The 72089-nt window shown below is 44.5% G+C and overlaps 1 long non-coding RNA gene across 1 annotated transcript; it reads right to left on the reverse strand.

Moving 5' to 3' along the window:
* Positions 1 to 2664: 2664 nt before the first annotated feature.
* LOC128349227 (uncharacterized) lies at positions 2665 to 53457 on the reverse strand. The gene is made up of 2 exons (XR_008318635.1): positions 53390 to 53457; positions 2665 to 3261 (listed from the first exon to the last, which is right to left on the reverse strand). It is a non-coding gene; the product is annotated as an uncharacterized LOC128349227 (long non-coding RNA).
* Between the last annotated feature and the right edge of the window lie 18632 nt (positions 53458 to 72089).

Genomic DNA, 72089 nt, shown 5'->3' on the forward strand with positions numbered 1-72089 from the left:
GCACACCCTTCATTTGCAGCCGGTTCTGGGCTGGGCAGAAGGAGGAAGCCCCCATTTGGGACTTTCCTCCTTTCCCACTGCTCAGGGAGCTGATTGCTTGTGGAGTGGCCGGCAGCAGCCAGCTGCAAGCAAGCAGCCAGCTGCAGGAGTGGGCAGCTGACCAACAGAGGGTGGGGGAGAGGGCAGGGGAGGTGAGAGTTGGCTCCAAGATGCTGGGCAGCTTGTGTTTTTTGAACATGTCTGCACTCCTGTCTGTGTGCCTGGCTGATTTGCTACCTCTGCTAACACGGCTAACAAACTCTGCATGCCTCTAAGGTAGACAAGGGAGAAAGCAGGACATGATTCAGCTATCTGGAGCTCTATGGTTCATCATGGAATGCAAGGAATTCTCTCTCGGCAGTGGTTTCTCCTCTTGCCCAGTATTATTAGCACCCTGTTGCTATTGACACTGTAACAATAAATACAACAAGCAATGGTTTGGGGGTCTTGTGTGTGTGGCCATTATTTGAGTGCTCTGATACATTGTATGAAATTGTGCAATTTACCATCTCCTGGCTTGCTACATATTTCACAAGAATTCTTGTAGGTGCTGGGTTGTAATCTCACCACACATAATTCATAGGAATTGTCACTACATTTTTCAAGAAAATCCACCAGTGGGCAATTTCATCAACTTAGACTTCCATCTGGATTTACTTTTAATGACAAAAATATCTGTTGAAAAGGTTTCTGAGAGGAAGTTCCTTGTAAGTGTATAAACACTTTATTCAGTTTCAGGCCTTTGGAGATATGTGTCACAGTGCACAAATTAGATCCACCCATATAATATTTATACAATGAAGCCATCTTTGAATACACATTTAGGAACCATGCTCTGTGTTGTGACATGATACTGGATTTAAATTATTTTGATTGATGATTTTTATATGCCTGATGTATTACTGTAATTATTGTGATAATTTTGAAGGAATAAATAGAAATCCGTAGGTATTTAATGTAACTGCCCCCATCCCCATAATTAGTCTGCTTCAGAGGGGTGTATGAGAAGGCCTATACATAACTGGGAATCCATTAGGCCATTTATAGTAGTACTAAAGCAGAACACAATCACCCTTTTCAAATACATCTGCAGTTTAAAAATAAGCATACTCTAAGCGTACCAACTCGTCTGTCAGATATGTTTGTTAATTTAATAAACACATCAAGGCTACAAATGTCAAGGATTCCTTAATCATCATAATGAAAGCACATCATTCAGAACAGGAGTAGTCTTGAGAGCAGATTCAGTAGCAAGGGAATAAAACTGTTGCCATAGTGTAGTTATCAAGTAAATAAAGGAGCGGCCAAGCTGAAGGAGGTCTAGGGGGTGTGTGTGTGCGTGTGAGTGCATGTGCTGGAGAGAAGGGTAGATCGCTAATCATGGAGCCTGGTTTTTGGAGCTATTCCCTAAAGTGCCAAAATGTGTCCTGGTGTAATTAAAAAAATAATAATAAGAGAGAGAAAGACAGCAGTTGCTATCACCTATTTACTGTCAAATTAATTCAGCCGCTCCTGAGATGCCTTCTGTATCAGGAGACCGAGGGTGTCACTTGCTTTACGATCCATCAGGAGAAGTGAGAGCGCTGTTCTGTTTGATGGCTCTGATAATGGGAAGAAGCTAAGCAATTGCAACAGATACATCATAGATTTTCTCATAATTACCTGACCTGTTACACCGTGTCACTCTGCCGCCAAACACACTGTTTTTATGTCAGAAGCTGTATGGGCATTCTTTACTTTGATCATTCCATATTCTGCAGATGTCAGCATTACTGTATTTTAATTGACTCTGGGGTAGCATTAAAAAGCACCTTCTATTTCGGTTGCTTAGACCTGATGAGACTGACAACCTGGCATTTATGAACATTAGGCCTGCATGGTAACTATGTCAGAATCAGTGTGTTTTCCTGTAATCCCATAGGAAGTCATAACAAAATGACGATCGCAAAACAGCTAAGCAGCTGTCTTTGCGATGGCCATCTCTGACATCTTCTAGCCATAGGTATGATAAACCCTGCTCAATGAAATGATAAAAAGGTGCATCTTTTCTCCTTGTGATGTAAAATAATTTGATGGCATTCTGGATCAGAAACATATCTATCATGGTTAGAGAGAAGATACAGGAAGATACCTCTTCCAAACAAAGATAATTGGCACTCTCCCAGCATGCCATCTCCTTTGCCATGTTTGTTTTCTACTGTACCCACAGAGGGAAAAACTAGACTGTAGGTCATGGAGTCATATGAATGAGGAGCTGGAAGGGACCTGAAGGGTATCTTGTATAATCCTTACATAAGGATAGATTCCTCTATAACTAGCCCCTTCAAATTAGCCTATATTACCCTCCCTTTACTGGAAGAATATGGGCACAAGTAGTCTCATGTATTCCCTCCTTCTGCTTCTAGCACCAAAGTATCAGGTGCTAGAAGCAGGAACTTCATAAGACCAGGTGGTTTTCAGTGCACCTCTCATCAGGGGCCCATCTGATCACCTCCCAACTTACAGTACTTGGGCTCCAGACAGTTGTTCAGGTCATATGGCCATTCACACAAAACTCCACAGAAAGAAGTTGTGTACTTATTAAAACATGGTTTGCATTGAAAAAATGAGGAGGCCAGACACAAATTGTGGGTATAGAAGGGCACAGGCAACAACCCGGCCTATATATTAAAATAGTACAACTGCAAAATGTCCAAACTTAATCAATATAGGCATCTGATGTGCCAAAAAAGGAAACTGGAGAGTAGGAAAAACTAAGACCCCAATAAAAACAGCATTTCCACTCCTTCCCAACTCACTCAGTCATGTTGAGACAACTAGGGACAAATAAATCAAAATCAGCCCATGCCTATTAGACACAATCCTTACCAAGCTCCAGAGATCTGGCCTGCTGTGGATCTGACTTGCTCTAATAATAGACCAGCAATGGGGACTTTTATTGATTGATTGACTGACTGATTGATTGATTGATCAATCAATTGATCATATTTCTATAACACCTGATATAGAAATCTCCATGTAGTGTATAATTAAAACAAAATATAAAAACAATATAAAACAATTAAAATGCATAAAACAGATAAAAATCTCAATGAGTATAAACATATTAAAATTTAAAATTCAATTAAAGCCCTGGGAAAACAGGTACATCTTCAGGGTCTTCAGCCATATAAGAGCTCTCATTTCAAAGAGCAACTATCTCCAAGTGACACCATCTGGAACCTACCAGAGAGAAAGGAACAGGAAAAAGAATCACCACAATTTCCTCACAAATATGAAGTGTGATGAAATATGCAAAGTAAGGATACCAGGCCCTTTTCCTCACCCCAATGCTGGGTGCTCAAGATTCACCATGGTCATGCAAGCTATCATATTTGCCCAAATTAAATAAAAAAGCAGCCCTCAACCTTGCTTTTGTCCACCCATACTCACAACCTGTTCAAGGCATCTGGGCCAGGAAAGTGCACACAGCTTTCTTTTCCAGTTCTTCTCCAACTTGGATCAGAATCCAAACTAAATTCCTAGCTTCCCTCCCCCATACCCACCAATGGTAAGAAAGGCAGCTGCGATGTACAGGGAAAGTAGTGGAGAGGAAATTGTACCCTCCCTCCATTGCCCAGTTGTACTGGGTAGCAGTAACACACCAGTGGGACCACAGAAGAGGTAGCTACCCAGTTTGTCATAGCAACAGAAAGAAAGAGTGGGGACAAATCTCCTCTCCTCTCCTCATGCTCCTGCCCCCGCCCTGCTGTTTGACAGACAAGTGAAGTAAAGCAAGCAGAGGGTGTTTTGGGGTGGTGGAGACTGGCTGAGAGGGCATTTGGAGATGGAAAAAGTTGGTAGTGATGAGGGAAGGCATTTCCCGCCTGGAGCCTTGATGTGATCTGGAACATTGTTTCTTCCATTTTGTGAGTGGGGGGGTGGGGTGGGGGGAGAACCTGGATCTGTTTCAAGTTAATCTGAGGGAGCTTGTGAAGGCTCACTCATCTCTAGTAATGTCTCAAAGGTCACAGGAACTTCTGTAGTCACAGACTTGAACAACATTAATTTATTTTCTGTCCTGGTAGAGGGGCAGTTTCAGTATGATTATCCTGGGTAATTCCATATGATTGCCTTGAATAAAAGTCAAGAATATTTAGGTTTACACCAGATGGTCTCCTGCGAGACTATTATTGAGCATTTCAGCAGTTGTCATGCTCAGGAACTATTTATAGGAACACCACTAAAAATCAATGTAATTGTTTTCTCAGTTGTTGCAGAACTACAGCATGGCTTTCAAATTTTGAGGCAGACATCCCTAAGGAGGCATGGGCAGTTGCTAGAAGATGACAAAACTTCTCCACAATCCCTTTCATCCTAAATCCTAATCTCTCTCTCTCTCTCTCTCTCTCTCTCTCTCTCTCTCTCTCTCTCACACACACACACACACCCCACCTTTCATCCATTATGGAACTCCCCAAGGTAGTGTATATGAGGTTCCCAGATATTCACCCATCCAGGCACTAGACCTAGGTCAGATTAGCTTCAATAGAATGGCTGTGTCATGTGTCCTCAGACTGTGCCCTGGCACTCCACCATGTAGAGTCAGCCCTAAGAATCTCCAGCATGTGGAAGTTACGAGCTACGATTTCATCATATCAAAAGTGCATGTGGAAACTAAATGTAATGTGGTAGTTTTTCTGCCCTCTGCTATCTGAAGAGGGGTTTTTCTTCCTACTTAGACAGCAGTACTTGCAGATAACTGTTCAGTGAATGAAAAATTCACATCCCACTGGAAGGAAGGAAGGAAGGCAGGCAGGCAGGCAGGAAGGGCACAAGACAGCAGCTGTTCCTTTCCTTTTCATTTGATGTCTATTTGTTGAACATACGTCAAAGTATGGGAATGCTGCAGGATTGGCCACAAGCTCCCACAAGACAATCTGAGTATTTCAAAGGGCTCTGGATCAGTGCTGTATATCAAAATGCTTTAATAAGGAGAAAAAATGCTGAATAAAGTTGGATTTTGTTAATGCTTGAACTAAATATTGTCAAATGACCTAAACATAATTTCTCTTTGTGTCAAATGTGAAGAGAATACATTTGAGGTTCTCAATTAGTTTAATGAATACACCAAGGAATCTAATATATTGCTGCTTATTAAACTTCTTGAGATTTATCAAGACTGATATGAATTTATATCAGAGACAGTCAGGACTATTTAGTTTGCAAAACCTTTAGCAAAAGCCCCAGTTTTGAATGATAAAAATGCTACTTAGATACAAATTGAGTAGGGTGATCCCCCCTGCCAAGAGTAGCACTTAAACCCATATATCTCTACTCCTGTGTAGGAATTGAGCAGGGGGAGCTATTCTTATGTTAAAATAAGCAAGGTACTAGATGTAAAAGTGGAAAAGGGACTGTGCCTGCAACTTTATATTTGCATCAGCCCAAGTCCAATACAAAATCCAAAGCTGGTGTCTAAGCAGATCCAGGTTCAAAATGATGAGGACCTGCCAAGCAACACCATGCTTCTTTGAAGCTAGAAGTTGAGTTAATGGTTCCCAAACAGTCAGGAGGCTGACACCCTGTCTGACTCAAGAACTTATAGTCTCTGCAGGTCCACATGTTACAGGCTGCTGCTGAATGGTGACTGAGGAGGATAAGAAGTCCTGAACAGAGGCTTCTGTTGGACTGATTATACCGTAAGCTTGGGCAGAGCCACTGCTAGTGAGAGACAAGCCTACACACTTGTGCTTCCTTAGTGATGGTTATTTGTGGAGCTGGGCCAACTTCCTCCCCCAATTTGACTGCCACGTTCATGGGCAGCAAAATCAGGAGAGGAGGTTTTTCACTTTTTGAAGGGGCACTATAGTGACCCAGACACTGAGGGGTTGGAGTGGGCCACTTACTGTGGCAGCGCTTTTCTTGCAGTCTGTCTTTTAAACGGAAAACTTCATTGTGTCAGTGGGTGGAGGGGGCAGCAGTGTCTCAAGCACCGCTTGCCTTTGCAGCAGCTGCCACCCTTCATTGTCTTTCTCAGAATGCACTGAGCATTGGGAAATTCTGGGGAGTAAAATGGCGGGCTGCAACCAGAAGGGTAAGCAGCGCTGATAGCCCTGCTGCTGTTGCCACCCATGAAGGTGGCAGCATTCTTAGTTGAGAAGACAGACAGAAGGGAAAGTGCTATCCTCCTGCTGCAGGGAAGGCAGCAGCTTAAGTTGAAAAGCAATTAGTTTGTTTGGCAAAGGTTCAAAGGTTCAAAGTCTTTTGTTCCCAGTCCCACAAGGAAATTGTGGAAACTATTTGGGGAGAACAAATGAAACATTTATATTTTCTAATGACAGGGTGTTTCTTTTCCAAAAAGGCGCTGTTTTGTGTTTGGGATATTAAAAGTCATTAAGGCTGCAATTTTGTGCACAGATCCCTGAGTGTCTCACTGAACACAGTGGGACTTACTTCCAAGTAAAAGCTGCACAGGATTGTTGGTAGACTCGGCAAGCCAGAAGGACCACAGTTTCATAGGCTCCATTCACACATAAAGTGAAACCTCAATTTCACGGCAAAAGTGACCTACAAATCCTTTGCCAAACTCCAGTTGGGACTTTCAGTTTATAATGCGTTTCACTGCTCCAACTGAGGTTTGAAGGTGGCAGTGTTACATCTGAAAACAGATGCCGCCATAATGGGGGTTTTGTGCTGTTTCTGGAACCAAAAATCCTCTGGAGCAGACCACTCTCTCATGAAAGTGAAAGGCCATGGAGAGATCCATACACCACTCATGAGAAGAACTATCCTGAGGTACATCGGGATGGGGCAGAATCGGTAAAATGAGTGACCATGCTCCTCCTCCCAAGGACTGCACTCTCATGAGAGTGTACAGTCATGGAGACATGCATGTGGCTGGACAGCAGCTTCTGTCCAGCCCAGTTGTTTGACACAAGCAAGTTGCAAGGACGGGCACCCCAGCAACACCTGTTATGGCGACTGCCATGAGGAATCAGTCAAAGCAGTCACTCTTCCAGTCCTGTCATCCAAGGGCTCATATCCATGTTTGGTTGTGCCTGGTAAAGCCAACCTACTTTCCTGGAATCACTGATAATCAGGGTTCCCCTCTCCTGTAATTCCCCACGGCAGCCAATCCGCATACACTGCAACAGCAGTCCAAACCTGGGAAATTTGAATGAGAGTAAAGCTATATCCCCGGTCCAGGTGTTTCCCTAGTCTGCCCACCCAGTACCGCCCGGACACATGGAGTGGCCACTAGTCCTTAGCAGTATGGAAGGGTTGCCTGGACAGAAGGTGGTCACAGTGTACAAGTTATATTATGTGCCAGAGAGAATGGAGAGTGGATTAGTCCACTCATGAGAGGGCTAATCCCTGGGTGGCAAGCCAACATGGGAGCAGGAGTGTGCTTGGGTGTCCCTGGACTGCTTTGGAGGGGTCTGCTATCGCCCAAGAGCATCCTTGGTAACAGTGGACCAGACCCCAGGTTCCTTTGCCCTCCCTCATATATATATTCCCTCCTAGGAAATCACCATGATCCCTTCCCAGAGTAACAGAAAAATAGTGCCCCTCTGCATTCCCCTGTGCCAGTAATTGTGCCTGTGCAAAACTGTTTTGCGGTGGGGCTCTTATCCTCTCTAATAAAACGCATGGTGTCCGTCCGTGGACGGACACCAAGTGTGTGTCCGTGTCTCCCTGGCCTGTTCTGCGCATGCGCAGAGCGCATGCGCAGAACAGGGCAAGGGAGACATGACGGCCGGCACCCGGTGGCCATCTTGGGCGGCCAGAAGCGGCCGCCCCGAAGAGGCTGGGTGAGCGGCGCCGGGGAACACTGGCCGCCGCCGCCTTGGCCAGAGTAGGCATGTGCACTGACCGGTTCGGAGGCCATTCTAAAGGCCTCCAGACTGGTCCGGACACGGGGTGGTTTTGGTTCGGGTGGGTGGTTCTAAAAAGAATGGGGGGGGGCTTTACTCACCCCTTCAAGAATTCTGAAGTATATATTCGAGTAAGCGGGCGGCATACCTCCCTGCCGCCCGCTTCACTCCCCCTCCTCCGGTGGTGCGCGTTTCTCCTTAAATTTCTGGCTTCAATTGCAATCGGGTGGCAGGGTAGCTCCCAGTCCCTGCCGCCCGGCTCTTCCATACCCCCGTGTCTCGGCTGGCGGCTGCCCCCTGCTTAGTCACAGGACCCCTGCCACCCCTTCCCTTCCAATACACAGGCGGCCGGCAGGAGAGCTCTCCTGCCGACCCCGTCCCCTTCCCCGGCTCGGCTGCAAATGGCTTCTAGGAAGCCTTTTGCGCGCCTGCGCAAAAGGCTTCCTAGAAGCCATTTGCAGCCGAGCCGGGGAAGCGAGCGGATGGCAGGGAGTTCTCCCTCCACCCGCTCGCTGAAGTTTAACTCAGTTTAACTTCAGCGAGCGGGCGGCGGGAGAACTCCCTGCCGTCCGCTCTCTTCCCCGGCTCGGCTGCAAATAGCTTCTAGGAAGCCTTTTGCGCAGGCACGCAAAAGGCTTCCTAGAAGCCATTTGCAGCCGAGCCGGGGAAGGGGACGGGGTCGGCAGGAGAGCTCTCCTGCCGGCCGCCTGTGTATTGGAAGGGAAGGGGTGGCAGGGGTCCTGTGACTAAGCAGGGGGCGGCCGCCAGCCGAGACACGGGGGTATGGAAGAGCCGGGCGGCAGGGACTGGGAGCTACCCTGCCGCCCGATTGCAATTGAAGCCAGAAATTTAAGGAGAAACGCGCGCCGCCGGAGGAGGGGGAGTGAAGCGGGCGGCAGGGAGGTATGCCGCCCGCTTACTCGAATATATACTTCAGAATTCTTGAAGGGGTGAGTAAAGCCCCCCCACACACTCTTTTGGAACCCCCCACCCAGTGCCGGACCGCAGCTCCGCGGTTCCGTGCACACCCCTAGGCCAGAGGACACCCGCGGCGGCAAGGGAGAGGCCCCAGGGAGCGGAGGGCCCGGCCGGAGCTGCGGGCGGCGGCGGTGGGTGGCGGGCCCGCTGGAGCCGCGGGTCGCGGCGGCAGTGGGTGGCGGGCCCGCTGGAGCCCTGGGTGGCCGCCCCGGCCGGAGACACGAGCCACGGTGGGTGGCGGGAGGGGTAATGGCGGCGGAGGTCCAGACCAGCCCAGGGAGACGGAGGCCGGGACCGGGGGCCGAGCGAAGGCCGAAGAAAACTAAAAGCAAAAATGCAGCCTCCGCCGCTGCCTCCGAAGTCCCACCCTCCCTCCCTCCCAACTTCCGAAACCACCTTACCCTGGCCCGTGACAGTTGAGCAAAGAAAGTCCTAAATTGAGGAGGGAGAGAGGAGCTCGCAAGCAGTGCTCCTCCCTCTGCAAAGGCTCTGCCCGAACTGGCGCTTGGGACTGAAAGGACGCAAGAGGCGTCCTTTCAGTCCCAAGCGCAAGTTCGGGCAGAGCCTTTGCAGAGGGAGGAGCACTGCTTGCGAGCTCCTCTCTCCCTCCTCAATTTAGGACTTTCTTTGCTCAACTGTCACGGGCCAGGGTAAGGTGGTTTCGGAAGTTGGGAGGGAGGGAGGGTGGGACTTCGGAGGCAGTGGCGGAGGCAGCATTTTAAAAAAAAAAAAGTAAAGGGGAGAGGAAAAGGCTAGCGCCCGTTATTATAACGGGCTTCAAAACACTAGTTTATTTATATACCGCCTTTCATTAAAACAATCCCAAGGCGGTTTACAGCAAAATTTAAAAACAAGATTGTAAAAAAGACACAATTAAAATATTAAGCTAAAAATATAAAACAAATCTGATTAAAAATTTAAAAAGTATAAAAGCAATACAGAGTACAAAGAGCAGCAGCAGAGACAATCAAATAAAAGCCTGGGTAAAAAGCCATGATTTAACATGCTTTCTAAGAGCTGTGATGGAGACTGAGGAGCGAATAGCCACCGGGAGACTATTCCAGAGTCTGGGGGCAGCAACAGAGAAGGCCCTGTCACACGTGCACAACAACTGAGCCTCCCTTATTGTTGGCACCTGGAGCAGAGGCCCCTCAGATGACCTCGTCAAGAGGGCAACAACCCTTGAGAGCAAGCAGTCCCTCAGGTATCCCGGACCCAAACAGTTAAGCTTTGGCTCCTTCCTTCCCCAAATTGTCTCCTGCAGTGATCATTCTACTGGCGATTATACCCCTCTTCAGAAGTTATAGCCCCCAGTGGAGTGAACATGTGGAGGAGGAGCAGGATTGTGCCTATTAGCCACTCTCCTTGTGTTAGTTAGTTAGTTAGTTTATTTAACATATTTTTCTACTGCCCAAAACTTACGTCTCTGGGCGGTTCACAACAAGATAAAAACAACATTAAAACATTAGTTAAAAACAAACACAAGAAATTTAAAACACAACAAATTTTTTAAAAACAATATTCTAAAACAACATTGAAAACAATCAAAACAGTATTAGTTAAAAGCCTGGGTGAACAGATGCATCTTTAAAGACTTTTAAAAAATTGTCAGAGTTGCTGGCTATGCTCCCTGGGCCTCTCTGCATCTAGCATTTGTCTGTAGTGGGCAGCACCACCCAATGTGAGGAAGGTTCCTACACACAAGGAACACTGAAGGGACGTAATGCCTGAAGAGGATTATGGGCTGGTTCAGGCGATACTTTCCCCTAGTATCATATAATGATGCCTGCATTAGTGCCCTGCCCTTTCCTCTTCCTCAGTTACTGCTTCTCAGTGGCAGCTAGTATGCTCACAGGCTTTTTCCCACCTTCTTAGTCATCACATTAGGTGGCTGCTGGTTGAGCACTCACAACATGATGATGTCATGTCAAGCATGGTGATGTCATGTCAAGTATTATAGAATAGCCTGAGAGAGGCTATGTGTGTAGAGAATTTTCTGTGGGAAAGCCCAATGGGCTCTTTAACTGTACAGCATTGTATACAGTTTCTCCTCCTCCTGCACATGCTTGTTTTAACATGCTCCCTCAAAGTGGGATGCTCGCCACAAAATGTGGTGACAGCCAACAACCTGGATGGCTTTAAGAGGGGTTTGAATAATTTCATGGAGGAGAGGTCTATCAATGGCTACTAGATGGAGGGCTATAGGCCCCCTCCAGCCTCAGAGGCAGAATGCTTCTGACTACCAGTTGCAGGGGAGCAACAGCAGGAGAGAGGGCCTGACCTCAACTCCTGCCTGTTGGCTCCCAGTGGCATCTGGTGGGCCACTGTGTGAAACAGGATGCTGGATTAGATGGGCCCTGGGCCTCATCCAGCAGGGCTGTTCTTATGTTCTTAAGTAGAAACATAATTGGGTAAGCCTATTATTATTATTATTTCTTGTTTACACAGTCAGAAAGGTGTTATTGACTGGTTTGTTTTATCCAGACATCGAGTCCTTCCCAAGGACCTGGGATGGCTGAATTTTATTGTCAGTTGTTATAGATATCATCACAGAATATAGGCTGTTCCCAGAAAAGCTGCTTTTTGTAATTGGCTGATGGCGATTTCTGTGGCCCCTGTGGTGTTGAGGTGCTCTTCAAGGTCTTTTGGAACTGCACCAAGGGAGCCAATTACCACTGGGATTATTTTGGTCTTTTTCTGCCACAGCCTTTCAATTTCAATTTGTAGGTCTTTGTATTTGGTGATTTTTTTCTATTTCTTTTTCTTCTATTCTGCTATCCCCTGGTATTGCTGTGTCGATTATTTTGACTTGTTTTTCTTTCTTCTTGACTACAGTGATATCTGGTGCATTGTGTGGCAGATGTTTGTCTGTTTGTAGTCGGAAGTCCCATAATATTTTTACATCTTCATTTTCTTCAACTTTTTCAATTTTATGGTCCCACCAATTCTTGGCTACAGGTAGCTTGTATTTTTTGCAGATGTTCCAGTGTATCATCCCTGCTACCTTGTCATGCCTTTGTTTGTAGTCAGTCTGTGCGATCTTTTGACAACAGCTGATTAGGTGGTCCACGGTTCCATCTGCTTCTTTACAAAGGCGGCACTTGCTGTTTGTTGTTGACTTTTCTACTTTTGCTTTTATTGCATTTGTTCTTAGTGCCTGTTCTTGCGCAGCCAGTATTAAACCCTCTGTTTCTTTCTTCAAGTTGCCATTCTTAAGCCATTGCCAGGTCTTGGTGATGTCTGATTTTCTGTTTTGATAGTTGTTTATGAAGGCTTGTTAGGTGTTTAAGCCAAAAGCCATGCAGTTCATCGTCGCCTGGCGCAGTCCAATTTTTAATTTTCTTTGCTCTTTCACTTATTAATTCTGGTGTTATTATTAGATCTTGCATTTGTTGGTTACATTTTTTGACCTCTTTCATCCAGCCTGCTTTTTTATTATAATCTATTGGATTGTCCCATAATTTCCCCCAGAATTGCACTGTTTCTTCTTTATTTGGTGTTTCTAGGTTTCTTGCAGTTTCTCCTTCTATACTTTGGTAGAAACGTCTCCGATTCAACTGGAATTGGAGATTCTGCCTGTGTTGTGTAATTCTGGCTTCATACCTGCTAATCTTCTTTGACACTGCTGTTATTTGCTGCTTTATTATTTCCAGGACTTCTCTAATTTTCCTTGAATCTAGGTGGTATTTTTGGATCAGATACTGTTTGGTGTTTTCATTCTTCAGCTTCTTGTCTTTCATATCTTTCAATTTACTAGCATCTGATCTAAGCCTGGAGATTTTATTTTCTAATCTAATCTTCCATTTAGGTGATGTACTGCTTTCTTTTTTTACAGGTCCACTGATCTTATATCTGAGCTCTTGTGTTGTTATTGTTGCTGCACTGTACATTAGTTGGTTTGTTTCTTGCAAATTATTGGTTGTTATCTCTGCAAGTGCAGCATTGACATCTTTTAATTCCTGAGCAAGTTTGGGTTTTTTTGGCAACTGTTTTTAGCGCTGGAAGTCGAACCCTGGTGTTTGTTTGGTTCATGGGCTCAGTTATTTTTTGCTTTAGTTCTTGTTGCTTTTCTGTTAAACAGCATTTGGGTTTTTGAGGTGAAGGCAAACGGGTGGTTGCCTGGTTTTGATTTTGAAACAGTTCAGTAACAGTGTCATCCTCGATTTCCAACACCTCCTCCACCTGCGCCTGAGCAACTTCTTCAATTGGTGGTAATTCGTCTTCCATATCTTGAGCCTGTGTTGCTCTTTGCAGTTCTTCCAGCTAAACTCCTGTGAATACTTTATTTCTTATTATGTATCTTCTCCGGTCTGCTAGCCTTTGTTCTGTTATTTCTGTATCTGGATGCTTCTCTTTCCAAATCTGGTACATTCTTTTTAAATAACCTCTTCTAGTTGGACTAGACTTGTAATAGCAGATCATTATTTCCTTGTTGGCATTTTTCATATATATTTTTCGGTTAAGCGATGTTTCTTCCAGTAACTTTGCTGTCTTCAGCCCTGGTTGCTCAACTGAAGATCCTGAGTCCTGTTGCCCACTTGCCACCAGATGTCCAGGGACTATAGCACCTGGCACAGTCCTTGTTGACCCGGGTGACGACCGATCCGGTATAGATTTATTAAAGTTACGTCTCACCATATTGTTGATGGGAGAGGCACTCTTTGTCTGGCTCCTCTGGTGAGACCTGTCCAGTATGGTTGGACCTCTGGCATAGCTCTCACCTTCCTCAGAGCACACAAGCCCCACAACCACACCAAGGTAGTGCCTCACTGGGGGTATTATTATTATTATTATTTACTCAGTACTCTGTTTCTAGTTTACTCATGCAGCTTCTATGATACTTTCCCCCTGAGCTACTGCACTCCCTATTTCACTCAGTGGTAATATCTACCATGACGAAATGAGGCCTGCGACAATTAGGAGCCAAGTCATTCCTTTGAAACATGATTCCCTGCTACACATTCTAATCTGGAGACTATTTGCTTGTTGATCAGCAAAGTTAATAATGAAACTTTGCTAAGCCTAAATGATTATTTCACATCTAAAGTCCTTCAATATCTCCTCACAAGTCCCTTATATCTGAGGTATCTAGCACCTCAGATGACATATCTGCTTTGCTCTAATCTAATGTGTAACCATTGGGTAATTCACCTTAGTTGTCATGAACATTGTTTAGGAAACCACAACAAAAAATAAAACTGACAAACAAGGGCAAAGCTGAAAGGTCATGTTTCCAAAACAGGACAGAGGGCAGATGGGATAGGAGGCTGTTTCCTGCACAAATAGGAAGAGTTGGCAAGTCTAGTATATTTTAAATTCCTGATCTCCTTGGATTAGTACAATGTAAAGATTTTAAATTGAGCAGGTATTCTGTAGGTGTTGAATACAAATGGACAAAAAGAAGTAGCTTTCTGTAGCTAGATCCCCTTATCTCAGAAAGCTTTCCCTTGGATAAGGAGTGACAGCAGTGCCAAATAAGCTCTTGAAAACAGTTACTTAGGGGGCATCCCATACAGCAACTCCTGAAGAGTGCCAGAGCATGAGGGGAAGCATGCCATGCAAGGGAGGAACTGGGGAGGAAATTACTCCCACTCTCTGTGCCTGCTTTTTGAAGACATCAAATGAAACAGAAATCAGCTGGAATCATAAATGGAGTGTAGGCCTTTCTGAAAGTTGGCAATTCAAACACGTGTTTCAGCATCAGCATCAACCTGATTCCTATATGAAGGCAGAGAGTGGAGCCCTTAAAGGGAGTATCACAAAAAGTCTTGATTTTGTGCTGGGGTGTACTATTTTTTATTTCGACCTAAGGGTAAGATGTTTTGGTTCTTCTGGTAACAAATACATTTATATATAATTGGAGGGTTTTCCTCAAATGACCTGATCAATAATATACATAAATGGAAACCAAGATCCAGATTGTTAGTCATAACAAAACACCACTGACAGCAATGAGACCAGTTAATCATTGCTATTTAAGTCCCATTAATTTTAATGGACTTAGTCACAACAACAACAACAACAACGAATATTTATATACTGCTTTTTAACAAATGTGTCCAAAGCGGTTTACATAGAGAAGTAATTAAATAAATAAGATGGATTCCTGTCCCCCCCAAAGGGATCACAATCTAAAAAGAAACACAAGATTGACACCAGCAACAGCCACTGGAGGGATGCTGTGCTGGGGGTGGATATGGCCAGTTGCTCTACCCCTGCTCAATAAAGAGAATCATCACATTTAAAAAGGTGCCTCTTTGCCTAGTTAGCAGGGAACAACTAACTTAGTCTGGATTCTGCCCACTGTTGATGGCTTTGATTGCATTCACAGAGGAGGGAATTTGGAAGAGACTGAGATAGTACAAGTCTAAAATGCATTTTCCTCTTCTCTCTATAGCCATTCTTTTTCTTTCTCTTTTGGTGACTGTTAGGGTCCTTCACCATCTGTTTTAAACCAAAATATATCATACACATGACTGGGCAGTCCACCATCCTGGTAGTGCTCCTCACTAGGGCATCTTTTTCCTTTTAAAAAAGTGAATATCCCATGTATGAGCCCCTGGTGGCGCAGTGGTAAAACTGCCGCCCTGTAACCAGAAGGTTACAAGTTCGATCCTGACCAGGGGCTCAAGGTTGACTCAGCCTTCCATCCTTCCGAGGTCGGTAAAATGAGTACCCAGAATGTTGGGGGCAATATGCTAAATCATTGTAAACCGCTTAGAGAGCTTCGGCTATAAAGCGGTATATAAATGTAAGTGCTATTGCTAAGTGCTATTGCTAAAATGCTATCGACTTCCCTACAGTGTTTTCACCTGATGTCTGAACAAATATCATGTGTAACTGGCATACTAGCCAATCAACTCAGGGAAAAGAGGGCTATAGTCTGCAATTTAGAAGCTTTGTTTTTAACAAGTTTTACCTTGGCTGACTGAAAAGATGGCAGTTGTCTGTCGCTGGTAGGGACCCACCGGGGCTGCTGCGCAATTTCAAAGGCAGCCACAATGGTGTAGCCAGGGGTGTATCTATGGTGGGGCAGGCAGAGCACATTCCCGGGCACCACTTGAAGGGGGGTGCCATTTTTTAAAATTAATTTTTTTTAAATGGCCACTGAAAACAAAATTTGCCACCGTGGATGCTCAAATGGCCTCTGTGAGGCCCTAGGCCATGCCAGGCCTTGCAGAGGCCATTTTGCATGCACGGTGGCCATTGCAGAGGCCATTTGAGCATGCACGGTGGCCATTTTGTTTTCAGCAGCCATTTTTTTTAAAAAAAATTAAATGGCCACCGCACTTGCTCAAATGGTCCCTGCGAGGCCCTAGAGGCCAGCAGGGGGAGGGGGAACCTTTGCAGATCCCCCATGGCCTTTAGGAAGCCCCCCAAAGGGGCTACAGGTTAAAAAAAAATTAAAAAATTAATATAATATAAGTCTCTGTACACATATTTAGTTTGGCACTGTGTACAGAGAAACAGGGCTTGTGAATACTGAGCTGAAGCTTATGAGCTAGGATTGTATTCATTTGCTCTTACTTTGCTTCTTGTGATCAGTGAGTTAAATGCGATGACTTAATAATATAACTATTAATGGTGATTTTGTCTTTGAATCAGTGTGAAATCCTTAGTATTAAGGCCCACTGGGAGTTTCTTGCTCTCTTTCTCTCATTTTAACTGTCTTTCTGAAATACTAGAATATATTCCAAGCAGTGACACAGTTTACTCTGCATATCCTTTAATTATTTTCAGAGTAACTGGGAAAAGACAAATTCTCCATTTATTTTTAAAACTTATGTAATAGCGATGCTACAATGCATAGTAGGGAACTAGACAGGCACTTCTGTTTAGCTTTCCAAGTACACCTCCACAAAGTATTTGGGTATTTCATGAGCCCCAGCATACTGAAATTTGTAGTTTTCCAGCATTTTTTATCTGGCTACGTCCACTGCTAAATAGTTTTTGAAATATTAAAAGATTAATGAGCTTGACTTGTATTTTTCAGCTGATATTATGGTAAAGTTATCTGAAAAATGGGTGTCAGATGTTTGGACAGGGGGCGCAATTTCAGTGCTTGCCCTAGGCACTATTTCCCTAGATACACCTCTGGGTGTAGCAATGGGGCTGTAAAGATGTGCAAAACATTTTGACTTGAAATGGGCAATTTTGTGTGTTTCGAGCTCAAAACAAAGCACCCTTTAAATAAAGGGCCTATTTCGAGCTCAGAACATAACAATCCCATTTCAATTTGAAACATTTCAATGTTTCAATCACCATTTTGGAGGCCTGTTTTTCCTTCCTGATTGGTTTTCTGGCACTGGGTTGTAATCCTATGGGGGTTTGGTGAAAGGGTTAAAAAATGGTTTAAAATTGCCCGCTTGCCCATTTCTTTTGTGGGTTGGGTGGTAGGTAGCGCCTATCATCCCCTACCCCCCAACCCAGTTTGGTGTCCCTAGGAGCTACCCATGGAAACAATTGGGTATTTTGAGTCTCCCAATTGTTTACTATGGCTGAAACACTCAAAAGGTTTTGAGTTTCGTTCTATTGAAATAATCGGATTGACTGCTATTTTGACTAAACGTTTTGGCCAGCTAAATTTTGTTTTGAAACAAGACACAAAATCCGTTCTGTGCACATCCCTACAGGGCTGCTGTGGAATGACTTAAAACTACTTTCAGGCAACAGTGCCGCATTCCTTCGATTGGAAACAACACAATGAGTGCTGCATTGCTGCCTAGAAGCAGTTTTAGGTCATGCTTTCTCATCTGGGCTACCTTTGAAGTTGTGCAGCAGCCTTGGCGAGTCTCTACCATGGACTGATGGCTGCTCATCCTGTCTGCCACTGTGACCTTCAAGGCCGCTTTCATATTCCAAATATTATAAAATATTAACTAAAAACAGCATTAAAAATAACAAATGTCCAGAAAGCTAATAATAGCAATAGCCATGATGATACAACAACAATATAATAATAAAAAACTATAACTATTTTTATAAATATATTTTATAAATAAAATGTATTATATAATATTATAATACATTTATATATAAATATTATAATAAATAAACCAATCAAGTCAAGCAAAAAAAAGGTATTTAACCAATAAACCTCCCAACAAACCTCCCAAAGCTTGGGCAGACAGGACAGACTTTGCCTGGTGCTTAAAAGACAGCAATTATTATGATATTATTACTATACAAATTACTTAATCTTTATAAATTACTATTACATATAAAAACAAAATCATTTGTCTGATCTGCCTGGCCATCAGCACATATTCACTAGCTGACAAGAGATGCCTCCTCTGGGAATTTGGTGAAGATCCATTGGGAAATGGCTTAGATAGAACAGTTTAAATTTTTTGTCCTTTGAAAGGGGGTTTAAGAGGCAGAAAAATGCATTTTTAATATTACTAGAGAATGTGGAGTAGCAGGTTTGAGATTACAGTGCTCACAGCACTGCCCATAACAAGCATGACAGCTGACTCACTGCTCTACCCCTCCAGCTGACCCTGTTGCCTCTTGCTGCCACTCCTACCCACCACTCCTGCCCGCCATTCATTCTGGTGCACGCCCCTCACCCATCAATGCCTCACCCCGGCCCCCAGCCTCTGCAAAGCCATTCATGCAGGTGCACACAGAGGCACACATGGGCACACACACACTGATAGACAGACATAGATACAGATACCCTCACCCATTCCAGTGTGTTCCACCTCTTCCCTGGCAAGCCAGCGTTCCCTGTTGGCTGCCCCACCCCCTGCCCCCAAGGCCGAGATGGCTTCTGTGCATGTGTGGACTTGCGCAGAGGCCATCTCAGCCCTGGGGGTGGGGCAGCCAGCAGAGAATGCTCCTGCTCGCTGAACCATTCCAGCACACACCCCTCACCCATTAAGGCACATGCCTTGCCCCAGCCCCCAGAAAGCTGGCGTTCCCTTCTGGCTGCCCCAGCCCCATGGCTCAGATGACCTCCACACATGTGTGGACCCGGCACATACATGGAGGCAATCAAAGCCCTGGGGGCTGGGCAGCCAGCAGGGAACACTGGCTTGCCAGGGACGAGGTGGAGCACACTGGAATGGGTGAGGGTGTCTGTATCTGTGTCTGTCTATCAGTGTATGTGTGCATGCTCACATGTGCCTGTGTGCGTGCCCGTGTGTGCCTGTGTGCATGCCTGCATGAATGGCTATGTCACTTGTGTACAACTTTTACACTGTTTTGCTGATAACATCATCCTGAAGGAAATTAAATCAAGCAGGAGAATTATGAAGTTGGGGAAAATTTCTGGGAAGATCATCTGTAGTTTTAGACATGGTTGTTAAAGCATTTGTTATTTTTAATTATCATTGGTGTGTGTGTTCATGTGTGTTAAGAAAAAAATGAAGTACAGAATTAAAGTGAACACAAATTACCTGCTTCTTTTTGTGTCCATATTCACTGCTGAATAATCATGAGGTGGGATCACACTGTCACTATTACTGAATCCACTAATTTAATTTACTTGGATTTCTTCATGTGGGAGGGAATATAACTTTATCGTAGTTGAAGGTTTTACAAAGTTATTGGTGTGCAACATCTGGAAGTTCTACCTTGTGGTTTGGGTAAGCTCTTCTCCATAGTGTCTAATCAGATTTCCCTTTTAAAAACACCTGGAAATTAAGTAATCCAAAAACCTTTGGTTTAAAATGAGAGTTAAGATGTTTTACATTTTCATTCATGCCCTAGAAAGAATGGAAATTGCAAGTTAAGGTGCCCATCTTAACTTGCACATCATAAAAGTCTGGTATATGATGATGGCTTTGGAAATGAGGATCCATGAACTCACACTTTGCCTTGATCAGAGATGCATCAGGCAGAAATTAATCATGGGCATCTCTAGGAAGTGATTAGGAACGCTGCACCTGTTAAATGTCAGCCTGAGTGCATCTCTGCCCAGCCCAATGTCTATCTGAAAGACCAAGGCAATGTGTGGGTGCATGGCAGGGGTGTAGCCACCACTGGGCGATGGTTCAAAGAACCTGGGCCACCACCCTTCAGGGCCTGTACCTCACGACCCCAACACGCCCCCCCATATCTGAGACCAGATGTGGCAGTGTGGTTTAGCTCCCAACCTGGGCCGCGTGGCCCCGTTCAAGAGTTAAATGGCCAGTGTAGCATTTGCAGTGCTGCCAGGAGTGGCTCTCTCTGCCTTAAAGGCAGGGAGAACCACGCCTGGTCATTTGCGAACATAGCTCTGGCCTTGATCTAACTACCAAACGGGACTGCATGGCCCAGTTTGGGAGCTAGACCACACACCCCGCTTCTGATGTCAGACACTGGGGGCATGGCTAGCCACATGCATCTGATGTCAGACATGGGGGGTGGGGCTAGGAGGCCACTGCACCGGTTGGACACCGGTCGGACACGGTCCTCCGCCGGCCTCCCTCTACCAGTGGTGCATAGAGCCTCAATTCTAAAGCCATCATCATATAATTTGGATGAAGCACCATCAGTCATAATGGATCATTCTTTTTAGAGCACAAGTGAAACTGTAAAGCATCTTAACTCTCATTTTAAACTGAAAGTTTGGATTACTTATTATCCTGTTTTTGCTGTTGCCTGTGGCAGCATCATTCAGAGCTCCATAACTCAGAACTGTACATTCTAATGTTTTGAAAATCTTCCATCTCTCTCTCTCTCTCTCTCTCTCTCTCTCTCTCTCTCTCTCTCTCTCTCTCTCTCTCACACACACACACACACACACACACACACACACACACACACACTCTGGTAGGCTGTTTATCCTCAGGTTCTTTGGTTATATTCAACTTGATCACAGAAATGCAAAATATTTTCTATACAACTAAATGAATAAGGCCTGTTTTTCCGATGTGAACTTGTTTAAATGTTTCAAAGGCTTCCAAGCACTCCTTCAGCATCAAGTGCCAAAACTCCACCTCAGAACTTTTATGTTAACATAGAACAGAGAGCAAACATTTTAAAACTCTTTTTCTGACTCACAAAGTCTTGCCAGAAATGCCCTTAAGAGAGAATAAAATAATAAAATAAAAATAAAGAGAAAATACGCCCATCTAAATTCTTCTTTCAGTCAAGTCCACAGTCCAAAAACCTAAAAAGACAAGAGTACCAGAAGCCTTCTGGGATCTGGCTTCTGCATTATTCCATCTTAGAATAATGTGCTAATGTAAGTTATTAACAACAACCAGAAAAAAAGACCAACTCTGACAATATCTCTAAACTTTTGTGCACAGTATTGATCCCAAGGAAAGCACCATGTATATTAAATACAAAACATCCATCCATTATATTGCAATATATGAGCATATTTATTATTTTTAAGGTACAATAAAACATTATTCTGAAATAATGCTTTCAGGACTATAGAGTGTATGCATACATGCTGCTGCCTAATTTGATTCTGTTCTAATCTTTTGATTGCTGAATATGAAATTTCAGCTCATCCAAGTAAAACTACAATTGATTTTGTAGAGTTCACTGAATGCTTTCCTCTTCTCCAGTGCCTTAAAGAGTTGCAAAGGCACAACATTTTCCATACAGAATGTATTCATATAATTTCTAGTAAATGCAAACATAGATACATTGCTGGCTATTAGGGATGTGTATGAGCTGGTTTGGTGCTTCCTCTGGGAAGCAATGAACCAGCTCAGGTGTTGGCATTCGAGCCAGATTGATGGTGAGAAAAGCGGTTCCCTTAAGAAGCTGGTAAGGATGATGATGGCTTTAGAATTTAGAACTCCTCTCCACCCCACTGCTTTTCTGGATGCAGCGCCTGGTCCCCAACCAGCCGCACAGGGCTGCAGTACTGTTTCCTGTAGACTCTGTGCGGCATCGGCAAGCACATGGCCAACATGAATGCGCACCGGCCATGTGAGTGCTGATGCTGTGCAGAGGCTGCAAGGAACAGCGCTGCAGCCCAGTAGGGCATCAGGCGCCACACCCAGAAAAGCTCTGGGCGGGGAGGAGCAAGTAAGGAGCTCCTCACCAGCTCCTTAATGGAACTGCTCCCCATCCCACCAGCCCGTGCATGAGTGGTTTGTGCACATCTCTACTGGTGTGATGGTGTGATGAGAAATCATTTCTAATCCAAAAGAGGCATATACAAAACTCCAATTTTCAGACATTTTCTAAAGATTGAGGTGTGCTGAACAATATGTCTACCGATTGCCAGTTTTCTATGTGTTGTGGAAGTATCCAAACAATTTTAGGGTACCCTGGAACCCCATTCAGGCATTACATTGTACATTTATATAGGCATCTGTACGTGGGTATATGTTTTGGGTGAATCACTGTATTTATTTTAAAAGTGAATCTGGGTATAAGCCCCCACAAATGGTTCAGATAGGAGGTGTCCTACTGTATCTGCATTGAACATAATGTGTGAATAACTATATGTGCATACAGATCTGTTCACTGTACATAGATTCTTGTAGAGCTGTGTGAACCTTTGGTTGTATATTCAACTTCAGTGCTATTCAATCTGAATATCCAATGAATTCTGAATATTGAATCAAACAGTTAAGGCGCCAAATAATTCTGAATAGGATTTGTAGTGTGTGATTATGTTTGAGGATATTTGGCTATTTGGAGGCTCCCTCCTACCCCATTTTCCTATGGTCGTCATTGTAACTTTTAAAAACTGACAAAAGAGGGAGAAAATGAGATGATCTTTCATCTATGGAAAATGTTGAAAGGGAGAAGGAGTCCTTTGAAATTGACAACTGCATTGTTTTGCCACTCTTTTCCCTTCCAATCCAGTGTTTGTGAGGAAGGACACAGATTCCTTTATTACCCATGCTCAGCTGCAGTTTTCTGGCATTTTGTTGTTCTGTGTGGCGAATGCTGCAAGGAATTCTGTAGCAAAAGAGAGTGAGATGGTTTTGCTTTCTAAGTCTACTGCTTGTTTGGGCATAGTGGTTTAAACAAAGTTTAACTTAGTTTGTGCATTTTTAAACTTAAAAAGCAAGAAGCGAGTGGACAAATACCCTTCAAATTCCACACACTTAATGGTAACATGGTATACTACCACCAGGAGAAGTTTGAGCAGTTTCTGCTTAGCCATTTGGGCATTAGTAGGGTGCCAAAGGGGGAGTACTCCTGTCATGTGAAGACAAGGAGCAATTTATTTGAAATGTTGCAGGCTTCATGCCAACTTAGGAGGCTACTATCCCAATTGTTTTCATTTAATTATGTGAAGAAATGAAAACATTATTGACATCTTAGTGATTCTCTCCATTATATTCTGTGGACAAATATTTGGATGATTGACTATTCAGATCCAAATATCGGTATACAAATAAGAGAAGGAAGGTCGAATACTGAATTGATAGTACATATTCTGAATCCTGAATTCAAATCCCGAATTGAATACTTTATTTGTATCAGCCTAGTAGATTGTATGTATGTTGAACATAATGTATAAATAGGGCCTGAACGACATTGAGAGGCAAGGCTGTGCAAAGTGTCTTTATGTAGACAGATAATCTAGCATTTACATAAATTGATATCAATGTTAGTTTCTATATTATCTGCCTTTCAGTTGGTTTGGCTTAGACCCTTGGTGGTGGTGGTTGTTGTTATTTATTCGATTTCTATACCGACCTTTCAAAAATGGCTCAGGGCGGTTTACACAGAGAAATAATAAATAAATAAGATGGATTCCTGTCCCGAATGAGCTCACAATCTAAAAGAAAAATGTTGGCTGTGGTTAACACGGCCAACAATATAATTCATGGGAGGGCACAGATATAATTCATGGGAGGGCACAGAAAGGTCATATATTGAGCAAGTGTACCTTACTTATTAACACTGTAGCAATTTAAGGGGGGAAAGTGCAATTGGCAAGCTAGGTTGCTGTGACAATCTGAGCATTTTAAACTGGCTGCATTTACTTACTTATTAGAAACACTCCCCAACGTATGATTAAATCCAAATAATGTTTCCATATATTAAACAGAACCTTCTTTTCCAATATGCACTGGAGTCAATATTTAAAATATGGTACTTTCAAATGAAATAACATCTTTGGGAATAATTGAATAAATGTATACAGTTATTGCTTGTAAGGATGTACACACTAGTTAAAATTAATGGTGTGATGAGAAATCATTTCTAATCCACTGAGGATAGAAATAAAGAGACTTAAAATTCTGCTTACCCTTGCAGATTAAAAGGCTCCCATGTAAATCATCTCCCCATTTGCCAGCCTCACTAATAAAGTGCTGGTATTTGTCAATTATACTCTTCATTCCTACTTTATGGTGCCCCTGTGCAAAACTTTGAAGAATTGCATGATTTTATATTCCAATCGTCTCCATGAAAGTAGTATTGATTTCTATACAATAGACATTGTCACAATTACACTCTCATCACTTACAATTATTGATGGTTTGAGAATGCTTCACTGTCTGCCCTCTTGATGGAGATCTAAGAACTAATCTATATACCTTTCTGGGAGGTTACTTGTTCATGGTGAATCTGTAAACTATCGACACATGGTCAGGAACAGCTATCAGTTCTGCCAACTGTTCCAGTCACCTGTCGAAAGCCTATATTTAGTGCCACCTCAATACCACTGCTTGCTAGTTCATCACCTTACCTTGCAGTAGCACATGGAGGGTTCATCTTGCAACACATAAAAGGAGCAAGGAAGTTGATGCCACTTGATTTGCACTAGGTCTTCCACTTCTGTGCTGTTGCAAGGAGAATCCATATGAACATATGAAGTTGCTTTATGCTGAGTCAGGCCACTGGACCAGCTTGCTCAGTAATGTCTACCCTGACTGACAATTACTCTCTATGGTTTCAGATGGGGTCTTTCTTAGCCTTCCTGGAGATACCAGGGATCAAACCTGGGATCTTCTGAATGCAAATAATGTTCTCGACCACTGAGGAATGCCACCTTTCCCTAATTTTCCAGAAGATAAATGGGTGGGCAGACAACAGAAAAAGCTCAAGGTGAGCTCTATATGCAGCTATCATAAATTGAAAGAGCAGCTACCTGAACTGAAAGCTGTTTCTCTCACCCAGAAGCTTCTAGGGATGTGCACAGAACCGGCTGGGCCAGTCCGGTTTGAGTCTGAACCAGACTCAAACCTGACCAGGCCAGTTCGGCCCAGCACCCCCTTGAACCCCCCTGGTTGGTTTGGCCTGGGAGGGGGGGGTTCACTATATCTATATCTATATATATCTATATATATCTATATATATCTATATCTATCTATCTATCTATCTATCTATCTATCTATCTATCTATCTATCTTACCTCCTTCGGAGGAGATCCTTGAGGCAGTGGGGGGGGTTACGCGGAGGTTCCATCTCCCACCACTGGCCTCCCTTATTGCTGCCAGCAGCTCATTCGGCCGCTTTTTCGACCCCTTTGGACTTCAAACTGAGGCATGGTGGCCATTTTGGACGCCGCCATGCCTGCACAATTGGCCTGTGCCTATAATTGAGCCAAATTTTCAAAAAAGTAAAATTCAAATTGAATTTCATATTTCCTCCCAAGGAGAAACATTTCAGAATTTTTAAGGGAAACCTCACGAGTGTCTGTAAGACAAGCAAAATTTCTAAGAGAATTTGCGCACATACCTAGTTCAGTGTACATATTTTAGCATAACAAGATTTTTTTCATTGTCCCAAACATCTGTTGTTTAGAAACATATTTAGAAACCTGTCTAGCAACCTTAAAGATCATTGCATTAAGCATTGATCTAAATGCCCTTAGACCAATGACCCAAGTGACCTAAAAACATTGACCAGTGTAAAACAAGGGATTTGTAGCTAAATGGATTGTGCATGCTCCTATGGTAAGTTACACATTTTCTTTGGAATTTTCTGTAGACTTTTTACATGCATTGCATAATGGGGGAAAAAAATCACAGTTCTTTGTCTGGCTTCATTAAAGATCATTGCATTAAGCATTGATCTAAATGACCTTAACCAATGACCCAAGTGACTAAAGCAAGCACTCATTGATAGCAAGCAGGTTATTGTTCAACATGACCTAAATCACTACCTTGTTGGTGCCAGGTGGGGGAGGGTTTCACCATGTTTCACCACCACCTTAAACTTGCTTGGCAATATCTAAGCAAGTAAATCTGCTAAGAGTCTGCATTACAAGAAAGCAGTAGTATTTATATCCTATTGTACTGTTTTTCTGAAGGCAGAAATACAAGTCTGTTATTCTCCCTTAAAATATTTCATAATAGGAATCTTTTAAATCTTGTTAATAAAGTGAGTAAAGAAGATGGCTCATAAATAGCTGTGGGCGGGGTGGGGGACGCTGAATGATTAACTCAACCCTGTTCACATTGGCTTTTCACAGATAACTTCTGCTTTTCACAGAGCACTACAATGGCATGCCTCATCTAAAGATACACAGCCCCCAAATATACCAATTTAATGGCAAGTGTACCTGTTTAATGGCTTACATACTACACAGAGTTCTGTGGGTGTTTTGCACAGCATGGGTGTTGCTGTGGTGTCCAAATGCAAGTTGCATTGGAGTGCACTTGTGCATACACTAAAATTACATGAAGGAGCTCTTAAATTCCCTTAAATGCACATGGAATACTATGTGGTATGTGAGCCAGTAGCGATTTTTCCACAATCTATACTGAATGTTCACCTAATGCTGAAATTTATCTGCTAACTGCACTTCTTTGACTAATGAAAAATGTTCTACCATCACCACTAGCAGACAGATGATACTAGAATGGTTGAGAGGAGGGCAACAAAAATGGTGAAGGGTCTCCAAACCAAGTCCAATAAGAAAGAGTTAAATCAGTTGATACCATGTTCAGCCTAGAGAAGAGATGGTACCCATCTTCAAATATCTGAAGCACTGCCACATAGAAGGAGGAGTTGTTGACTTTTTTTCGGTTGTGCTTGAGGTCAAAGGCAAAGGGTTGGAATTACAAGGAAGCAGATTCAGGCTAGGCATTAAGAGAAATTCCCTAACTGTAATTGCTTTTCAACAGTGGAACCAGGGGCGTAGCTATAATTGGGAGGATGGGTTCAAAGAATCTGGACCCCCAAGCTCCTGAGAGCCTCCTAACTTCACCACTCCCTATTTTCTTCATTATCTCCCTCACTCAGAGGGGCCACCGAGGAGAGGGGTGAACATGGGCCCCGTCTTCCCTAGCTATGTCCCTGAGTGGAACAGTGTGTCCACTGGAGGTTTTCCTTCACTGGAGGTTTTCAAACAGAGGCTGGGTGGCTATCTATCTGGGATGCTGCAGCAGATTCCTGCATGGAGCAAGGGGCTAGATGAGAAGATCTCCAATGTATCTTCTAAATCTAAAATTCTATCATTCTGTGACCACATAGCCTCATTATATAATAAACAGAGGAACTGGCCACTGAATATTCCAAATAAAAATGAAGAAATAACATTGTACATTCCACAATTTCTGTTGTCCTATAGGAACCTTTGGTAGGATCCTACATTTTGACTGCACATCTTACTTCCAATACAATAGGCAAAAGAGTCCTAAATATGGGATTTGGACCGCCATGATCTCGATTACTAGATTAAGATGGTGTCTGAAGAGTTTTCATCACTCAAGGGCATTGTTGAACACCACAGAATAAACAGCACACTTCTCTATACAAGTGGTGAAGACTGAAAGCCATGTAGATCCCAAAATCAGATCTACAGAATTTGTGATCCATCAAGCTTAACACATCCATGAGTCATGTATAATGGCCCCAAAGGAGTTTTATAAGCTCTCTGTCTTTGCCACCTCCCTAGGACTGCAAAAGGTTCCAGCCTTATATTGGATATGCGGGAATCAAGCTTGGCCTTGGCTACCAACCGAATGAATAGGCTCCTGTTATCCAGGCTATGTAATTCTAGCCTTACGCATTCTGCCGGAGAGAACCAAAGCAACTAAGGTGTTTAACAAGGATGCTTATTCATAGAGGGGAAGAATGGCAGTTCAGTCCCAAAATAACAACGCAAATCCAGTTTGGTGAGAAAGCAGCAAAGCAAGAGGTCTTAGGACAGTTCTATAGTGTTGAAGAACTACAAGTATTTATTTAAAGAAAAGGTTACAAACAAATGTGAAAGAGCCTGAAGCTTAATTTCAGCTGTAGCTCATGGCTGAAGAGAGAGACCAAAACAAACAGTCATCTCTGGAGAGACAAAATAGAGACTAACACTGGAATAACAAAGAGGGGAGGAGTCCAGAACTTGCAAGAGCCTAACACCCCCACACACATACACACACACATACAGTGGTTACTATGAAACATTGCAGCTGAGAGCTGATGCTGCCACGGGGTCCTAGTTCAAACACTCCTTCTCATCAATTTGTGCTGCTGTCTATAAGTCCCAACTTCTCTCTCAAGGTTTTGAAATGATCCCTGTGTAACAGCTTCGTTAGCACATCTGCTATCATTTGTTCACTTGGACAATACATCAATTTTACAAGTCCCTTTTCTTGTGCATCTCACACATAATGATATTTGGTTTCAATGTGTTTTTTTCTAAATTTAATTTTCTTATTTTCTTATTTATTTATTTATTTATTTATTTAACTTCTATACTGCCCAAACTTTCATCTCTGGGTGGTTATTTGTGAGATCTGGATGCAGCTTTGATTATCCTCAAACATCTTAGTGGGTTTTCGTTCGTCTATGTTGAAATCTGACATTAGCTTGTGCAGCCACACCACCTTCTAGCATGCTTGAGTGGCAGATACATATTCTGCCTCAGTAGATGGGAGAGCAACTATTGATTGCTTGCAGTTATGCCAACTGACTGCTCCACCACCATAAAATAATACATAACCACTGGTTGACTTCCAGTCTGTTTGATCCTGAGCCCAGTCTGCATCCATATAACCTACTAATTTGGGTCCACTTTAATTTTAGATGGAGGCAACTTTAATTTTAGATGGAGTGTCCCTTTTAGGTACTTGCCTAGTCTCCTTACCACAGTCCAGTTATCTTTGCTGGGTGTGCTGACTTTCCTACTCAAGATTCACACAGCCACAGCTATATCCGGTCTTGTTATAATAGCTACATATAAAAGTTTTCCAGTCACTGTCCTGTACTCACTGTTTTCTGGCAGAAGTTCACTCTCATCCTTCTGTTTTAGTTAACCGGTTTCCATAGGCGTACTCATTTCTTTGGCCTCTTTAAGTCCCAAATACGCTAGTAAATCATTTATTTTCTGTTTTAAATAGCTTCCATCGTCTTCTCTCTCTATGTGTATCCCAAGATAGCGTGAAACAGGCCCAAGTTCTTTTACTTCTCTCACTATTCAGGTGCTTTATTATTTCAAGGCTGTCCTCTCTATTTTCATAACAAATTATCAGATCATCAACAAAAGTAAGTATATAGGTCCATCTGTTGTCTTTGAGCCTCGAGTACAGGCAAGGATCAGGCTTTCCTTAGGTAAATCCCTCATTGACTAGCAAGTGGTTTAATTTGGAATCCCAGGCTCTTGCAGCCTGCTTTAGTACATAAATATTTTTCTGCAGCTTACATACACATTTTTGTATGTAAAGAGGGGAGGAACAGGATACTACACAAAAAAAGGTAAGATAGGTGACGATCTGGACTGGAGCAAGAAGAAATAATTTTTTTGCATACTTTGCATATCTCAAAGCTTGGGAAAGAGGTCTGGGGTGGCAGAAAAAGCTGTTCAGAGCAGAGCAGCAGTTGACTGCACAGTTCTTGCAAGTGTATTGTGGGTGGTGGGACACAATCTACATACTGCAAACTGGGGTCAGAAAATCCTGGTGAGGCACAAGTTGTACAAGATCAATATTTCATTAAATAAGTTGTATGTGTTCCCAGTTATGTAGTGATCAGTAGGGATGTGCATGAAACGGACTTTGTGTTCTGTTTAGAGCTCAAAATGGAACGCAAATGGCAAAACTTTTAATCAAAAACAGTGGCTGAGCCAGCTATTTCAACAAAACAAACTTGAAACAATTCGAGTGCTTCAGCCATAGGGAACAATGGGGAAACTCAGAACACCCCATTGCTCCCCATGAGTAGCTCCTAGGGACATCAAATTGGGTTGTGTGGTAGGGCATGATGGATGCTACCTAACACCAAACCCACAGAGGTAATGGGCAAGTAGGCAATGTTTAACACTTTTTTAACCTTTTCTCCAAACCCCATAGGATTCTATAGCTTAACTAGAACAACTTCAGCCACATTTTGACTGAGTACACTTTGCAATGTGGACTGAAGAGCAGACCAGAGCAGTGAGTGAAGCACAAGTTAGTCTCAAGGCCAGACATCACAGCAAGCTCATCACAGCAATCACCAAGAAATATTACACACACACACACAGCTGCCACTGTCCATTTCTCAATACAACACCATCTCACAGAAAAAACAAACCACAACTCAAGGAAGGAAGGCATTAAAGTTCTACCTTTGTCAATCTGAGATCCAGCAAAACCAGATCGTTACAGCAGCAATAGCATAGTTTAGTATACTAGCTGAGAAAATAAAACCACAAACTCAAACCTACCTTCCCCCTATCTTGGTGCATCCTCTTCAAGAGAGGCACACTAAAAGGGCTTTCTCTGCCTCCCAGTCCCTTTGAAATTCCCTCCCAGTCCCTTTGAAATTCCCTCCCAGTCCCTTTGAAATTCCCTCTTTTTGTTTCCCCTCCCCCCTCTCCCTGCCCACAGTCAATGGGGGCACAGTTGATTTGTTGTCATAACACTTGATTTGTTGTCATGTCTCAAGCAAGAAGCAAGATTTCAGTTGAGATAGGGTTGTTCTGCTCTGAGCCTGAAGGCCCTTCATTTAAAGGGTGTTCTTTTTGAACACTCAAAATGGGCCGTTTCAAGTTGAAACATTTCAACATTGAAACGTTCTGCACATCCCTAGTCATCACTTATCTTGGTTAAGCGTTCTACATTGGTGATGCAAATACCTTTACAAGAGGCATGAGTGATAAAAGCCCTGTTCAGAAGTTTAAAATGTTGGACTCTTTACCCATATACAACACCAATGGTAGCACATTGGCAAACCTATACCAATAATGGTTAGCTGACCAATAACAGTTAGCAGGTCCAAAGTTTCAGTCAGTGGCAGAGGAAAAACCAGAAACAGCATTTACAGGCTGTCAATCTCCAGTAGTAAGTACTAAAACATCCTTCATAAATGTTTGAATCTTTAATAAAATCTTCTGGGTATCTGTTTCCAGCCACACTAAGTGTTTTAAAGTATTCATGGGTTATTTGTTTATGACTCTTAAACAAATCTATTAAACACTCTGCATTATTTTTAGCTAAATTTTGTTTTTCCCCTTTTTCTTTAATAATTGATATTGTTTTGGATACATAAATATGTCCTGAGAGTATTTGTCATTTCCTAATGTTTACAGTGGGGATTTTCCCCCATTTAAAACAGGCTTTCCCCCACTCTTCATATAGAAAATGCCTTCTCATATATGCACAGTTCAAACTGTTCCCAGATACAATATTTGGCAGCAGTTTATGTGCCTGCTCAGAATGCCGCAAAGTGGAAATCTGTGGTTTAGAGTCTCACTCTTCACATGGATACAGCAGGGAGGGCGGGATGCTGCACATAAAATATGCAGCAGATTGTTTACAGCATTTCTAAAGACCACAAGAATGTAAGCAGAGTACTCTATTGGGTTAAACAATATAATATTTAATGCTTGGCATATAAATGGTTCATTACTTAGTTAACATCATCACGAATATAAAAACGTAGGCCCTAATTCAATTGTACTTAAAAGGAACTCGTTTTGTGTAGCAAGTGGTGGCCTCACTTTGGCTTTAGGAGGGGCATCCAGCCAGTTCAATAGGACGCATACAAACATTGCAGTGAGGATGGGAATGTGCATCCAGATGCGCAGCTACATTGGCAATGTGCATGGAAGACTGCTTCCTTACTCAGTCAAAGAGGTAATGTTGAATAGTGTGAGCACCCAGGACTCACAGCATCATGTGAAACTAGAGTTTATTGTCATCATTTAATTTTTCATTTGTTTTTCACATGATGTTATGTGCATTCAATGGTTTACTTGTAGTTGCAGGATTTTGTAAGGTACATGGTTCAAGGCAAATGCCATATTTTAGCTCAAACCATTTCATGAAAGTAAATAAAAATTATCCCTTTTGTTCTTTGTTACTGCCATTTTCTCCAATAAGCTCCCATGGCAGGCTGGACCAAGTGAGCTTACCTTTTGTCTAGCTCCATTATCTCCAACAGAATTACATCTCAGTCACAAATGCAGTAATAAGGCCAGGAAATGGATAAGGCTGAAGCTGAGAAAGCATTGGGAGACTGGTTCTACTAACTACAATGTCAATGCTAGATTTGGGTAATAAACCTAGCCAAGAAATACAGGGCAGCAAAAATCCTGTGGCAAAAGGGAATATGTTTGCTCTGTGATCATTTTCTAACAGAGCTGTCTTAAAGTTCAGATGGGGTTATAGCAATGCAGTGTAAAAGTCATGTCACCCTTTCATGTTAGGGCAGATGGCACATGTCCTTGTTTCCCCAATGTGTTTGCTCCTCTCTTTGTCAATAAGCCACCTGGTCTGAGTTCATTCAAGCTATGTTCTCTTCAGCTTGGCCTCCTGAGAAATTAGAACTCAGGAAAGCAGTTCTTCCTAGAAGGCTACTTTCTCTCTCTTTCTCATACTTATTTAATGTGAGAGCTGAAGCAGCCAGGGGAGATGAAGGCAGAACAAGTATGACTTGGGTACAAATCACATTAGCACATGAGTCAACAAAGGATAGTTATCCGATATTAAACATTCTTCTGCTACAGTCTCTACAGATGATACCTGATTGTGGATATGGACTAATGATGGAAGACTACATAGTTAGATGGACAGAAGCTCGAAACTGCAAATATTGCATGGGAAGTTCCAAAGCTCCATAAACACTCCAGTGAACTCCTGCACTGGAACTCCAGCATTGTCTTAAATATTCTAAGCACATATTCTTTTGTGCATGTAAATGGAGGAGTCTTTGGCTGAAGTGAATGGTTTGGGGTGTTTTGTTTTGTTTTTTGCTAATATCACAAGATAAGAAGGAGGGAGAGTGGTGTGGGGCAGAAAGGGCGGGATGGAAGGTCTGGTTGAGGGGCAGAGGGGAAGGAGAAGTGAGTGGGGGAAAGCAAATTCCTCTGTGGCATGCTTTTCATGTAACACAGGTATGGGGATAAGGCAGTGACTCACCAAGCTGCTTCAGACACTGGTGGGACTTGGGCAGGGCATGATGGACACCCGATGGAGTAAAAAAAGAAAACTGGAACATTGATATAATATTATGAACAGCCAGCCCCCAAGACACAGTGGCCCCATTCAGACGTAGCATGAAACCACGGGGAGACAAAATTGTGGTTAATCTTTGAAGCCAAGAATAATTACACAGATGATTGATCAGCTGCAGTATGGCAACTTTTGGATTCTGGACAAAGGAACCTCTCCTTCCCTCTTCCTCATCTATCCAAGCTGCATCCCAGCAAGCTCGTGTCGCCAGACTGTGGACAAGGCATCAGTACATTAGTAAAGCAGCAACTATTGGCTATGATGTTGGGGGGATGTGGTGTCAGTGAAATCATGCCCTTTTGGCATTGATCACCCACCTTGGGCAGGGCAAAGACATTTTAACCCTTTCCTCACACACCACTTACACCACTGCCTTTGCAAGAACTCCCAAGCTACACAGTCATGCACAAGCACAATTATTGATATCCCAGAATGGCAAACAGCACTTCAAGATGGCTTATGGGTTCTTGGGGGAGAGACGCAGAACAGCAACTGAGAAATTGGGATGAGGGGGTGGTGTGGTGGGTGGTGGGTTGGAGAAGGGACGGTGCACCAGAAAAATTTATGCCACACAACTGCTCCCAGAGCCTGGGGCAGATCTCATGCAAATTAATTGCAGCTGGTGTTTCTGGGAGCTGTTACCTGCCTGGAAAGGCAGCACCTGGGAAGCCATGTGACTGCCACCTTCAGTCAGGAGGAATGACCTGTGTCTTAAGCATCCAAACTTGGAGGGGGGGATTTATGCATGTAGTTTATGATCATTGCATTTAAAAGGGTAGTTGTGGACTTCCCTTGATATTGATTGCAGTACAAACCCATACCCCGCCATTGGATGCAAGCCTACAACCAGCAAGTAGACTCCCTCTAGGGGGAACCTGCTTTTCCGCATTGGAATTAAACATCCAGAAAAATGGCTTCTCACTTCTGGCTGTGAGGATCCCTGCGTAACCCTTGTGGGGGTCCTCTTTTAATCTCCCTGAGGAAAGACAAACTATCTTCTCCAGTTGGAGAGGAATGGACTTGGCAGCCCCCTCCCTCTCCTGGGAAGAGAGGATTGGCCCCCTCTCTTCCCATGTTTACTGGTTAAAGACAGACTGCACAAGTATTCTCTCTACTTTTTTTCATATGTGCGCAGAATGAGTTATGCTCTGGGCATCAGTATCAAGGCAGTGTGTACACATATGCATTCAGAATGGGGACTGCCTGAGTGAGATCTAAAATTGACTAAGTAGACATTTTAAAAATCTATTGCCCACACACAAGAGTGCACACACTTAATGGGAACACCACACTGCACCTGGCAATATCACCCCTGCCTGTTGAGGACTCCCTATCCCCACAAACACCCATTCTATTTTGGATTGACAATGGGGCAAATGATTATTTGGGAAGGGAATGAAGGGAATATCATATTTGTTCACCAAGAACCTGCAGTTATCCATGATTTTGCAAATGGAAGGAAGGGTGAGGGGACTTAGAGAGGCGAGGGCTTTCTTGCAAGACATTCACAGAGAATGTTTCTCAGGAGGCATGCTGCATTTATTGAACATGAAGCACGTTTAAAATACATCAAGCTCAAAAGTGCTTTCCCTTTGTGCAAGAACCCAACTTTTAAGATTCACTTCCAGAAATGACAATTTACAATCCCTTGCTCTGCAAACTATTCTCCTTGGATGAAGTGACTCTAAGCTTTCCTCTTCTTCCCTCAACTCACTGAGAGCTTAAACTCTGCAGTGTATGATTTGCATTTACCCCTTTTTTTCCCTGGGAAGTGCTTCCCTGCACTGGATAATTTTTAGAGGATCCTTGGATCACACAGGTGTGAGGAGGCAGTTGGAATGCTCTCCCGCCCCTCTTCTCTCTGTAGGAAGCAGCTGCCACTGACTCACCAGTCTTCTTCTCCACAAGCAGCAAGTATGAGAAGTAGAATTTTCATCAGATCCCTGGAAACAGTGTTGTGGCCACCCTGGCTACCACATTGGACCTGGAGTTTCAAATCCAAAATTACGTGAAATCAAGGCCTGTGTCTGATTCTACTTTATTAAGAAATCAATTGATGCCTGAACTCTGAGTGAAATGATTACCTTCTGAGAAACAAGCCAAATTATTTGTACTTTGCTCTCTGGTAACTGAAGAGGACAGAAGGGGAACAGCTTGGGTGGGGCACTGACTGACTGCTGTCTCTGCCCCTGCCCCACCTTTCCTCAGGGGTGTGTAACATCTCCTTGGGCTGCTGTTGCTGCTGCTGCTATATAGGGCAGGCTAGCCCAAGGGCCTGGGGGAAGAAGACAGAAGGGGAACAGCTTGGGTGGGGCACTGACTGACTGCTGTCTCTGCCCCTGCCCCACCTTTCCTCAGGGGTGTGTAACATCTCCTTGGGCGGCTGCTGCTGCTGCTGCTATATAGGGCAGGCTGGCCCAAGGGCTCTCATCCTGCCTGAGGCCCAGAAGATCTCTCTCCTACCGCCCTGAAGAGTCGTCTTCTTACAATTAAGAAGTCAGCAGGAGACTACGCAAGCCTGGTTTTGTTTTGTTTTTTAATTAAGCCAAGAAGCCGTGGTGGGTTAGTCTTGGGAGATGTGTCTGGGGGAGCAAAAAAGTGGGTCTGGAGTGGGGGCAGCAATATCACAGGTAGCGGGCAGAGGGAGGTATGGCGGTGGGAGTTGGGCAGGCCGTTACAGGGGAAAATGGTCCAGGCAATTGAGGCCTGTTCCTTTTTCCAGCCCTTCTCCCAACCCTCTGACCCCAGGGAGCTCTGAGAACACTCCTTCGAGGATTAGGGTGCTGCTGCTGAATGCCAGGTCAGTTAACGCAAAAACATCTCTCATCCACGATCTGATTGTGGATGAGCGTGCTGACCTGGTATGTGTGACGGAGACCTGGTTGGATGCGCTGGGCGGGGTCGGTCTCTCTCAGCTTTGTCCTCCAGGTTTCCAGATCGTGCAGCAGCCCCGCCTCAAGGGTCGGGGAGGAGGTGTTGCAGTCATCTTTCGAGAGACCCTCCCCATTTCCAGGTGCCCGGTCAGGCAATCTCAGAATTTCGAGTGTTTGTCCTTGAGGGTGGGCCTCCGAGATAGGCTGGGGATTCTGCTGGTGTACCGACCACCCCACTGCACTTCAGTCTCCCTACCTGAGCTGGCGGGGGTGGTCTCGGTGGTGGCCTTGGGTTCCCCCAGGCTTATTGTTTTGGGGGATTTCAATGTCCACGCTGAGGCCCCCCTAGTGGGTGCGGCTCAGGATTTCATGGCCTCCATGGCAACCATGGGCCTGTCTCAATTGGTATCGGGCCCTACCCACGTGGCGGGACACACTCTGGATCTGGTTTTTGCCGACCGGGAAATAAATGATCTGGAGGTGGGGGAATTTGAGACCACTCCCTTGTCATGGACAGATCATCACCTGGTGGGGTTTAGTTTGACTGCTCCGTCTGCCCTCTGCAGGGGTGGTGGGCCGATTAAGATGGTCCGCCCCTGGAGGCTTATGGATCCGCTTGGATTTCAGACGGCCCTCGGGGAGTTTCCAGTGTCCAGAGCTGGTGACCCTGTCGACGCCTTGGTTGATCTCTGGAATGGAGAGATGGCCCGGGCTGTTGACATGGTTGCCCCCAAGCGCCCTCTCCAGCTTGGTGGAGCCCGTTCTGCTCCTTGGTTTTCCTCGGAGCTTAGGGCGATGAAGCAACTCAGGCGACAGCTGGAGCGATGCTGGAGGAAGAGTCGTCACGAATCCGATCGAACACGGGCTAGAACCCATTTTAGGGACTATGCCATGGCGGTGGGGGCGGCGAAGAAACGTTTTTTCTCCGCCTCCATTGCATCTGCTCAGTGCAGGCAAACAGAGCTGTTTCGTGTGGTGAAAACATTGCTCCACACATCCCCCCGGACAATGGGGGAGGAGCCATCTACAGCTCTTTGTGATCGGTTTGCCTGTCACTTTGCAGATAAAGTCGCTTGCATCCGTGCTGACCTGGACTCCAGAGTTTTGGCAGTTCCGGCAGACGTGCCTTTGGTACCATCTGGTCCTGTTGTGTTGGATTCTTTTCGGTTGGTGCGGCCTGAGGATGTGGACAAGATCCTGGGCAGTGTGCGGGCGACTTCATGCATTCTTGACTCTTGCCCTTCATGGCTAATAAAAGCTGCCAGGGAGGGGACAGGCAGATGGCTGGAGGTGATCGTTTATGCTTCATTAAGGGAGGGCAGGATGCCATCGTGCCTTAAGGAGGCGGTGGTAAGACCTCTATTAAAAAAGCCCTCCCTTGATCCCTCCAGCCTGGACAACTATAGACCTGTGTCTAACCTTCCCTTTTTGGGCAAGGTGATGGAGCATGTGGTGGCGTCCCAGCTGCAGAGGGTCTTGGATGATACGGATTATCTGGACCCTTTTCAATCTGGCTTCCGCCCCAGGTATGGGACTGAGACTGCCTTGGTTGCTCTAGTGGATGACCTACGCCGGGAACTAGACAGGGGGAGTGCGTCCCTGTTAGTTCTGCTGGACCTCTCGGCGGCGTTCGATACCATCGACCATGGTATCCTTCTGGGCCGCCTCTTGAGTATGGGAATCGGAGGCACTGCGTTGCAGTGGTTCCGGTCCTTTCTTGAGGGGAGGGTCCAGAAGGTGGTGCTGGGGGACTACTGCTTGGCCCCGTGGCCGTTGGCCTGTGGGGTCCCGCAGGGTTCGGTCTTGTCCCCCATGCTGTTTAACATCTACATGAAGCCGCTGGGAGAGGTCATCCGGGGATTTGGACTGAGTTGTCAGCAATATGCGGATGACACTCAGCTCTATCTCTCCTTGTCATCTGATCCTAGGGAGGCGGTGGATGTCCTGAACCGGGGGCTGGAGGCCGTGATGGGTTGGATGTGGGCTAACAAACTGAAATTGAATCCGGATAAGATGGAGGTACTGCTGGTCAGTAGGAGAGCCAGTCGGGATGAGGAGATTTCACCAGTTCTGGATGGGGTTGCACTCCCCTTGAAGGAGCAAGTACGCAGCTTGGGGGTACTACTGTACCCGGCTCTGCTTTTGGAAGCTCAGGTGGAGGCGGTGGCCAGGGGTGCCTTTGCACGGCTTCGGCTGGTGCGTCCCTTTCTCGAGAAGGCAGATCTGGCCACAGTTACCCACACCTTAGTCACGTCATGGCTGGATTACTGTAACACGCTCTACGTGGGGCTGCCCTTGAAGAATATCCGGAAACTGCAGCTAGTGCAAAACGCGGCAGCGAGGGTTTTATCCAGAGCTGCCCATTGGGAACATATCACCCCCATTTTGAAAGAGCTGCACTGGCTACCAGTTCATTTCCGGGTCCAATTCAAGGTGCTGGTTTTGACCTTTAAAGCCCTAAACGGTTTGGGCCCAGGGTATTTGAGGGACCGCCTGCTCCCAAGGGTTGCTGCCCACTTGACGAGGACATCTGAGGGGGCCCTGCTCCGGGTGCCGACAATGAGGGAGGCCCGGCTGTCGTGCACTCGGGACAGGGCCTTCTCTGTTGCTGCCCCCAGACTCTGGAATGCTCTCCCAGTGGCCATTCGTTCCTCGGACTCCATCATGGCTTTTAGAAAGCTTGTAAAGACTTGGCTTTTTACCCAGGCTTTTACATAATCGTTTTTACTGCTGCTTCTGGGTGTTTTTATTTGTTGTATTGTTTTATGCCTGTTTTTATATGTTTTTATACTCTTAGCATGTTGTTTTTATTGTGTTTTTATTGTATGTTTTTAACTTTTGTAAACCGCCTTGGGGCTATATTTTAACGAAAGGCGGTATAAAAATGCAAAAATAAATAAATAAATAAATAAATAAATAAAAATTGCCTTGGGAAGGCAGGAGATAATCCTGCATTTCCTATGGAAGGATACACTGTTTGCCTTAATCAGATGCACTGATTACTAGTCCCACACATATATCCTACTGCTGTTACTTTGGAATGCTTTTAGAATTACACACTAGGTAGACTTACACAAGAAGAGATTCAATTGTTGTCTCACACATATAGCTTAGCTTCTTCCTTCCTAACATCTTTGAGGTCTAACACTCTGAGGCAAAGATGCCAGAAGTCTGTGGGCAAGAGAGAATGCCCATCTGCAAAGCTCAGAAATGCAGATTGTTTTAAGAACAAAATAATACAGTGTTTCCCGATAACACTGACTGACACTATGCAGGAGATGGGCCTCATCTCCCCAGCCTTCCTCCGACAGACATATAGCCATTGTCATGAGCTATTAACACTTTGAGATTCAGGAAGGATGCTGCTATCTTAAGAAAACTCTAGTCTAGATCAAATGATCGAACAACTATAAGAAGTCAGCTCTCTGGGCATAGCTTCAGCAATCTTTGCCTCAAGCAAGAATTGCTCATGTGCATACCCCAAGTGCCTGCTGTCTAGCTGCATCACTAGCGGAGGTCCTTGGCTTGCAGACAACAGACTGTTCAGTGATTCTTGCCATGGGGTGAGAAATCAGGGGCTATCTCTGTCTGTGAACCCCAGCACCAGCTTTTCATCTGAAGCCTTGCCTGCAACACTCTCCAACAATGGACACTAGCCTCGCTCACATCCGTTTGGCCACAACGAGATCCGGTAATATGGCTCTTTCAAGAACCAGCCTTTGCCTCCAACTTCCCTCCCTTTTACTAAACCCTGGAGCTCTGCCATTCCCCTTTCCAAGTAACTCCCTCCCCTTTCTCCTTTCCAGTTTCTCTATCTCATGCTAGTTAGATGGATTACTGAGAACACACACACACACACACACACACCACACAACACACACACACACACTATAGTTAGGAACACTGCTTGGTTATTACTAGTAGCTACGATGGGTTGTTTTTGTTTCTTGATCAGTTAGATCGATGCCATGGTTCTGACAATCTTGTATACTTGATAAAGCCCACTGAATTATGTGAGAGTGTTTGGTCTTCTCTCTACCTCCGAGCCCAGAACATACATGGTCACCGTATAAAGAACTGGTCACTTGGTGACACTGGTAAGATAAGCCTAATTTCCTATGCTAGTTTCAGAGCATATCTAGTGTACAAATCAGACCTGGTTCACAACAACAGCTGAAAAGCTCTCTCGCCTGTTGCCCCTCTCCCCCCTGTAGGAAGCAGCCTCTGGCATCCCAATCACAATCTCTATCAAAGGAACGTGTGGGGGAGTAGCTGAGTGCAGGCTTTCTAACTGACTTATAACATGGAAGCTAAAGAATTGTGAACTCCATTCAGGTGCAGGCTCCTGCATTCTAGGTGCCAACCATTAGCTACATTGCACAGACCCATAATCTGCTGCCCCAATATCTACTGAGAATCCTTACTTGGACTGCAGTCTTATGCCCACTTTTCTAGTGAATATGGTCAAACTTATTTCTAAGTCAACAAACATGTGTAGGATTGAGCTCCCTGGTCAATTTTTGAAGAGAGCATAGTATTGAAACAGAAACACAAAGCAGAGTAGGATCTTTTAAAAAATGATCAAACAAATTAGTGTTGCAACAACCAATTTTCTTTTAAAAGATGCAAAACAACATAGAAATTAATATTGATTGTTCCAGGAGGTAGGCTAAGAGACATGCTGTGGGCAATCATCAGTATCAAAGATATAAATGAAGAGCTGCATGCAGAAACCAAGGACATCATTAAACATGGGGGTTTGACATCAAAGGCTCCAAACACATTTAGATGAACTTATTGGTCAATACATTCGTCTTTTGAAACAGCAGTCATTAGAAGGAACATACTGCACTTTCTATAGGACCAGGAAAATATCAAGCATATAAAAAATATAAGCAAGTATCTACATTTTTCTTATTGAGCTATTTCTGGTTTTTCTAGGTAGAGAAAACATAGTTAATAAAGTTTATCAAATATGAGAGGAGATTCACTAGCTGATGAAACTAGGGAGCAGGAGAACAATATAAACAGGAATAAAAACTGATGAATCACTGTCATTTGTATTGGCTAAAAAAGCAATGCACAATCCCTCTTCTGTCAACATTAGATATGAAACCTGTTACTTTCTGAATTAAATTGCATTTTATTGAAGCAACAAACGGGGGAAAGTGTTTCTCAAAATGTTCTGTGCTATTTATATTTATTTGCAATTACTTCAGGGCTCTGGCCTCATCCAATGGTTTAGCAGTCTCTAAAACACTGATTTTTTCCACAAAAGGAAACACTATTACAAAAGTGTGGATGTTTCAAAAGGTGCTAAAAAGAAATCTTATAGTGATCAGCACTGGAGTAAGGTTTTGGGGTGCATCAAGCTACTTTCCATGTGACTATAATAAATTGAAGCTCAAATGAGACATAAATCCAACCATGGCCAACTTTAAATAATGTAATGATGATCTGACGTTCAGGAAGTGGGAACAACTATCTAGGGTGCAATCCTTCACTGGGGGCCAGACTAGATGTAGTGTGGGACATCTGATGTATGTTTCAAAAAATCTCTACCTGACTTCTCTCCACCACCACTTTTATGGTTTGAGTGATTGTATGCTGTGGGGTGTGGGATTGTGTGCTGTGGACTCGACATCGAACCGGCTTGGTTCAACGGGTTTGAGGTCGAATAGGACTGGCCTTGGCTGGTACAAGTTCAAACTGATCCAGGCCCAGGTCAAACTGAGTTGGTTCAGAGCTATACTGGTAAAAGGGAATCTGGTGAGGATTCCCCTTTTCCAGTACAGGGACAGGGGGGCTGTCCTAAGCATAGAGTGGGTGGGAGGGGAGTAAATCTGTACTCACAAGTACAAGCTGTGGCTGTGGAGGCCATGGGGGTTGCAGGGGCGGTGGCAGCTTCCCTCTCCTCAAATACCGGCCTCCCCCTGAGTAACCTGGGCTACCAGCCCTCAATGCACAGAGATCACTAAATTGGCCCCTGTGCCTGCAACAGGGGCATTTCTCTGGCCTGTGCCTAAACCGGGCCAGAGAAAGCCCAAACTGGGCCACTGCCAAACCAGGCTACTCAGGGGGAGGCCAGCGGGGGTGAGAGGGAGCCCCCACCCCCCACGGCTGCCACAGCTGTACTTGTGATTTACAGTACTTGTGACTACAGAGTTGTACTTATGACTACAGATTTACTCCCCTCCCACCACCTCTCTACTAAGACAACCCCTGTACTTGTAATGGGAAATCCTCATCGGATTTCAGTGGTGGGCCACTGTGTGAAACAGGAGCTGGACTAGGTAGGCCTTGGGCCTGATCCAGCAGGGCTGTTCTTCTGTCCTTATGTCACAGTAGGCACAATCTTGGCATGTCCCCTTTCTAATTGCATGGGCATGTAGGGTCAAGGGGTATATGAAGAATGAAGTAAGATTTATAGCAGTCCATTACTGATTCTATGGTAGAAATTCTAGAATTTCAAGAAATTGTGTAAGAAAATTCTTCACTGTTTTTTCCATGTGAGGAGCCCTGAAATTCTCTTTCAAATTTCCCACTTTGGAGGATTTTTACTCCAAACCTTATATGCTAAAGACTCTACTCTTTCTACATATTTAGGCCTGAGATAAAGATTATTATAAATTAGCAATCTGATGAAATATTATTTCAAGGAAATTATATATAAACATATAAATTTAAAATGTACATTCTGATTGTGTGATAATCCCAGAGGAGATTTGATGCCTAGTGTTACTGTGTGAAGGCTAAGAACATTTAGGATAAGGCTGTCAATGCCATAAAGGATATCTTGGGTATCTCAACTCGCTTGCTTTTTTGCTAAACTATGTAGAAGAGTTAGTCCCCCAAGGGGGGAAAACCCAATAATATGGTATTATATCCAAGATAATATTTGCCAGACACTGGAAATTGCATACAGCTCTAACTAAAGAGGAATGTAGTATATACTGGTAATAAAGATGGCAAAACTAACTGCCTATAAGGCTGATTTGAATGGAAATGTACAAATCAGAATCTACAAGAGTTATGAAGTCTGATACTAATTTATATGCCTTGGGTGAACAATATGATCTGCTGCTCTTAAATCTAGTTTTAAGCAGAGATTATGCTTGTATAACTATTAACACATTGAATAACTTTGTCATTATATATTTTATGTTTTGCTTTTTAAATGTATATTTGATGTATTTCTGTTTCCTGGAACATAATTTATGAAGATTACTTTTACAAATTAAGAAGAAAGCCATTTTGAAAAGTCAATCATCAAGTGATCAGAATGCATGTATGAATCAGCCATGCAATAGGAGGTAGGATCAATAGACAGAACAAACTGACATTTTCAATCGAAGGCAGCCAGTTCAGATCAGCTGCATCATATTTTTGCAAGCCATGTAGAAACTGGCATTGCATGATGTATTCTGATGTCAAGTTGCCTTCAGCAATCATGTCCTTTTGTAGCTTATGAAAAGCATAGTGGTACAGAATCCCCCCCATGTTGGACCCCTTTGGTAAGCTCACTTCTATGTGCATCATGTAGGGTTACCAACTCTGACTGAAGCTATTCCTAGATTATTCTTTTCCCAATAGTTTTCACAATATCAAGCTGTTAAAATTTCTAGGATTGCTCTCAGTGGTGAACTGGAGGTTGATACTGATTCCGGGAGACTCCAGGCCAATCTTGGGCGCTTGGCCACCCTAAGATCATGGTGTGTGGTATCTGCAGAAGTCATTCTGCACTGCAGTGAAGGACTGAAGAAAAGAGGCACCCCTAATCCTCTTCCTGTCATAATTGAGAAGGAAAGATGTCATCGTACAAACTGGTTCAAGTTCAATACTGTGTCTATTGAAAGTGGGTAACACAGCCATTGTGCTTTGCAGGCTGCAATTCTGGCTGCAGGTGCTTAATTTTTTTAAACTTGTACATTATGCATATATTGGGGCATATTTTCTGAAGCTAAATAAATAAATAAATAAATAAAGCCTTTACATCTGGGAAGCTTCACAATCCTTCATGGTACCCACACCAAAGAAGACATGAAACACATGATATGATATGAAAGGGCCACAGAGCAGAAGGAGATTGGCTCACCAGCCCCTTACAGTGTAGTAGCTAGAGGCATGCCACTATAGGTGCACGCCTCGCCTAGAACCCCAGGGGTGACATACCTTGGCTCCAGGCAGCCCCTTGCCCTATGGCAGGAGCTGCCCATCTCAGCTGTCTTAAGATCTGTCCTCTGTCCATAGCCTCACCCCCTGAACACTGAAGCTGAAAAGCCTTTCAAGGAGATGATGCTTGACAGAATAGAGCAAGCCAGGCCAGAGCTCCTTGAGCCACAAAGCCTCTAGGCAATGACAAGGGAACCTCTAATGCCAAATGCACGCCTGAAGATGCTCACCAACCCTAGACTTTTAATTCAAACTGCACTGTGAGGGATTCACCTAGCTTCTCCCCTCGCACCTCCCACCAACCACACAATACTGCAGCCAATCGCCTCCACAAGTCTTCCCAGAAGACCTCAGCGCCTTGCAGGGAAGGGTAAAACACACACACCCCATAAAGTTCAGGTGTGAAAAAAACAATGTCAAGATGGGGAAGCGCTCCCCTTACATGACTGGAAACAGATCTGGCCAGGTCATTATTGACCTTCCAGCAGGCCCAGTCAACCCTGCCAGGCTTTCTGGCACCCCTCTAAACCCTGCGCTGCAGCAGGTCAGACGAAAGCAGGATACCACCAGAGAGCCACTGTTGTGCTAACCCAAGGTCTCTGGAAGCCTGGTAAATAACTAGCTAGCCCAGCCTGTGCTATTAAATCATTTCTCCCAAGATGAATAAGAAGGGTATCTGCAGGCGGATTTGCCTCCAGGTATTCTCTGATGACAGACAAGAATTGGGCAAACAACATACCCCGCTGACTGATCCACAAGATGGATGCCAATTGCCCGAGGCCAAGCTGTGTTCCCAAGCTGACCGCTCATGCCATTTTGTGGTCCCAGAAAACAATGGAATGCCTAAGGATCACCACCCTAGCATGCCTTGACAGCATCCAAGGCCCTGTCAAAAGAGAAAAGAACACAAGTAACTGAACACCACAAACACTTAACGCACATAACACCAAAAGACACCAGAACACCAGCGGCCAATTCGCTGGATGTTGAAGGCAGAGTAGCCAAGTCGAGAAGCAGTGGAGGCTGTTCCTATCCTGAATGAATGCAAGGACCTCTGCCCAGAATTGAAATTGAGTGAGTGGCCACCTGGTGTTGTAGACAAACAGTCACCCTGCAGATGACCCCCTGATGGTTACATAATGTTTAAGAGCACCCGCTGGGCACATGGCTGATTGCACGACCCTGCCAAGGGTGACCCAATGACTCCATCCCCTCTGGCCAGTCTTGGAGAAATGCAGCAAAATGGAGGCCAACTACCACTTCAGGCCTAAATCCCTCCATTGCACCACCCATGAAGCAGGGCCCCTCCGCCCCCTGGTAAATAACTCTGGTACCTTGAAGGCACCAAAGAAAGTCACAACTGTGGCTGCATGAAAGAGAGCCACCTTATAAGAGGAGGGGCAAATGGAAGGGAACAGCCCGACCGCAGCCTCCAGAACCACAGGGGTCAAGGGCCACTGGGAATCTGCACACACTGGCCCAACCCTCATGCATGCACTGGCTGAAAATCACCAGTATGGTCCAGCAAGCCATGAGCCTTGGAACAGAAGGCAAATATGGTCAAATTGCCAGCCAAGTTCCCAGAGGATAACCAACTGGACTACACATGCAGCAAATATAGCATCAAGTGCTCTGGAGGTGCTGGCCATTGTTGTTCAAGTCCTACCTGCTCCCTAAAGGCCTGAAAATCCCTGCACTTCCTATTGTAAGCCACCCTCATGTTCATAGCCAAAGAAGCATGTATGGCACTGTGCGCCTCCGGGCAACAAGGTTCCAGATCCAAAAGGGCATCAGATCGGCCTCCCACACTGCTCCTGAAATGAGCCAAAGAAAACTCTCTACCTGAAAACAAGATAGTACATCCACCAGGCCATTTTGAAGTCCAGGGATATGCCACAAACAATATGTTCTGCCTCAGGCAATACAGACCACACCAATCCCATCATCTTGGGTCACCTAGAAGTTTGGTGATTTGACAACCTGTAGCTTGGTTATCACACCAAAATCTGACTGAAGAGTCCTTGAAAAGGTTGGTCCAGCCATGGGCAGAAACCACAATGGAGAAGAATTCCAAGAAGGTAAGGTCCTCAGTAACACTGTGGACAGAACAATCCACTGGCCACTGCTCAGCACACCAGTGCCCTTGGAAACATACCCCCAAACTCAAACTTCATTGGAATGGACCTAAAAGTCAGCTTCGAGCAGTAGCGTGCTGCACCAGAGTGCAGCGCCAAATCTGAAGGTGCCGCATTCAGATTTCAACAGCCATTGAGTCACAAATAGCAATAGCAATAGCAATAGCACTTACATTTATATACCGCTTTATAGCTGGAGCTCTCTAAGCGGTTTACAATGATTTAGCATATTGCCCCCAACATTCTGGGTACTCATTTTACCGACCTCGGAAGGATGGAAGGCTGAGTCAACCTTGAGCCCCTGGTCAGGATCGAACTTGTAACCTTCTGGTTACAGGGCGGCAGTTTTACCACTGTGCCACCAGGGGCTCATTGCTCATTACCACTGCGCCACCAGGGGCTACACAAAGACAGCGTAAAAAGGTCTGGTCCAGAGCCCGACCTGGCATGTGAAATTCAGGTGTCCTACCAGCACTTGCAACTGTTGCAATCTGACTTTCTTGGTCCTCAAGCACTCAGCAAGCTTTTGGTCCAAGGTTTCCAATTTATCTCGAGGGAGTTGAAAACAGCTCACCTGTGTGTCTAGCTCAATGCCCAGGAATGTCAGCCATGAGGCACGACCTACGGTCTTGCCCTGGGCCAGCAGAATGCTTAATTTAGCACATAGGTTTTTAAAAAAACCCACCCAAAAGGTGGGCATATTGGTTAGAACCCCACATGGTGCCAAAAGAAAATTATCCAGTAAATGGGCCAAGGTCTGTAGACACATATGGTGTTGCACTACCCACTCCAACATGGAGCTAACACTGTGTAGGACACAGAGCAATCCGTGAGTAGGACCCTATCAATACAATAGGTTTTTTCCCAAAGGAAAAACCTAGCAAGTCAAAATCCAGAGGGTGCACAGGCAGCAAACAGGCAGATTCAATGTTGCATTTTGCCAGCAATGCTCCACTCCCATAAGAACACACCATCTGAACTGCCCCATCGAATGAGGTATACCGCACTGAGTAAAGCTCAGCCAGAATACCATCATTAACCAGAGCCCTGTGGGAAAGAAAGAAAGAATTTCAAGCGAAATTCCCTGGGCACCTGCTTGTGCACCATGCCCAGTGGCAAAATGCGCAAAGTGGGCAATGGGAGTGAAGGTAAGGGGCCAAGGACTCGCCCTAAAATGACCTCCTTATCAATCTTCCTAGGGACCACCTACTCCATACCCTGGATCAATGTTAAGTTTGGGGCTTTCTTATGCACATGGAAGGGCACACGAAATTCACAAACCAAAATACGCAACAAATACTCAGCTTGTGCAAGGAGCGGGTAGTCCCGCAACAAGAGACAGAACCCACAAATCAATTGGACTGGGGCCCTTTACCAGCAACTCCCAGCATGAAATCCCCCTCCCAATGCCTGGTGCAGGTTCTTTGATCCCACCTCTGAAACCCCTGGTCCTGGGACAATTGGTGCAGGGATGCTTACCCCTGCAGAAACCACAATTGTGGTGGAATCTTCATGGTGCTCGGGTGCACCTGCCACTGCTGTTAAATTCCCAACACAGGAGTGGGCTTTGAACATCTTGAACAGCGACCCAAACAACAGTGGTCGCTGTGGGGGCCTTTGAAATAATGTGACCACTATCAGACCTATCACCTTGGATCGGCCTGGATGGAGTCATAAACTGGAACCAAAGCTCCTAGTGAGGCTTGTCCCAAGGGATTGTGGGAGCTACCTTCATCCTTAATGCCTGGTCTTAGTGCTGCCAAGTGTTATTTATTTATTTATTGCATTCCACAGCCCAGGAGCAGCTACAAAGAAGGCCCAGTTCTGAGCCACCACCAGACAAGCCAGTGGTAACTGGAGACGGACCTCTCCAGATGACCCCAAAATGCAATGGGGATCATACAGAAGAAGGCGTTCTCTAAGGTAACCTGGACGTAAGCCATTTAGGGCTTTAAAGGTAATAACCAGCACTTTCTACTTTGCCCAGAAACATATAGGCAGCCAATGAAACTGTTTGAAAACAGGCATAATATGGTCCCGCCAGGTTACCCCAGAGACCAGTCTGGCTGCCACATTTTGAACTAACTGAAGTTTCTGAACTATGTACAAAGGCAGCCCCACATAGAATGCATTGCAGTAGTCAAGCCTGGTTATCAAACTCAAGCCTGGTTATCAAACCAAGCTTATCACCTGATGCACCACTGTTTTGAGATCATTGTCTTCAAGGAATGGACGGAGCTGTCAAATCAGCCATAGCTGATGGAAAGTACTCCTGGCCATAGCCTGAGATACCAGGGTGAGGCCTGTATCCAAGAGCACTCTCAAGCTGCGTACCTGTTCCTTCTGGGGGAGCATAACCCAATCCAGTAAAGGAAGATCTAACTCATCCCTCAAATTCCAATCCTCCACAATACACACCTCCATCTTGCTTGGATTCAGCTTCAATTTGTTTTCACTCATCCAGCCCTATATGCCATAGGGAATGAATGTCATTTCATGATGGTGATGGTGATGGTGAGGAAAAATAGATTTGGGTGTCATCAGAATACTGATAACACCCTGCACCAAATATCCTGATAACCTCACCCAGTGGTTTCTTGTAGATGTTAAAAAGCATTGGTGACAGAATGGAGCCCTGAGGGACTCCATATATCAGCTCCTGTTTTGAGGAGCAACTGTCACCAAGCTCCACCATCTGGAATCTACCCGAGAGATAGGAACGGAACCACTGCAAAGCAGTGCCCTGTATCCCCAACTCCCCCAGGCGATCCAGAGGGATACCATGGTCGATGGTATCGAACGGCACCAAGAGATCCAAAAGAATCAACAGAGTCACACTCCCTCTGTCGATTCCCTGGTAAAGGTCATCCATAGGGCTGACCAAGGCAGACTCAACAACACAGCCTGCTCTAAAGCCAGTTTGAAATGGGTCTAGATAATCGTTTCCTCCAAAACTGCCTGGAGCTGGTTAGCCACCACTCTCTCAATCACCTGGCCCAACCATGGGAAATGGGAGACTGGACTATAACTATCCATCACTGAGGAATCTAGGGAAGGTTTCTTAAGAAGTGGTCTAATCACAGCCTCCTTCAAACAAGGATGCATCCTACCCACCCGCCCCCACCCCCACCCCTGTGATGAGTTAATGATATTAACTTCTGTAGATAGGTAGATATTAACTTCTGTAGATAGGCCACCTCCAACCATTTCCCTGCTAGATAGAAGCAGCCAAGTTGGGCAAGGATCCAGAGAACAAGTGGTAGGCCGCACGGCACCAAGTATCTTGTCCACATCCTCAGGCATCACAGACTGAAACTGATCCAGTCTAACACTGCAAGATGGATTGATGGACACCACCTTAACAGACTCTGCAAAAAATAGTGGAGTCCAAGTTGGCCTGAATACTAGAGATTTGGTCTGCAGAGAACCCAATAAAAGTGTTACAGCAGAACATAGTCTCTGGGGACTGGTTCAGAATAGAAGGTACCTGAATAAAAGTCCTCATGACCCGGAAAACTGTGCTGAATGTTAACCTGCAGAAGCAATGTGTGCAAACCAGAATTTTGTGGCATGCACCACCTCCACATAAACCTTCAAATGGGTTCTATGCTGTTTCCTGTCAAATTCGAGCTGAGTTCTCCTCCACTTGTGTTCCAGTCGCCTACCTTACAGCTTCAGACCCCACAACTCCTCTGTACATTAAAGGGTCATTTTTAAAGCAGGTCAGAAGAGACACTTAGGAGCGATCGTGTCTACTGCCCTGGTGATTTTACACTTCCAGGTTCCCATCAGGGCATTGACAGAATCACTGGCAGTACCAACATTAAAATCTTCCAAGGCTTTTTGGAATCCTACTGGATTCAGCAGCCTTCTCAGGTGAACCATTTTAATAGGTCTACCACCGTGCACATGCATGCACACAACGGGTGCACACACGCCCGGTACTTCTGACTGAGGGCAATGGGGCGACAGGGAGGTACGCTGCCACCCCAAAAACAGCAATAGGCGCCGATGGAGGAAAAGCAGCGGGAGGGGTAAGTGCACCCTCCCCCACCCTTAAAGCGGCACCCCTGCCACATTTGAACTTTGAAACGGCCCTGTGTTCGAACCTGTTCAGAGGCCCGTAAAGGTTTGTGCACATACCTATCCCCCCCACCCACAGAACACCCCCCTGATCTGAACAAAAGACCAAATTGAGTGTCTGACCGGCAACATGAGTTGGTCCTGAAACTAATTGGGATAGGCCCATAGTTGTCATTACCACTATGAACTCATCAACATCAGAAGAGGAGAGTTGAGGGGGCAGATTCCTAGGGTGCCAAAAGTGCCTACCTCCATCTTCCCCTTGGCCTTCTTAGGGGCCATCACTAAAATATGCAGCCCTTAAGGCCCAAAACTGGTCTACTCTTTCAAAGCCCCCACAAACCGTGACCCCAGGCCCCAATAATGATCAAGTTGCAGGGAGTGTACCCTGCTCAAAGCAAAACAGAGCTTTGAGCAGGGTACACTGATCAAGGGACCCAGTCAGCTTGCTCCCTGCCCCTCACCAGGCTAGATTACTCCACCACCACTACAGAATACAGAATACAGGGCCAAATGGGTCCAATAGAAAGGGGTGGGCTAAGCCCAGGCCAACAACAACAACAACAAAATATTTATATACCGCTTTTCAACAAAAGTTTCCAAAGAGGTTTTACAGAGAGGAAAAGAGAGAGAGAGAGAGAGAGAGAGAGAGAGAGAGAGAGAGAGAGAGAGCGCATGGCTCCCTGTTCCCAAAGGGCTCACAATCTAGAAGAAACATAAGATAGACACCAGGAACAGTGACTGGAGGTCCTGTGCTGGGGGTGGATAGGCCAAGCAGCCACGCCACAGGCTGTACAGGTGTGTATGTGGGGGGGAGGGACTCAGCCACTAGCACCCCTCACAAACAGCTACCTCACCACCTGTCCCAAGTGGGGGCCCCTGCCACATGTGGGACACCCTCCCAGGAGGCTAGCACCCCAAGCCACCGGGGACCACCCTCTTGCCACCTCCTGAAACCACCACCTTACAGCTAGAGCTGCTCTTTCGCCTCCAACCCCAGCCACCTCCAGAGACTGTATGGAGGCCAAAGCCACTCTCCCTGACTGTGGGCCTAAAGCCCGGCTGAAAATGCCAACACCACCGCATAGTGGTGTTGGCATAGATCCCCACATAGCTCCCCACTGCTGCCTCCCATGCAGGAGTGACCTGGACCATCCTCCCTCATCATTTTCCAAAAGGGAATGAGGAGGGAGAATGCCAAAGGCCAAACAGCTTCCTTAACCCTGCCTCTTTAGAACTTGGAGCCAATGAGCTCTGTGCAGGTGCCTCGTGCTCCTTTCAGGGGGCTGAGGCAAACGACTCGTGCCATGCAGGAGTGCAGTGAGTGGCCAGAACTGTATAGTGGAAAATCTGATTGATGGGAGAGGAAAATCCTATGGTTGATACAGCCATGCCAATTGATTGACGTTTTAGTAGCTGAGCTTTGAGATAAATATCTGAAAGCTTGGGGGGGGGTGGTTCCCTCCCCTATGCAACATCTGTGACTTCCATATCTCGCAGACAAAGTGAAATTAAATAGGCCAACCATCATTCAGCACCTAGAATACAAATGCCTCATCTTGAAATAAATCTCTGGTCAAAGAAGATATATAACCCACAGAGATAAAGCACCACAGATTGCAGTTGTAAGGAAGGGAAGCAAAATTCCATTCCATGGATATACAAGGAAAACTCTTGCTGACCTCATGTTTCATCTGAGAACATTCTGCTTTGTGGATTATCTGAGCTTCAGAAATTTATCCTAGCCATATTTTAAAAGGGATTTGCATCACGCATATATATTAATTAATCCAAAAGCCTTTGGTTTAAAATGAGAGTTAAGATGCTATATATTTTCACTCGTGCCCTAATAAGAATGGAAATTGCTAGTTAAGGTTCCCATCTTAACTTCTGTGATATATAAGCTTTAGAGACTTTGTACAGTCTGGTAAATGATGATGGCTTTAGAAATGAGGCTCCATGCACCCACACTTTGCTAGACATTGAGCTGGGGAGGGATGCATCCTGGCAGACATTTAACAGGTGCAGCTTCTCTAATCACTTTCTAGAGATGCCCATGATTAATTTCTGCCTGATGCATCTCTGATCAAGGTGAAGTGTGGGTGCATGGAGCCAGGGGCGTAGCAAGGTTGGAATGGGCCCAGAGACAAGATTTTAAAATGGGCCCCCCCCCACTCAAAGTCCAGGGCCTCCGGACACCCCAGGCCCCCAAGGATTTAAGTCTGATATTCCAAAATAAGTATGCTGCCTGGAAATACATTTCACTGAATACACACATGCACACGTCACAATACATAGTGATATAAATTGAGTACTATACATTTGTTTTACTTTTAATGCCTAGAACACAATAGAAAGATGAATGATTAAAATGGACTCCTTGCTGCAGATTAGCAAAGGAGACTTTCAACCATGCAGGGTGAGCCTATGTTTTTTTCCTCAGAATTCTGAACAAATTCGTCAAGTTCGATTCCAGGAGATTTTTCACAGGAGGCTTTTAAAGCCCTTTAACACACATCTCCTCTGGAATAGAGGTGCTGCATTCACATGTTGGCCAGATTTACCCTGAAGTCCCTGCAAGTTATTGGGGAGCAGTTCACACACAAGAAAAATAAAATAAAATAAAAGCACCACACATGCTTCACAGTTCTCACTCAGACCTTCTGGGTTGCAAAACAACTTGAACATAAGTGCATTTATAAATGAATGAATGAATGAATGAATGAATGAAATTAATATAATACTGTTTCTTCCAGAAGTTTTTGTAATTTTCTGCCATGAAACAAGCCACTTATAGGACTTTTTAGATAGTTTTTTTTAAGCCAGCAACTTTTCCAAGCTGTTTAAAAATAAATATTCAGAGACTTCTCAGTCCCTCCCCCCATATCAAAGCCCTATGGCAAGCAGATCCCTATATATGGGGGGGGGGGGAAGGTAACCACAAAAAGGAGTTCACACTCTACCTGGCAGCAGGGGGTCTTCTGCTGCAGAGGCCAGTGGTGGCCACTCTGGCTGCCTCCTCCTTCCTGGCTGGCTTGGGCCCTACTGGAGTTCAGGCTTCACTGCGGCCTACACTGAGGCCTCCGTGGAAGCCCCGCCCACCCGCCGATCAGCTGAGAGGTGGGAGAAAAGGAGCTCTTTGCAGCTTGTCTGCTGCCTGGATTGCGGGCCAGGAGAACAAGCTGGAGAGACGGCGAAGAGGGCAAGTGGCTGAGAGGCTATGGGGCTGGGCAGGGGGCAATGGGGAGTCACGTGAGGTACCTCTGGGGGGCCCCTCCAGGCAGTGGGGCCCCCAGACAACTGTCTCCCCTTGCCCGATCGTTGTTACGCGCCTGCATGGAGCCTCATTTCTAAAGCCATAATCCTATGCCAGACTGTACAAAGTCTTTACAGCATATATGGCATGGATGTTAAGATGGGCACCTTAACTTGCAATTTCCATTCTTTTTAGAGCCTGAGTGAAAATGTAAAGCACCTTAACACCCATCTTAAACAAAACAATTTCTGGATTACTGAATGTCCAGGTGTTTTAAAAAGGGAAATCTGATTAGACACTATGGGGAAGAGCTTACCCATGCTCAATAAGTGGAGCCTTCTCATTTTTAGACAGGATACCTCTGATGCAAAGAGGTATTTTTTGCATGGCTTTGCTAACTTTTGTTGATAAGTGGTTGTAGCGAATTACGAATAGCAGGTTTAAGGCCAGTCTTTGTCTCAAAGCAAGCCCACATGGGGGAAAGAAAAATGCTGCATCATTCCCTCCATGTTTCCTCAACAAAGGCTGTTCCTTTAAAACTTTGTTCTTTGTGCAAAGGCAGTCTGCCACCATCTTATTTGCCACCCACCACAAGGCCCAGGTAAGCTCACCTCTGCCTTGCATTCCCTGTTAAGTATAAATGCCACCTCATTGCTGCCATACGTGCCTTCACAAGGCCTTTCGCCAGCCTGCCCCCACTGCCTCATATAGCTGGTAAGGACCCCTGTTCCCTTGCCACCAGCTTGTGCGTCCTCATAAGCATCTACCCGAGCTTGAGTTATTGTCCACAACCAGTTGCCGCCTCCTTGCATCCCCTCACAAGTTCATACACCACTCCACCACAGCCATGGAAATAGTGCTGGGAGGAAGTACACTTTCCAGATGTTCTCGTGTGCTTTTCCCAACATCCCTGTGTGAATCCTCAGCCCCATGGGCTCTGTTTCCTGCAAAAGAGGCCCTCCCAGCACCAGGAATGTTATGAACGGCACCAGAGATGACCATGCTGGAAGCAGTAATTAAAAGGACATTATTATTTCTTGTTTACACAGTCAGACAGGTGTTATTGACTGGTTTGTTTTATCCAGACATCGAGTCCTTCCCAAGGACCTGGGATGCCAGAATTTTATTGTCAATTGTTATAGATATCATCACAGAATATAGGCTGTTTCCAGTAAACCTGCTTTTTGTATTATTATTATTATTATTATTATTATTATTATTATTATTAGATTTATTTGATTTCTATACCACCCTTCCAAAAATGGCTCAGTGCATTAGACATTCCTTAACCAGTTATTTTAATTTCAGTAGGATTACTTTGAGAAATGTCCCTCATTATGTCAGTTACTTTCTTGCTGTATTCTCTACGAAGTAGGATACGATGGATGTTTGGCATTTTTGTTTTAAATATACCAGCACATCTTATGCCCAGTGGGACATTTTGGCTAATGTCAGATTCTTTGAGAACAATCTGTGTGCTGGGAGGGGTGCTGGTGGGTTTACCTCAAAGGATTTTTACATTGCTTTCCATTCACATTTTTAAAAGGAACTTTCTATTATTCTCCCCTCCCACAACACCATTTCCAGGGATTGTGTAACTACTGTTCCCTTATTATATGGAAGCAAGTCTCACTGAGTTTAATGGAATTTAATTCCTTCTAGGTGTGCATGTAGAATTGCTGGTTCGGTTACCAAAATGCAGTTGGGAAAAGCATGTGTACTCCAGCCCAGCACCCGTCACAGTGCTTAGCTACATGCTTCCAGAAAGCCCCAAAGAAGGAAAACCCAGAAACCATTCCCACCCAGTGCCAACAAACTATTATTGTGGTGTAGACTGTCCTTGAATATAGAGGTTCTACACAAGAGCCAAACTACCTGTGAATATGGAGGCTTCAGTTCTTAAGGATGGCCAAGTGAGGCTTCCAGTTTGGCTCTGATGTAGAACCTCCATGTTCAACCTCCATGCCACCAATTTGGTGGAGGTGAGAAAAAGCAGGCAGAGGGAGAAAACAAATGCCCATGAAAGGAAAGAGAGGGGGAGGAATGGTTGTTTAACTATAAAAGTGCCAAAGTGCATAGACTGTCCTTATCAGGCATTTATGTTTTGAACGAGGAAGTTACTTACTAGAAATTGCCAGGACTTGTCCCTCGCAACTTTGGCTTCAGAATTCTCAGTGTGCAGACTTATTTATGCTCTTAGCTAACTTTCCCTTAGTTATTTCCCCTGTTATTCTGGGGATTTTGAACAATAATTACTCAAAAATCACTCGATCTATGTTTTTCAAACCAGCAAAAAGCACCATTCCAACATGGACCTGATTTTTTTGGGAATGCGGGGGGGGGGGGACGACCACATTTTAAAAAATTAAAAATATACCTTCTCTGTGGTGAAAAAAATGTCACCAACACTTTTTAGGAGTTAAAAATGTCAAATGCTGTATCACAGCCATTTTGCAATGGATTTGCACCATATTGGGAGGTGTGATGTCTTTTCTCCCCTAGTTGATGTGTGCACAATTTCATGGGGATTGGATGCAAACCATTGGATGCAAACTATAAGCAATAGAATGTTCAGGGCTTATAATGGCAACTCTTTGAAAACACTCCTCATCTTAACTATACTGGCATGACTGTACTGGATGTGCTCCCTGTGCTGGATGGGGTTACATTCCCCCAGAAGGAGCAGGTGCACAGCTTGGGAGTATTCCTGGACCCAGGCCTCACCCTGGTATCTCAGGTGGAGGCCATGGCCAGGAGTACTTTCTATCAGCTTCGGCTGATACAACAGCTGCGCCCATTCCTTGGAGAGGATGACCTCAAAACAGTGGTGCATCAGCTGGTAACCTCCCGGCTCGACTACTGCAATGCGCTCTACGTGGGGCTGCCTTTGTACATAGTCCGGAAACTTCAGTTAGTTCAGAATGTGGCAGCCAGGTTGGTCTCTGGGGCAACCTGGAGAGACCATATTATGCCTGTTTTGAAACAGCTACACTGGCTACCGATATGTTTCCGGGCAAAATACAAAGTGCGGGTTATTACCTTTAAAGCCCTGAACTGCTCAGGTCCGAGTTACCTAAGAGAGTGCCTTCTTTTACATGATCCCCACCACACCTTAAGATCATCTGAGGAGGTCCATCTCTAGTTGTCACCGGTTTGTTTGGTGGCGACGCAGAGGCGGGCCTTCTCTGTAGCTGCTCCTGGGCTGTGGAATGCACTCCCAGCAGAAATTCGTAAATTGAGATCATTGCCACCTTTCAAGAGAGCCCTTAAAAACTACCTATTTGGCCTGGCCTTCCAGGGTTTGAAATGATTAACTGTTTTAAATTGTTTTGTTGCCCTGATTTTCAGGGCTTTTAGCTGTTTTATTGGTTTTATTGTGTTTTAATAGTTTGATTTTAATTGTTAATTTATTTTGATTGTTTTTATCATGCTGTGAACCGCCCTGAGCCATTTTGGAAGGGCGGTATATAAATCTAATAAATAAATACAGGTGAAACTCGGAAAATTAGAATATTGTGCAAAAGTCCATTAATTTCAGTAATGCAAATTAAAAGGTGAAACTGATATATGAGACAGACGCATTACATGCAAAGCGAGATAAGTCAAGCCTTAATTTGTTATAATTGTGATGATCATGGCGTACAGCTCATGAAAACCCCAAATCCACAATCTCAGAAAATTAGAATATTACATGGAACCAAGAAGACAAGGATTGCAGAATAGAACAATATCGGACCTCTGAAAAGTATAAGCATGCATATGTATTCAGTACTTGGTTTGGGCCCCTTTTGCAGCAATTACTGCCTCAATGCGGCGTGGCATGGATGCTATCAGCCTGTGGCACTGATGAGGTGTTATGGAAGACCAGGATGCTTCATTAGCGGCCTTCAGCAATTCTGCATTGTTTGGTCTCATGTCTCTCATCCTTCTCTTGGCAGTGCCCCATAGATTCTCTATGGGGTCAGGTCAGGCGAGTTTGCTGGCCAATCAAGCACAGTACACTGTATACTTTTCAGAGGTCCGATATTGTTCTTGTCTTCTTGGTTCCATGTAATATTCTAATTTTCTGAGATTGTGGATTTGGGGTTTTCATGAGCTGTACGCCATGATCATCACAATTATAACAAATTAAGGCTTGACTTATCTCGCTTTGCATGTAATGCGTCTGTCTCATATATCAGTTTCACCTTTTAATTTGCATTACTGAAATTAATGGACTTTTGCACGATATTCTAATTTTTGAAGTTTCACCTGTAAATAATGACTGTGCCAGATAATTACAGTTTTAATTATAGTTGCAGAAGAAATCATTGTCCTTGGAGTCAAAATAAGCATACACAACCTTATCAATGCAGCAGGACCTCCTGTTTGCTGCATTCATCCAGCAAATGACCTTGGGAATTGGAGAACATACATACACACACAAGTCTTGATTTGGGTATGGCTAGACCCTGGCAAATTTTCTTTTTATATCTAGAAGTATGATACAATGCAAGGTTTCATATATATTGCTACTTCCAAGGACAGCCCCCTTTACGGTCATTGTGAGGTAAGATGTTTTAACTATGGTTATGGGCTTTCGTTGGTAAGTTAATGAACTAAAGCTTTGATTGACCTTCAATGATGAAGCAACCAGAGGTGGAGGCCAGTTTTAATCAACGAGGACAAACTTTAATTGGTGAGACTGAACATTAAGCCACACTTTCTTCTCTTAGGCTATTGTGGCCCTGGTGTGGTATTGTAGCAGGGGAACTGAAAAGAAAGTCCTAAATATGGCCTTTCCTTTCTTACAATTAGTAGTAGCTTTAGTTTATTAAATTTGAAGGGAGATGCCATATTGGGAGGATTCCAGTGCCTCTGTAGAGCAATTGGCCAAGCTGAATGTAAATAAAGTCAGAGTGGAAGTGAGGTGCCATCATCAGCACTGGAGCAGGGGCATCCTCATGCTGTCCCACGAGGCCCAAACACCAGCCAGCAAGGACTAGGGGTGTGCACGAAATCATTTTGCCTGGTCTTTGCATGACACTCAAGGCCGATGAGATGAGCCTTCCCTTCTGCTAACGTTGGATGAGGTGTGGTGGGGAGTGCTATAACAACCCTAAGCCAGGACTACATCTACTCAACCCTCCATGACCCAGGCTCATGACAGTGGTAAGTTATCAAAAGGGAATCTCCCATTTCAGGAGCAGACAAAGCACAAAAGTTAGCCACTGGAGGGGAAAGAGAGTGTGTGCAAGGAAGACTGGCTGCTACGATGCTTGCTGCCTGATTCCAGCTGGCCTCTCACTGCTGGCTCATTTTTCAGAGTGTGTGCGTTTGTGAGAGAGATCCAGCCAGCAGAGCCAGAGAGACCTTTACCGCCTAACCTGGATGTCCATTGTCTACTACAGCATGCAGCTATATGCCAGCCAAAGGCAGGCATCAGGCATTAGGGATGTGCGAAACGTTTCGGGTACAACATGTTTTGTACTCAAAACGGGCTGTTTTGAGTGTTTTGTAGCCAAAACAAAACACCCATTTTCCAAATCCGAAAGTTTTGTACACAAAACAAAACGTCCCTGTTTCAGCTACAAAACGTTTTGTTGTTTCGGACCTCCATTTTGTGGCGATCTCTGAGTCAGTCTCCATTTTGTGTTTGACATCTCTTTGAATTTCCCACCCTTTCAGCCTTCCGATCGGTGACCTAAAGCATGGGCTAACCTGCTAACGATTCCCTCCTCATTCCCCATTGGCTCTTTTGCCTCTTGCCACTCTTTACTGAACCACATTGGCCAGAGGAAGGGTCGAAGAAGGGGCAAGGGTGGGGGGAGTTCAAGGAGGGGTTTTCAATTCATTCAACAAGTTAGTTACTCATTCACCATTCTGCCTTTCTGCCTCATAGAAGAGAGAAAGAGAGAACTAGTTTGCATTGCATGGCATGCCTCAAGTTGCCATGATGATGCCATGCCATTGCCTATGCCTGCCTGCCTTGTTGCCAGCCTGAGCCCAGCCTGCCAGCCTGCTATGGCTACTGCAAGCCAGCCTGGGAATGGTTCATCCGCTGGATTGTGCTTTTTGGATCCAGAGGAATTTTTTCTACCCCCTTGAAAGATGCCATGCCATTGCCTGTGCCTGCTGTGTTGTCTGCCTGATCACAGTCTGTAGATTCTCTGGTAGCATATGAGATTTTCAATGACAAACCATGAATTCACTCTCATATGCTATCAAAGAATCTACATTCAAAACACCTCAGAAACAACAGAATCCAGTACCCCATGGGTTAGCAATCCATGGTGGTGGTTGGCACCTATGTGTTCTACACCACCACTCGCTCTGGGCCACCCTGGTGCCCCCCAAGTGCAGTTATGGGGCTTCTGAAACCTCCATCATTCCATATGGGGAAGAACCTTAAAGGCATGTAAACTCCATTAAATCTTTAAAAACCAGTCCTCTGCCCAGTTCCTTTGAAATAATTCTGGCAGCTTTCCTGTCCCCACTGGGCACTACCACCCACTCTACTCTGCTCTGGGCCACCCCCTTTCCCAACGCGAAGCTATAATTTTGCTGAAACCTCCATTATTCCCTATGGGAAAAATCTTATATTTCAAAAATTCAGCAAAAACCAGCCCATTGCCAAATTACTCTGAAATGTGGGTGGTAGCTTCCACCCATTGGGCACTACTACCCCCACCCACTAGTTTTGCCCTGGGGCCATTTTTAAAAATCCAACATGTTTCAGATTCGGATTTTGCAATTTCAAACAAAGAACAAAATTGCGGTGTTTCGGATTGGCTGGTTTCGAACAAAGAACAAAACGGGGGTATTTCGGATTCGAGCCAAAAACAAAACAGAAAACAAAACAAAACGCACAACCCTATCAGGCATCATAGTGGCTGGTCTTCTTAGTGTGAAAACCAGTCAGAATCATTTCGAGTGCCACTGTTGGCATATGTGCCTTAGGTTGCTGACCCCTGCCTTACATCATCTCAACAGCAGCCAATCCAACACTGCTGAATAGCCCACCACAAGCATAGCTGTCACTATAGCTGCTACTATTCCTTGCCAGTAACATGAGACCAGCTGGAGAAGGCGCAAACCAACATTTTGTGCCTTTACACATTATTTCTGTTATGTTAATGATTATGCTTTCTCATTTTGATTAACTTCACCTTTCTGAAGTCCAGCTAATACTCTATGAAGTGCTATTAAAATTTTATAAAGTTAAATAGAAGACTGTGAAGAAGATAACACATACCCTACTATTCCTAGGCAGCTTCCTCTACATCATTATACATCTATGCATGGGAATGGCCCATGCATAGATGTATAATGTTTCCCATATGTAGCCATTGTATTAATTCTAGCCAAAGCTGTGTGCGCGCACACACAAACACACACGGATTCACTTCAGAAACCATAAAAGGGATCAAGGTTCATACTGAAAGCAGTATCAATGGAAAAACATGGAGAAATACCACTGAAATGATATCCTAAAAGCTAATAAATGGTCTATAAAGAACAGAAAGTCTTTGAAAAACAAAATATTGTAGCTAACTAAACTAGCAAAAACTAAGCAATGCCTAATTTCCTACTTATAAACTTATAACCTAGTCATATGAACTCATAGGCACCTTGATCTTGATTAGTGGGACTCTGGTATCTAGTAAGAAGAAAAGGCTTCCCTGATGATATTGTGGCTATTCTGCTCTGAGCAAAAGTAATGATAATATCCACTGCCCTTTTGGGCTATAGTAATAAAAACTGAGTCTTGCTAAGCTATGCAAGCAGGTTAGCAGGTTTACACTAGTGGTCTCCAGAGCAGGAAACCAATGCTTAGGGGCAAAAGATCAAGGCTGAAAAATAACCCTCTTCAAAGAAATATAAAAACAATTTAATGCCAACAGCAGCAATAAGAACAATTAAGAGTGAGCAATGTATTGATTTTTTTTTCCTGAAAAGGAAACCAGCTTCCCCAGAACTCCTTGAGTTTTGATCCACAGAAACTATCTCACCTTCAAACTTGTTTTTTTTTAAGTGTTTTTAGTCTTTCTGGTTAGCTATGTAATATTATTTAATGTTATCCATATGGGACTAACTACAGTTCCCAGTATTCTTGTAGCAAAAGGGGAATGATGTGGTATTGTCACAGTGGGTGGCTTCTCTTTAAGGACATGACCTGGCATTGGTCACAAGTTGCATTACTGATGTGGAGGTAGAAAGACATTGGTGGTGTACTTGTTCATGTCAGCAGTACTGTATTTACCTAAATCCAAGACTAGATTTTTTACAAGTTATTTGATGTTAGAATTTGGGGGTTGTTTTAAATTCAGAGTCCTCTTTCTTTGGGGTGAATAGTATAACTATAGCTAACTCATAGTTTTAAGGGAGTCATCATAGTTGACGACTAACTCATAGTTGAGGGAGCTAACTCATAGTTTTAAGGGTCCGATCATTTTCTGATTAATATGCAGATTGCAGCGCCCCCCGTCTCTCCCGGGATAGCACTACAACACGGATGGTCCACTCCAGGTGCCTCATGGATCCTGTCGGATTCCAGGATCCGACAGGATCCATGAGCCCTTGGGGACATTCCTTGCAATCTGGTAGGCGTTTCTCCATCACAGCTCATGGAATCTTGGAACATCGAGGCCACGAGGGCGTTAGATGAAATTGCTCCCAAGCATCCTCTTATGGTTCATGGATACCGGCTCCCTTGGTTCTCTGAGGCGCTTAGGGAGATGAAATGGACCAAAAGACACTTGGAACGCTGTTGGAGGAAAACTGATGCCGAAGATGACCGAATACGACTACATGCCTATATTCGGCAATATTCTAGGACGATAAGAGTGGCGAAATCTCACTATTTCTCCACTCTTATCGCATCAGCTGACTCTCGTCCAGCGGCCTTATTTTGGATTACCGGCTCCCTTCTTAGGAGAGAGGAGCCGGTATATGTTCAATCTGGCCGCTGTGATCAATTTGCTCAATTCTTTGGTGATAAAGTCACCCACCTTTGACTAGAGTTGGACTCTACTTCTGTAGGATCTGATCAGATAGAGGAGATTCCACCCTGTGATGTTATATGGGACACCTTTGAGTTGGTCGAGGATAGGGACACGATTCTCTCGGGTATGGGTGCGGCAACCTGTTGCTTGGACCCTTGTCCCTCCTGGCTGGTTAGAACAGCTGGTGGGAATGTTAATTCTTGGCTACGGGAGTTGGTTAATTCCTCGTTACATGAGGGTTTCATACCAGCAGCCCTTAAAGAGGTGATAGTTCGCTCTCACTTGAAGAAACCCTCCCTGGACCCTGAGGTCCTTGACAACTATAGACTGATCTCCAACCTCCCTTTTGTTGCAAAGGTGTTAGAGAGGGTTGTGTGTGCCCAGCTTGAGAGGGTCTTAGAGGAAACTGGCTATCTTAATTCTTTTCAGTCAGGTTTCAGGCCTCAGCATAGCACAGAGACAGCATTGCTCGCTCTGGTAGATGACCTTCTAAGGGACCTTGATGAGGGTAGTGTCCCTCTCCTGGTCCTAGATCTCTCAGCAGCTTTTGACACTATCGATCATGCTATCCTCCTTGACCACCTGCGTGTGTTGGGTATCGGGGGCACTGTTTTACAGTGGTTCCATTCTTACCTTAGCGGGCGCGTCCAGTTGGTATGCATTGAGGACAGATGCTCTGACCCATGGCCACTCCTTTATGGAGTTCCCCAGGGTTCAGTTCTTGCCCCTGTCCTCTTTAACATCTGTATGGAGCTGCTGGGTCAGGTCATTTCCCAGTTTGGGGTGAGCTTTCATCAATATGCTGATGATACTCAGCTGTATATTGCCATCCCAGACCAATCTGGAGATAGGGGTGTGCATTTTGGAATTTTCTTGTTTCGATTTGTATCTGAATTGAAACACCCCCATTTTGTTTTGTACCCAAATTTTCTGAATCCGAATCAGCCCTGTTTTGTTTTGTAGCCAAATTTTCCAAATCCAAATCCGAATCGATTTGGATTTTTAAAAAGGATCCCAGGGCAAAAAGAGGGGTGGTGGTAGTGTCCAATGGGTGGAAGCTACCACCCAAATTTCAAAGGAATTAGGCAAAGGGCTGATTTTTTGTGAATTTTTTAAAGTTTACACACATCTTTAAGAATTTTCCCATAGGGAATAATGGGGATTCCAGCAAATGTATCACTTCAAATCAAGGGGAAAGGGATGACCCAGAGCGGAGTGTGGTGGGTGGTAGTGCCCAATGGGGGCAAGGAAACTTCCAGAATTATCTCAAAAGTATTAGGAACATAGGAAACTGCCATATACTGAGTCAGACCATTGGTCTATCTAGCTCAGTATTGTCTTCACAGACTGGCAGCGGCTTCTCCAAGGTTGCAGGCAGGAATCTCTCTCAGCCCTATCTTGGAGAAGCCAGGGAGGGAACTTGAAACCTTCTGCTCTTCCCAGAGCGGCTTCATTTCCTGAGGGGAATATCTTGCAGTGCTCACACATCAAGTCTCCCATTCATATGCAACCAGGGCAGACCCTGCTTAGCTATGGGGACAAGTCATGCTTGCTACCACAAGACCAGTTCTCCTCTCCATTGGGCAAAGGGCTGATCTTTTGTGAATTGTTGAAGTTTACGTGTCTTTTAAGATTTCTCCCATAGGGAATAATGGAGGTTTCAGCAGCCCCATAATTCCATTTGCAACTCCTGCCTGTGGCTTCCAGCGGCATCTGGTGGGCCACTGTGTGAAACAGGATGCTGGACTAGATGGGCCTTGGGCCTGATCCAGCAGGGTTGTTCTTATGTTCTTATGTTCATTGGGGTTTCCCAGAGCGGGGGGTTGTGTAGTGCACATAGGGTGCCAACCACCTCCATACCTACAAGCCCTTGGGGTACTGGGCTTTGTGTTTCTGAGGTGTTCATTGTAGATTCTCTGGTGGCATATGAGATTTTCAGTGAAAAACAAGAATCCACTCTCATATGCTACCAAAGAATCTACACTCACAACACCACAGAAACAACAGAACCCAGCACCCCATGGGTTAGCAACCCTTCCCCTGGCCAATGTGGGGTCAGTAAAGAGTGGGAAGAAGCAAAAGAGCCAATGGGGAACAAGGAGGGAATTGTCAGCAGGTCAGCCCATGATTTAGGTCACCGATCAGAAGGCTGGAAGGGTGGGAAATTCAAAGAGATGTCAAACACAAAATGGAGACTTACTCAGAGATCACTACAAAATGGTGGTCCGAAACAACAAAACATTTTGTAGCTGAAAGAGGGACGTTTTGTTTTGTATACAAAACTTTTGGATCTGAAAAATGGGTGTTTTGTTTTGTCTACACCTGAAACAGGCTGTTTTGGGTACAAAACATTTTGTATCCGATACGTTTCACACATCCCTATCTGGAGAGGCTGTTTCTGTGCTTACTCGATGCCTGGAAGCTGTTAAGGTCTGGATGAATCAAAATAAACTCAGACTGAATCCCACCAAGACTGAACTACTTTTACTCAGCCCTCGTACTGGCCAACAGCTGGATGTGAACCTTGTTTTAGATGGGGTGGCGCTGCCCCCAAAGGAGCTTGTACGTGACTTGGGGGTCCTTTTGGATTCGCACCTCCTACTTAAACAGCAGGTGGAGCCTGCAGCCAGAAGTGCCTTTGCCCAGCTCCATCTGATTCGTCAATTACGCCCTTACCTTGATTGGCAGGCATTAATGAGAGTGACCCATGCCCTTGTTATCTCCCGCCAAGATTATTCTTGGTTGCTGCCCCACTTCTCTGGAATTCCCTTCCCCTGCAGATTTGTTTAGCTCCTTCTTTGTCGATTTTTAAAATCCTTATTGAAGACTTTTCTGTTTCACCAGGCTTTTACCCTGTAGTTTATCTATTTCCACCCCCCTCTGTTAGTTATCTTTAGTTTTATTTAGAATGTAATTTTAATGCTGTCTTGTTTTGCATGTTTTTGTCCACCGCCCAGAGTCTTCGGAGTGGGTGGTATATCAAATGTTTCAAATAAATAAATAAATAAATTTTGAACTCAGGATTGTCTTCTATTCTGGTAAATATAGTGAATGAAGGCCAATTCATGTTCCTTTGCCAAACAGCATAACAACATAAGGACAGTGCTGCTGGATGAGGCCCAAGGCCCATCTAGTCCAGCAACCTCTTTCACACGGTGGCCCACCAGATGCCACTGGAAGCCTACAGGCAGGAGTTGAGGGCGTGCCCTCTCTCCTGCTGTGACTCCCCTGCAACTGGTACTCAGAGGCATCCTGCCTTTGAGGCTGGAGGTGGCCCACAGCCCTCCGACTAGTAGCCGTTGATAGACCTCTCCTCCATGAAGTTATCCAAACCCATCTGGAGAATAGCTATAGCTCAGTCAAAATTCTGAAAAGTGAGCTATGTATCTTACCAAGGGTCTGCAACTATAGGTCACCAAAGGTTTGGGTCCAGAGATTGTTAAAGCAGTGCTCTGCAGTTCCCTCTTTTCTAGAGTCCTAAGAATATAAGAACAGCCCTGCTGGATCAGGCCCAAGGCCTATCTAGTCCAGCATCCCATTTCACTCAATGGCCCACCAGATGCTTCTGAGAAGCCCACTAGGGGCATGCACAAAACTGGTATGCCCAGTGAAGTTCGAGTCCAAACCAAACTCGAACAGAACCAAGCATATTCGGCGTTGTCACCCCGAACATATCCCCTGGTTCATATCATATTCATATCATATAGGGAACATATCCCCTAACACACACACACACACACACACACACACACACACACATATCCTTTTTTGTCTGTCTGTAGGCCACACAGATGGCCAGTGCGCATGTGTGGCAAACTCCGAAATGGCCACTACCAGCAGAAAGAGGCCCAGAACAGGCCGAAAGCAGACTAAAATGGCCTGAACCCGGCCAATTGGGGACTGAGGGGAGATGGAACTGCCAGAGACCCCCCTCCCCCATGACTGCGGCAGCGCCTGGAGGCGGGGTGTGTGTGTGTGTGTGTGTGTGTGTGTGTTTAGAACTGGTACCCCCCAGAGGTGGTGGGTTTTTAAAACTGTGTGTGTGTTTTAAATTGTGTGTGTGTGGCTCAAACCTTTCTGCAAGACAGAATAGTTATTTCATCTCAACTATCACAACAGTAATTTTTCAAAATAATAATATGGCCATTGCTCCTCTGTTTTATGATAAGAGAACTATTTTCTATACTGTGAATAATTACAGAGTTGTTGTAAGGATTAAAATGGGGCTCTGAGGTCTTCAGAAAATGGAAGGGATAAAAATAAATACATACATATTTTGGAAAATAAACAAAATAATAAATACATAAATATTTCATCAGATGTACTAGTTTTTGCCTTCAATGCTTATTAGTCTTTTAACACCATTTTTTAAAAATTTCAAACATACACATCAGCAAGAACAGAAAAACATCAGTACTCTTCCTTCTTCTACCCCCTCTCCCCCCCCACCCACCCACCCCTCTCTCTCTCTCTCTCTCTCTCTCACACACACACACACACACACACACTCTTTAACCTATATCCAACATTCAGATTCTGTAGACATGTTTCATATAAATGTACTCATCCTAAGGGTGTCACAGGACCCTTCTGTTTGTGCTATAACAGATTAACTTCTGGAATGTATTACATTTTGAAACAATGGATCCAAAGACCCAGGGCAGACTCCAGGTTTCAGTGAGTTCTCAGCAAACTGCCTTCCATACAAATTGCCTTCCAGAAAACTACTAATACCTGAGTGGGTCCGAGCGGTTAACTCTGCCACTACCACACAAAAACTATGGTCACAGAGGTGGTCTAGATGTTCAGTGGTCGTATTTTCTGATGCAGCCCTGGAAAGCCGCCCACAGATGCTATCTCTGACATTGGCACTGTGGCTGGGGCATGGCTCTGAACAGTATTCAGCATCATTATTAATTAAAGCCTGCTGAGCACAGTTTAATCAATCTCTTCTTGTGAGAAGGTGAGATGATTGCATCTATGGCATCACATTCATGACAAAATGGCGTTTCACTACCTGATTACGTTAGCTGACCTCACCTTACCACCACACAGACGTGCATTGGCACTAAATTAACACTTGAGCTGCTAATGATTGTATGTGTGTGCACGTACGCATGGATACATGCATGTGTGTTGAATGTGTTACATTTGTGGCGCTTCTGAGGTTTTAGCTGGCTGATTTAATACATGGAAATTCTGCTAAACTCATATCAAATGCTCTCTTTATCCCAATGGATTATGCTTCTGGCTTTCTTTCAAGAACTAGCAACTACAGGATTATGTTGAGCTTGTGATTTCATTCAAAATTCTCTACTAAAATTTTGTTTGTGACCAGAAATGTTACGGGTGACCACATTCTCGCAATTTAATTAAGTTACTACCAGCCCAGAAAAAAAAAGAAAAGAAACCCACACAGACGTGATATTAGATCAAATATATTTACTATGGAAATGTACAAAAGCAACTCAGAAAAATTGTTCAGTCATGCAGAGGTGTGACATGTACAAATGGAGCCAAGTTACAAAAGAGTTACATATTCAAACAGCCAAGTTCAACAAGTCACAATTGGGGCTAATTGACTTCCCTTCTTGGACCTCCCAAGTATAGGTTTATGAGTGCCTGGAAAGCTAAGACAACCCCAATTGTGTCTTGTTGAACTTGGCCATTGAACTGGATAACCTTTTGTGTTTTGGTACTTTGAAAATATATCACATCTCTGCAGCCTGGCTTTCTTTTCTTTTCTCTTTTATTTTCTTTCTTTCACTTTCTTCTACAGGTTAAAATGTTGTCTATCTGTCAGAATAATGACTAAGTCTTTAATAAAATCACACCCAAATCAAGCAAAAAGCTGCCTTGAGGGCGAAAGGAAACCAGAATCAATGAAGCTGTTCTCATGAACAGGGGAAATTGGGCAAAGGGAGCCTAGCTTGATTCCCCCTGGTCGTCTGCCACCACGGGAACCACACAGCTCCCGGCAGCAAACCAGAAAAACCACCCCTCCCCTTAAACAAGGTTAGTGGAACGAGTCCTGGTGGATTGTGTGCTTCTGCAGCGCAGCTCCTCACCATGGCGACACACAAGGAGACCTCCACCGGGAGGCCTGTAAGCAGCCTCCCGAGCTCAGGGGTCTCTTCAGGATGCCCCGTGCACTCATGCGGGGCATCATGGGACTTATGGGGGCCACGCGACCTCCAATTCCCGCCTTCCCTGCCGGCTCCGTGACAGAGCTTGCAATTGTGTGGGCGGCCAATCTGGCCAGCCAGAGAGGAGGCAGTGATCATCTGTGGGGAGGTAAGTGCTTTTGGGCTTCCTCTCTGCAGATGGCAGGATCTTCTTGCAGCAATCGTGAGGATCGCTTCAATATCTGCTATTCTACATTTTTTTAAAAGGCAAATTGAAGGTTTACAGAGAAGTTGTTATGGCATTTGCTCAGATGCATGATATTTTGCCGCCCCTCCGCATATTGTTTTGTCCTACCTCATGGATAGGATCAGATGGATTGATCCTAAAGCCTCAACTCCCCTCCTTGTCACATTGTTGTTCCAACCAAGACAGACGGACCCACTTGCTAGAGCAACCCATGAACTCGAAGTTGTCAGCCAGGTGCTTCAGTTCAGTGGCAGAGCTATGATTGAGCGGATGGGTTCAAAGAACCTGGGGCCCCCAGCTCCTGAGGGCCCTCCAGCTCCATCCCCTCCCTATTTTCTTCATTATGTCCCTCACTCTGAGGGGCTGCTCGGGAGAGGGGTGAAGACAGGCTCCTTCTTCCCTAGCTATGCCCAGGAGCGTAACTACTATTAGGCAAGGGGAGGCGGCTGCCTGGGGGCCCCATGCCTCGAGGGCCCCCCCAGAGGCAAGTCACATGTGAAGTGAGTGTGTGTGTGTCAGTGAGGGGCCCATTTTAAAATTTTGTCTCTGGGCCCACTCCGGCCTTGTTACACCCCTGGCTACGCCCCTGCTTCAGTTGCTGAAGAGTCCTTACCCTGCCTCAAGATTCTGCATTTGAAAGCTATAGATTGCCTTTTGCTTTTCTTGACAAAGGCCTGAGTTAGAAAATAATCCAGAAGTAGTGGCGGGCAGACTAAGTTACTCAATATCAGGAGTTACTTTAAAGGGCTACTTAATTTCAAAAAGACTACTCAGGAATAATTGAGTCTGGATGTCAGTCACTGAATTCTGGATGACAGTTGAGATATGAAATGGGCTAAAATATGAAATGACTTGATTGAGTATGTTCAGTACACAAAGCATAATATCCTATGGACCTGTTATGAAGGTTCTGCAGAAGGATTCTCCAGGACCATATCCTTTCCTTAAAAGACGGGTGATGTATCTGCCAAACATGAGAGAATTTGGTGCTAATAAAGGATGCTCCCAACAGTGGCGCAAAGGCCTTTGTTGCACAATTGAGACATGATTTCAATGTCATTAAAATGAATGGGAGTTCTACCATTGTTATCTATGGGGTGAGGAATCAACATCTAAACTACAGTTTCCAAAGCCTTGTTTCCAATTTTGGCAAGGGATCAGCATCTGTCTGTCTATCTAATTACCTAATTCTCAAAAACAAATTGATGCATTTTGTGGGAAGTTTGTGGGTATTTCCGTTTATGATGAACAGCAGTGAAACCTAACAGACATAGTCCTGTATCTCAGTGTACTCCTGTGACTATCTGAGAATGATGGGAAGGGCCACTTTTTGCAGAATACTGGAGCAATGCCAAGCCCCCCGCTACATTCAGTCCCTTTGCTTATGAGATTCCACTGCAAATGCTTAGTGGGAAAATGTTTGTAGTGAGTCTGAAACTACAAATTAAATTTGAAAATTCAGAAAAAACTGAGCAACACATAATTAATTAATTAAAATAATTTATAGTCACATATCCTATGCTTGCATCTTCAGCTTAAAAATGGAGAGGACTGTGCTGGTGAAACCACTTGCACTGGGGAAAATGAGAGAATATTCTGATTGAAATACCTTTTTTCTCTGAAAACATACAAAATGGTGCATACATTCAGTATACTGGCTCAGATTCAGTGGCTGACATGTTGACTAAATTACTCAATGGAAGATCTATTGAAATTAGTTAGTCCTAGAATAACTCTGGAGTAGTATTACTGAGTAACTTAGTCTGGATGTCAGCCAGTGTCCCTAGTTTAATCCAAAATCATAGAAATCTTGAGGGCATGCATCAGTATTATGAATGAGGTTTCAGCTGTAGGATTGTAAATATTATAATCAAAGAAAAACAAAGGCTGCGAATGGTTTATTTTGAAACATGAAGTTCCTTTGATATCCCATAGTATCCCATCAGTTTCTAGTGAAAGGCATTACCAGAGTAGACCGAGATATTTCTCTCTCTCTCTCTAAAAAAAATAATTCTACTGCAAGTCTGCCTTCCAAATGTCCTACTTACCCATTGTTAAAATAAAGACAGATGGGGGATTAGAAGTTGCATTTGGAACTTTCCCCCCTCTATATTCATAAAAGAATTGGTTGTTAAATATTAAAGCTTAAAAAATTAGTCGGGCATTGAAATTTGTTTTTAAAACATGGTTTGTACACATTTTTTGTTGTCTGTGCTTGAAGGATTCCACTCAAACTTCTCCAGTGCCTTTCTTTTATGAAGAGCAGTATGATAAGTTTCTTTTCACTGAAGGAGTTGGTGTTGTCGGGGGTGGGGGATAAATCCATTCTTTAACTTCCTTTCTGACAATGCTTTCAAACCACTGATGAAATGTCTTCTTCATGTCTGAAGAGAACACGATTATTAGCACTGAATCTGACAGACATGATTTCTGAATATTTTGGTGGCATTAATTTAAATCAGTGTAATGTTTGAAAACATTTCAGCCCCTCAAACAGCTGATGCAGCTTAGATTCAATTATAACAAATTGCAACACACTGTCAAGTCTTTTTACCAAGTCATTAGTCAGGGATTGTGAATGTGCAGCCTCCGAACACGGTTCGGCTCGGCTGACAGCTCTAATTGTTGGGAACTGTTAAAAGATTGCTAATGAACTGGGGGAAATCTGCTGGGCCTGAGCTTTCTTCAAGGCTGCATTTTTTGAAAACTTTCACAAGATCAAAGTGCCATAACATGGACCATTTGCTAAATTGTCAGCTGCAGAGTGAAGAAGTCTGGATCCGTGCTTTCAAGCTGACGCTTCAGTCGAAAGCGCCAGGAGACTCCTGCCCCTAAGCCTTTTTTCATGTGTCAGTAAAACAATACAGAGGAAAAGATATGGCTCACAGAAAAAGCCCCACAGCCGCAATAGCCACTATGTCTTCATTAGGAGGTGGAAGAAGGAAGACAAAGGTTCCCTTCTCAGCTCTCGTGGCACAAGAGGGATGAAGTGTGCAGCCCCCTTCCACATGTAGCAGGAATCCTTAACACACACACCCCACTCCACCCCCA

The sequence above is a fragment of the Hemicordylus capensis genome, chromosome 3 (genome assembly GCF_027244095.1).
Source record: "Hemicordylus capensis ecotype Gifberg chromosome 3, rHemCap1.1.pri, whole genome shotgun sequence".
Lineage (NCBI taxonomy): Eukaryota > Metazoa > Chordata > Lepidosauria > Squamata > Cordylidae > Hemicordylus > Hemicordylus capensis.